A 72089-nucleotide genomic window follows, 5' to 3' on the forward strand; every position below is an offset into this window, starting at 1 on the left:
CTAACTAAAGATAGAATCTCAGGTAAATTTTCTGCCTGGCTGGTTCTGAACTTTAAGTCTCCTGTCTCAGGCTCCTGAGTGGGTACAATTTCAGGCTTGAAGTCACCAGTGCCTGCCTGTGATTGATTCTCTGCAAGTTCCATTTCTTTCCCTACAATATGATAACTTTAATTTAGGAAATGCTCACACACTTCCTCATTTGATCTTGTGATATGTCTTCAGACAGCACCTCAGTGTTCTTTAGTGCTTCATTGCCCTAGCTTGCCTCAGCCAAGGCTCTGAGTTTGACAGAGGACTAGAGTGTTGATCCTGAGCTTTTCTGATCACTGAGATTCTAAATTTTGACTTACAATTTCATTTTCATAAAATAAATTTTGGTTTATTTGGGGATAATCATAAATGTCATTGAGGTAAAGGTCATTAGTCCCTTAAATTTTATTAAATAGCTAGCTCAGTTATTAGGCTGCAATGCTGTTTGTGTGACGCTAAGATGCAATAATTCAGAGATGGAATACAGAAAATTCTTCTTACTTTCCTTGGTATGAACTTAAATGCCATTTCTAGAGACTTTTGAAACTGGAATGAATATCCAAACTTGTGAAGGATTGTTAAAGATGTTATTACATATTCTTTCTTTAAATACACCTAGTCTTTCTCCCATTCATCTGATTTAACAAGATTATGTTTTATTAAAATACAAATTCAAAATCTAAGTTATATACATGGGAAAATTTTATTTTCTGATAAAAAATAATATTAGGTTCACTATATCTGTTCTTGATTATTATTATTATTATTTTTTGGCCAGTCCTGGGCCTTGGACTCTGGGCCTGAGCACTGTCCCTGGCTTCCTTTTGCTCAAGGCTAGCACTCTGCCACTTGAGCCACAGCGCCACTTCTGGCCGTTTTCTGTATATGTGGTGCTGGGGAATCGAACCCAGGGCCTCATGTATACGAGGCAAGCTCTCTTGCCACTAGGCCATATCCCCAGCCCTGTTCTTGATTATTTTGTGTCGAGTGAATCTTAACTTTTGAGGTCATTCGGGAGCCATGACACTTTAATGGGAATGAAAAAATGTCTCTATGAACTCTTTTACATTTTTTTTCCCTCTGAAATGGCAGCTATCACTTCTGCTAAAGTTGTACAGTCATAGTTTTCTCACAGGTAGCAAAGTGGTGAGAGAGTTCATCACATTGTTGAGCAGCAAGGCAAGAAATGTCAAATATACAATGTGATGTTTTATTCCCAAGACTTGCTTCTTTGACTTGATTGAAATACAGAAGGTTAGTAAATCACAATTCCCTGTGCTTTACCACAATTATAGAATTTGCTTACAGGTCTGAATTGATTTATGGATTGTTAGGTTTCTAAAGGATGTATGCATTTAATGGACTTGCAATCTATTTAATTCTAGGGAAAACATGATCGCATAATGATCGAAAGTGGTTAGATCGCCACCTTGAGTCCCTTTTTAATATTGCAATGCTCATTGTCATTAGAGAATTGCCTGTAAAAGATTACAAATATAAAAGAAAAAAAAATCCATGAGTATTTGACACCTGGTAATGATAACTTTTTCTGTACCACTCTTAAACCACAGTCTGGATTAATGTATCAGAACAAGCATTATGTTTTCATATTCATATATTTATATTATTTCTTTTCTTCAATACAGAGTGAACCCTACAAGTCATGGTCAATTAGCTTCCTATTCTGACATATTTAAAGTATGCATGATCTTCTGCCTTCTCTGAGCCAGTCAGGTATTCCTAAATTCCTGTATTCTTTCATAAATGTCAGCAATTTGTTTGCCATAGAGGACTACAAATTGTAAACTATAATATATCTCAAAACATAAAAGAAAGCATGTAGAGATATAATTGAGCATAAACTGAGGAAGGGGTGTTGCTAATCCAGATGCACTGTACATATAAAGATGTGTTCAATGGAAACCTCTTTATCCAACTATTCCAAAAAAGTAGTTTAAAAAAGATAGAAAGAAAGAAAAAAGGAAGGAAAGACAGAAAGATAAAAAGCCTATTTAGAAAGCAGGCAAATTGTACTGGTAAGAAGGGTGTTCCAGAAATTCAGGCAGCACCACCCACAGCCAATGTCAGGTGACCATGTAGGAGGGGTGTAAATAAAAGAAATGAGATTATAATTTTTTTAAACCTGGCAGCCCTCAATGGGAGCCTTCATCCTTCCCCATTTCATACCAGTCAGATGCAAATCCAATGTACTGTGCACTCTGATGAAAGTTCTACCTCAGGGCCTTCATTTCTCAATATTTCTCTGGCCTTTGTAGACATCTTCTCCAACTACCTTTGGTGAGGTCCCTTAACAAGAGGACTGGAAAATAAAAGGGAAAGAAAATAAATGGGAAGACTTGTTTCTCACATCTGATTCAGTCGTCTGTGCTCTTTCATTCCGTCCCGTCCCCAAAAGGCCTTGGCATATCCATCAAGGTTCTCTAGGTCAAAACACTGTGGAAGATTTTTGTTCTGAACACCTGCAACATGGAGAAGAAGCCCATGTCTCACTGATCTTCACCATCTTCTGCCCCAATTTCACATTGTGAGGGAAATGGGATGAAGGAAGACAGAGCTATTTAAAGTTTCATCCTCTTTCTCATGCCTACATGATTAAAGACTTTGCTTGCCTTTGGCTCAAAGGACTTCACTTGGCTTTTTTGACACATGGCAGCTCAGACTTCTCCCAGTTCTGAACTGACAGTGATAAAGTCAGGGCCGTTACATTATAACACTCAGAGAGCTCATTACCAAGCAATAGAAAAATGAAGGTCATTATAAGACTTAGAAAGAAGGTTATTCCTAGGTATTTTATGTTTTTTGAGGCTATGGCAAAAGGAATTGCTTTCCTTATTTCAGCCCCGGTGTTTGGGTCATTAGCATATAGAAATGCCATTGATTTTTGAGGGTTTATTTTATATCCTGCACCTTTGCCAAGGTTTTGGATCAGCTCTAGTAGCTTGGGAGTAGAGTCAATGGGGTTCTTTGTTGGAGGGGATGTGGCCAAAAGGGAACCCTACTTCATTGTTGGTGAGCATGTAAACTGGTTCAGCCACTCTGGAAAGCAGTATGGATATTCCTCAGAAGGTTAAACATAGAACTCCCCTATGACGCAGCAGCCTCACTTTTGGGCATCTACCCAAAAGACCACAAACAGGAACACACTAAAGCCACCAGCACAATGTTCATCTCAGCACAATTTGTCATAGCTAGAGTTTGGAACCAACCCAGATGCTCCTCAGTGGATGAATGGATCAGGAAAATGTGGTACATATACACAATGGAATTTTATGCCTCTATCAGAAAGAATGACATTACCTCATTTGTAGGGAAATGGAAGGACTTGGAAAAAATTATACTAAATGAAGTGAGCCAGATCCAAAGAAACATAGATTCTATGGTCTCCCTCAAGGGAATAATTAGCAAAGGTTTGGGCTAGTCACAGCAGAGGATCACAAGAGCCCAATAGCTATACCCTTTTGAATACATAAGATGATGCTAAGTGAAATGAACTCCATGTTATGGAAACAACTGTTATATCACTGTTGTAATTGCTTTCAACATGCGATGTGAAACCGTAGTTTCTATTATTGATGATCCTCTTGTATTTCCTTCCTGTGGTTGTATCTGCACTATCTCTGTATCTTATCTGAGTACATTGAAACCGTGTATACAGGTATTAGAACTAGGAAACTGAAAGGGAATACCAAAATTGTGAGTCACAGGGCAATAAAGGAAAAAGATTACAAAAGCGATACTTGCAAAACTGTTTAGTGTAAATTTACTGAACAACTCATGGGGGGAAAGGGAAAAGGGGAGGGGGAGGGGGAATGAGGGAGGAGGTAAGAAACAGTACAAGAAATGTATCTAATGCCTAACGTATGAAACTGTAAATCCTCTGTGTATCAGTTTGACAATAAATTTTTTTAAAAGACTTAGAGACAAGGGCATTTAGATGAAATTGATAGGAAACAACCTTTGATGGCCTAAAACCACTGACTGTGATGAAAGAAATTAGCAAGAGATATAAGCAATGAGGTAAGTGAACGTGGAGTCTCCCTGTCTAAATTCACAGGGATAAAAGAAATATGCAATGTTCTGTCCAGGAACCTCTAATTTGAAGCTTGGCTGGTGAGAATCGATCCAAGCTGATGCTCTGGTTCACGTGACCAAATCATTTCTATTTCTTTATTCATTTATTCAGTCATTTATTTATTTTACTACCAAGTGTGTTTATTGTTGATTCTAGTTAACAACAAATTAGGAAAACATGCAACCTATGTTTCTTTGGGTCTGACTTACTTCACATAATATATATTTTTCCAAGAAGAAAAGAGCAGGTATTCTACCACTTGAACTATATCATAGGCCTTGATTTTTTTCATTTATTCATTCATCGATTAATTTTTACAATGCTTAGTCAAAACTACATGTTGTATATCCACAAAAAAAAGTGGAATTTCTGTGTAACCAAATCTATCTGAGTATGGTCTCTCTCAACATACATTGCATGGCATTTGCTCTTCTCCTGAAGAAGTTAGCTGACCAATGCTCCCAGGAGGAGATGAGCTGAATGAGAGAAGCATTGTGACACAGGGATCTGAACACAGCACTATAGTACTGTGAAAGTTGGTCTAATAATCAGGGAGAAGCTTAAGTGACTAATGAAAAATCACATATGGGGTAAAAATGTACTGGACACAGAATGCCTCAACCATATGGATTATTTATTTCTAGAAATCTCCACATCATATTTGTGGACAACAATGTAAAGAGACTAGTTAAATGAAAAAGTAAAACTATAGATAAGAGAACTACTGTACTCGTATGTGTGTGTGGGGGGGAATGTATCAAGTTAACAAGTTGCAACTTCTCTGGGGGAAATTAGCTTATTAAAATCATATACAAAGAATATTTTTATCTATCTATTGCACCTATAAAATATATTTCTTTTTTCTGTGCTTTTTTAATTTATTTTTTCTTATTTATTGTCAAAGTGCTGTACAGAGAGGTTATAAGTTCATATGTTAGGCCTTGTACTGTTTGGTACCTCTTCCCTCACTCCCCCCTCTCCCTTTCCCTTTCCCTCTCTCCCCATGAGCTGTTCAGTTGGTTTACACCAAATGGTTTTGCAAGTATTGCTTTTGTAGTCATTTGTCTTTTTATCCTTTGTCTCTCGATTTTGATATTCCCTTTCACTTCTTTAGTTCTAATACAAGTATATAGAGTATGCAGTGTGCTCAGATGAGATACAGTGATAGTGCGGGTACAACCACAGGAAGGGGATACAAGAGGATCATCAACAATAGAAACTACGGTTTCACATGGCACATTAGAAGAGTGTTTCAAACATCAATTTATTGGTCACTAATTAAAATCTCTGTGACTAAGAAAAACTAGTCACCGGTCACGGGAAGTTCAGGCTACTTGTGACACTAGCTAAGTACAATGTGTTTTGGAAGAAGTAGGGTGTGCATTTATGTCTATCTTTAGGTCTAGTTCTATATGTCTCATGAGAGAGAAATTGGAGAAAAAGAAGGGGATTTTTTCCGTAAATTTTCCTTTCCATAATAATTCAATCATATTCACCATTTGATGTTTCAAGAGGAAAACAATAGTTTATGATCTTTACAGGTTTAGGGTAGTTTTCATGCTTTTGTCCTGTTTTGATGTTTTCAGAATTATTATTTCTTATTCTTGACATAAGTGATACTTCTACATTTTTTACATCCAATTTTCCATGTTACATTATATGGTTTCCACAGTTTCTCTCAATATCATCATTCTTTCTAAAAAGTTAAAAATTTACATTGTATTTGAATTTCATTTAAAAATAAATTTCCATCAGACTCCGAATTTTTAATTATAATTTTATTATAATATTGCAATAGTATTTATATAAAATTATATTATTTTTATATCTTGACACATGTCTTTATAAGGAATGTGCTCTAAATATCCTTCATATAATTGTCTTAGTGCTCTTAGATAATGACCTGTAAATATTTTGCAAGTGGTTTTTTTTTTTGCCTTATATAATATGTGCCTTATATAATTAGTATAACTGTAAAGAATTCATGAAACTTAACAAGTGAGAAAATCACAAAATATGACTTGGCAATGCATCCCTAGCTATTCAGGATTACAGCAATGGGTGTGCTGAGGATTTCCATCTCCACTGAAACTTTGATCAATTTTCCAAACTTAATTCACATAATAACTTGGTTCTGCCAAGTAAAGTTTATGGGGCCACAATAGCTAATGCTGCATAAGAGGACTTTAATGTTTATAGTATATTGTAAGATGCTTTCATAGTTACTAGGGAAACTTGTATGCAAGACGAATGTTGTATTATTCAGCATATGTTAATTTGACAAATATGTTTCATTAAGATTATTTGAATACATGCGTAGAAGTTCACTTAAACAAATCCATCCCCTCTGTTATTTCTTCCCCCTCCCTTAATCTTTTTTACGTGCTCCTTTATTTTGTCAACACAAACCTAGCATCTTAATTGTGGCTTAAATTTATGTTTTATGAATACTGTTTATAGCAATCTCAAGAATACAAATATTCACCTATATTGGCATCATGAGTTTGTGCTTTGAATTTACATTATTTTATTAGTTTACATTCCATAGGAATAGTAATTCTGAGTTTTCTATGTGCTATAGATATAACAAAATAATCATTTATAAGAAGGAAATAGAAAGGTCAAAGTCAAGCTGGGTACTGGTGGCTCATACCTTAATACAAGCTTCTAAGCAAGCCAAGATCTGAGTATGTTGGGTCTAAGCCAGTTCTGGCAGGAATATCCAGATGACTCATCTCCAATTAGCCATTTGAAAACCTAGAATTATATCTATTGTAGATTAGAACTACAGCCATATGACACAACTAGGTATCCTATAAGACAAGTGCAATGGGTGTTTTGTTTGTTTATTTGTTTTATTCTGTTTTGGTTTGGTCCACAATGCAGATCGGTACAAGAGGAAGCACTGCATTTTCATGCCAGAAAAAAATGATCTATAGCTGAGTCAATAATAGAATTCCTAACATGTAACTTGAGTGCCCCAGGCATCTCCTGACCCAAACAGAAAGTGTAAGTTTAGTCTATGACTCTTACAATATAGCTAGACAAATAGTTTGTGGTAATCACAGAATTACATTGCTTTCAAAGTGACCTTAGACTCTGCCATTCTGTTATGTGTAGAAAATGCAGAATTTGATGTATTTATCTAATATATTTAAGAATAAAAGCTTAGATTTTACAGCTTAGATCAAAGAAATAGGAATTTGTGTTGTAATGCAGTGGTTGCTTAAATATATCTGATCTGTTTCTGAATAAAAGACAGAATATTAGAATAAATGAAGATGTTTGCCCTGCAATCTTTCAAATTTATTATTTTTATGAAAAAAGAATGATCCATATGATGATTCAGTTTCATATTCTTGAATGTCTTTTACCTAATCTACTTTTCATATATTTATGATATCAAATTAAATTAAATATTTTCGTATCACAGTTACACTATGACTTTTTCTTTCCCAAATACAATTTTTCATTATTATTCATTATTGTTCCTTATTATTCATCATTAATTTTAGGACTATTGGAAGATTAACTTTTATCTGAGCTAAGGAAACATGCATTCAATCTTTAACTTAGTTTTTAGGACACACACGATAAATATATAGATGATAGATAGATAGATAGATAGATAGATAGATAGATAGAAGACAGACAGAGAGGTAGGTACAGAGAGAGAGAAAGAGAGAGAGAAGCTACAGAGGGATGACAATATTAAAGATGTTAGTTTGTATGACATCCTCAAATATTCCAAAATATGATTTGAAGATAATCAATATGGAGCGATGTTTTAGTATGTAAATTTGAGGACAAATCACACTTTAATACAAGTTAATTCCTCCATAAAGTTTGAACAGGAGTTAATATTTCTAGAACATGACACTAACTAGAATGCCAATCGAAAATGAAAAAAAAGTTTTCCTGATTCATTGTATTAAAATGTAATTGTAGTTCCTCTTAGTCAGATAATTGACATTGATATAATCATATCCAACTCTTATTGGCTAAAACTTCATTGTCTTTGAGGAAACACAGTAGAATAATCATTTAGTCACAGGGCTGCTCTAGGTCGAAGATGGTAAACATACATCTCATTAATATGTGATATTCTGGGAAGAACTGAAAACTCCACCTCCTTTCCAGACTCCATAACTTGGAGAGAACATCATTTTTAGTAAGTAAAAAGGAACAACAAAAAAACAAATAAAGTTACTGAGGTTTCTGAATCTCGAGGTCATTCTAAAATAGAAGACATGACTTCATATAAAATTAATTTGCAATGAAAGGAAAAGTATTTATGCTACAAGAAACATGATAAATGAAAGAAATTAAGTTGGTTAAAAAAAGAATTTGTTTCTAAGAAATCAGGATAAATCAAAACTCATATATATCTTAAATTAGATTGAGGCCTGCATGTGTGTGATTCTTGCTTATGTTTGCTAAAAGGATCAGATAGAAGCTGAAAGTGGATTAGTGAACAAGAATACTGAATGCCCTCTGCAATCTGAAATAGGAGGATTGCAAGCCTGAAGCAAGCCTGTGCCATACAAAGAAAGACAGTCAAAATAGTATTACACACGAAAATAAAACAGTGTTCTCTGGCACTACAATGCAATTTATTTCATGAAACATGAAGCTCATGCCTCACAAACATGAAGCCGTGGGTTCAATTTCTCAGCACCACCTATATGTAAAAAGCCAGAAGTGGTGCTGTGGTTCAAGTGGTAGAGTGTTAACCTTGAGCAAAAAGAAGCCAGGGACAGTGCTCAAGCCCTGATTTCAAGCCCCAGGACTGGCAAAAAATAACCCCCCAAAACAAAGCGGCTTAATATGATAGAATTAATATGATAGAAATGCAATTCTAAACCAGTTGTGTTTATTTATTGGGATGTTCACTACAGTGTTTTATTTTATTTTATTAATGTAGTTTTTAATAAGATTTTATCTAGTCATAAATTGGCTATGCGTCTAATGGTGACAACTGAAAACCAATAACGAATATACAACCACTTGGGGTGATCCATTATCTGGAAAGATTTGTGGGCCAGACCTTATAAACAGAAAAAAAGCTGGAAGTGGCACTGTGGCTCAAGTGGTAGAGTACTAGCCTTGAACAAAAGAATATCTGGGACAGTGCCCACTTCCTGAGTTCAAGCCCAAGGACTGGCATAGAGAAAATGAAACAAATAAAAAAACTTTCCGTGACCGTAATATACTAATAGTTTCCAAAGAGTACCTAACCTGCTATGATCTGGTGAGATTGGTGGAATGCAAGCTGCAGTCTAACCCAATGTGCTTAGTGAAAGCTGATAGACTCAGCCTCATCTGCCTATCCCTGGTGGAGCTCAACCACAAGAGAACTAGAGGGACCAACTTCTCCACACAACAAGTTAGGAGCCATTTTTTAATTTTTTACTTTTGGTTTGGTCTGCCTTTTATTATTAATATTTTTAATTTTACTACCTTAACTTGTTGTACAATGTTATTGCCATTAAATAAAATAATGTGTCTTCATCAAGGTCACCCCTTCAGCATGCTCAACCATCCTTCCCTAAACCACCATTGCCATCACGGTTTTTAATTTTGTTAAATGGGCTTTGGTTTCTTGTCTGCATTCTCTTCTTTTCTCTTCATCCTTTGTCCCGCTCTTTCCTCTTCACCTGACTTCACCAATTTGAAGTACCCACTTCTTGGTGGTGTGTTTTTGCTAAACTTTGATTTTGTCTTTCTAAAGAATCATACTGTTTGAGTACTCCCTAGAATCTACCATATTTTAGCCAATATATTTGTATACATTTGCCCACCACCAAACATATTTACTTAAAAATTTATAAGTTAACTAGCTTGCAAATATTTTAAAACATCATACATCCTTTTATTCTATAGGCTTGACTTACTTCTCTTAACAAATTTTTCCAGGTCTTTCCATTTCTTTATATTTTTTTGAAGATTTTCATTACCTTTAGCTGTACAAAGGAGATGACATTCACTAAAGAAGTTTATAGATACAGTGCATCTTAATCAATTGCCCCCTTTCAACATTCTTACCATCCTCTCTCAACCTGCTCCTTCACTTGCTTATTGTAATTTTAGGTTACATTTTGAATGCTTTGCGTTAAACAAAGCTGTTTATGTGTTTGATGCATCTTGACGTGTGTCAGCATTTCAACATCTTCAGACCTGTTTGAGCCTACCTTCAGTTATATTTCTCAATTCTGTGATATATACAGTAAATTCTTGCTTGCCTTTCACCCATGCCTCCTCCTTCTTCTACTCCTATCCACCTGGCCCCATCCTCACTTCTCGCAAGTACCCATTTCCTGGTGCTTATTTTTCTGGTAGAAATGTAATCTTGTTCAACCACTATGGAAAGCAGTATGGAGGTTCCTGGAAAACAAAACAAAACACCACCTAAACATAAAGCTAAGAACAGCCCCACAATTCCACACTTGGGCATTTATTCAAAGAGCAGAAAAAGGGCCAAACTAAAGCTACCAGCCCAACTATGTTCATTGCAGTATGATTTGCATAGCCAAGATATGGAATCAGCCCCAAACCCCTGATCAGATGAATGGATCAAGAAAATGTGGTATATATACACAATGGAAACATACTCACCAATTATACCAATTATAAGGAAAAGGAAAGTCTTGGAGAAAATTATGTTAAATAAAGCAAGCCACACTCAGATAAAGGCAGGATGCATGGTTTCCCTTTTGTTTGTTTGTTTGTTTGTTTTTCAATTTTTTATTATCATACTGATGTACAGAGAGGTTACAGTTTCATACGTTAGGCATTGGATACATTTCTTGTACTGTTTGTTAACTTGACCCTCATACCCCCCTCCTCCCCCTTTCCCTTTCCCCCCATGAGGTGTTCAGTTCACTTACACCAAACAGTTTTGCAAGTATTGCTTTTGTAGTTGTTTGTCCTTTTTTACCCTGTGTCTCTCAATTTTGGTATTCCCTTTCAATTTCCTAGTTCTAATACCAGTATACATGGTTTCCAATATACTCAGATATGATGGTAGCTAGAATATGCCTACAAATTTACAAGTAAGCACTTTGAGTGATATGCATGGAGTAACAGATGGATTAACTGAAGCATATTAGATTCAATGGAGAGGGAAAATACTTCCACTCCTTAAAAAGACTGAGTCTAAGTCCATTTCTTTACAAACAGCCTAATATCATTCATCCTAGCGGATGAGTGAACTTCTTCTCTGTATAAAGAGCCCACGTCATCCATTCTTCTACTGAGGATCATCAGAGTTGATTCCACACCATGGCTTGATGCATAGTGAGACAATAAACTTGTTATTGATTATTTAACACTTTTGTGCTCTAGATTTACTTACAAACATAGCCTGGAGCTCAGTTTTAGTTTTAACATTGTGAAAATATTAAAAGGATCTTGTAACTTTATACCTTTCCGCCCCCCCCCCCCCGCTGAAAAAAAACTTAGGCCGATTGTTTAAAAAAAACTTGTTATTGCTAATTTTTATTTCTCATGTTCTTCTGTTTAATTAATTAATTTAGTGCTGATCATGGGGCTTGAAATCAGGCCCTGGGCACTGTCTTTGAGCTTTTTTGTTCAATAGTAGCTCTTTACTAAGTGTACCAAAGCACATTTCTTGATATTTTAGCAATTAATGAGAGATTAGGGTCTAAAAGACTTTTCATCTTGGGACTGATTCAAATTTCTACATATTCTGAGATTTCAGACTTCTGAGTAGCTAGGATTGCAGGCAGGAGTCACAATGCCCCCTTTATTTTAGTTTTCTAAAGTGTAGTATTCTCTGCATTCTTTTCCTTAACCTTATTTGACATAGCAAACCGTGTATAAAAAGTGGAAAATTGCCTATAAGATTCACTTATATGTAGGAAGTCAATATAATATTTATTGTTGTTTAATGGGGTTGCCTTACATAGACAGAAGACCATTCTATGCAATGGAAGGCTGTTTTTACTGCCACCAACTGAAGCATAACATCAGAATAGTGAGTCTAGAAATACACTTACTTGCATATGCTCTCCTGAGTTTCAGCAATTTCAAAGGCAACTCAGAGAACAAGTATGTTTTAACAAATGAGACTGGAACAACCGCTTATGATATGCAAAACAATGAATTTTTTTCTGTTCTTTGCATAATAAACAATAACTCACAATGGATTGTGACCTTAACTGTAAAAGTGAAAATTAAAGAACTCATTGAAGTAAACAAACAAAAATCTTTTCTGTGACCTCAAAATAGCTGAAGATTTTGTAATTATAACACCAAAATCATAAATCCAAGAGTCTGTTCAATATGCACATTGAAATGCACAAAATTTCAGAAGATCTTCTCGTTGAAAACCATTTCAATCAGAGGTCAAGCAAATTAAAACTTTGAGAGGTGTTCAGAAATCATAATGAAATGGAACCCAGAATATACAAAACATATCTAAACATATTTAATAAGGAAAGCTCAAATATTAAAGTAGACATAATATTTAAAAAGACTTTATCAATGCCATGGCTGTTTTGATACAAGCTTTTGGAAAAGTAGTCAATATTATTTGTAATTAGAGGAATGACAATTAAAACCAAAAACAATATATTTACAGATTTATTACTATTTTTTAGAAACAATACCTCAGTGTTGGCTTGTCTTTTCCTAGTAAAGAAACCTAAGGAAATCTCACTTTGGACATTATGTTTTCTTATTCTAAGTGAGCATCTTCACGCTGACACGAGAAAAATTATATTATGAATCACATTGAGGAGTCACACCATCTCAACATCACTTATTGGTTAAAACAGTCACAAGGACAAACAGACTCAGGGAGTGAATCATATCCCTGTTGATAGATGAGATAAAAGCGCAAACTCTAACAGACCAAGTGAGACCAGATATGTTATTTTTCCTATCTTTGGAAATTATACTGTGTACTACAATAGTGCCTACATATTCGTAGAGTTTTAAGAATTTCCTTGAAAATTACTTACAAGTATGTAGAGACACTGAACAATGTATTAATTGGTTACATACACAAAATTGAAGGATGGCTATCAATGAAGACTAATCAAAATACTAGTCACCCGAAATTTTCCAGAGCACAGTTCCCTAGAAAGACTGGAATCTTTCTAATATGGGCAGACATTGTTCTCTGATTATAAGGATTCAGTACTCTCATATACCCTGGTATGAAATGTTTTCCTAATGAATTTTTCAGTGAATTTATAGAGGTATTTAAATTTCTAATCTTGACTTTGTACTGTTTCCTAACCTCTGATGTTGCAATATTTTGTCTTTATGATGTTTCATGCTTTCTGTATCTATCTGTATCTGACGTGTGTATGCATGCGTGTATGCACATGAGTAATATATTATATATACGATACATTACTACCCACTTCCCTTGTCTTTATAAGCTTATGTAGGAATATATCAATTAATAGGTATATAAAATATTAAGGAAATATTCTAGTAAAAGTGCAAATAATGTTTAAAATATATGTTAATTCCGGAATATATTACAGATAACCTAGAGGAATGGGAATATATACTGTTCATATGTAAGATAACACTATGTTTAAAACAACAGGTCTCGACATATTTCCTCCACAGTGAACACAAGAGCACTATTCCATCTAAAAGTACATGATTCAATTTTTTATATAAATTAATATGCAATAGGAAAATAATGGCTGTGATTGAGCTAAACACTTCAAAACAAAGAACAAGGTTGACGGCCAAAGCTTCAGAAAGGGGCACAGTAATCAAGAATATGTGACATTGAAACAATTAAGTATAAAGTTTTGTAGAACAACATATTGAATCTTTTCATAGGACCAGTAGATTTTGACTGTCATATGCCAAATAATTTCCCTTGTAATAATGACATCTGAAATATTTTCTTAAATATGAATATTTATATTAAAAATATACTTTACATCATATAATATAATTTTAATAGCTCATAGGATTATAAGTAAATGCTAAATATATAAAGTTTTTTGGAGAGTTACTGGGAGAAAATCCAATTTGCATTTGGCAAAGATTTCTTACATAAGATGTAAAATCACAAACTGATTTGTAAAAATAGAGATAAGTTGGACTTCATTAAAACTAAAACTTTTTTTCTCATCCAAAGATGTTGACAGTAAGAAGAAAAGGCAAACTACAGACTGCGATACAATATTTGTAAAACAAATATATAATTGAAGAACACTATTACAGCTCAGTCATAACAAGAGAAATTACTTCATTTTTTAAATGTAAGCAGATAATCTAAAAAAATGCATGTTGGTGTTTTGTATAGGGAAAATCTTTTCATGGAGAAGTTAACAACAATATTAAGAAAGTGTAAGATAATTGCATCATTAAGTATATGCAAATTTAAACACTTCAAGTGGGAGCGATTTATAATAACTCACTGTATTATTTGCAGAAAGAGGTTGAACAAATGCAACTCATACTGCTTGTGCATTCACAGTATCCACTTCATATGTAGGGCCATTGCTTTTTGTTTATTATGCATTTCAGGATGTTCAGAGGATAAAGTTATTTCAAGTAGAATTTGAAACAAACTGTGCACAAATACATCTATACAGATTAATTTATAAATAGACAAAGTTGAGTAGCATTTACACCAAAAATTAACTTGTTCAGTTGAGTGTCCATTACATATACAAAAGGGCAAAATCATAAGAAGAAGTACAAGTGAGTGGTATTTGGGGTCCTGAGAGTTTGAAAAAGGGAATGACTATAAAGCTACAAGTGAAAATTTTGGAAGTAAGGACAACATAGTTTTACATTACATATAAATGGATTGTATAGTGTTTAAACTGATAAAATATTGGCAATTTGTCTGGTGCTGATGAATCATTCTTACAGATCTAGCTACTCAGGAGTCTGGTACCTAAAGGATTACAGTTCCAGGCCATTTAAACTGAAATCACAAAATATCTAGGAAGCTATATACCAGTGGCCTGTGCCTGTAAACCCAGCTATTCAGGAGGCTAAAATCTGAGGATTGCAGTTCAAAGCCAGCTGGGCAGAAAAGGCCATGATACTCTTATGTCCAATTAACCACCAACAAACCATACTTGGCACTGTGGCTAAAGTGGTAGAATGCTAGCCTTGATCTGAAGAGCTCAGGGACAGTGCCCAGGACAGAGTTCAAGCCACACAACTGAATGACAGACAGACAGACAGACAGACACACACACACACACACACACACACACACACACACACACACACTATCATCTAGGAAACAGTAAAACTGGAGGTAACCAATTATATATGGCCATTGTTGCAAAAACAAGACCTTGAGTTCATGGTTTGTCCTTGCTTTGCTTGCCTTCTATTATGTGAACCACAACTCTAGCCTAGGTTAATTGTACATAGAGTCTTGGGGTATTTTTCTGTCTGCATTTGCCTCAAACTAGTCTTCCACATCTCAAGGTACTAATTACATTAGTTCCTACATCACAAGCACCTGGCTGATTTGTCATCTTTCATATATAATTTATATTTGTTTGGTACTTACAGTTTTAAACATTCATCTTATGACTTACCTAGGTTTATTTTTTTACCTCAAGACTTTTTTCTAATTGAGACAGCTTTCTGTCTGCATGTGGTTGTTTCAGATGATATTTATTTTGATATTGGGAATTTCCCTCCATTTGAAGTTGTATTAGTTTATTATAAAGAATTTATTAGCATCATTATGTAAAAATTCTTGGTTAGGTTTTTTTTTGTTGTTGTTAGGCTTACAAATTTCAGTGTGTCATGTTTCTTATGATTTCTATGAATGGCCAGTAAATGTCTTGACATTGTTGTCCTGTTTTTTCTGCTACTTCTAGTAAAATTCGGTCATTTCTAGTTTTGTTTGCTCTTTTTATATAACTTTTTGTCATTATATATGCTAAGAAATTCAACCCAGAAATAGAACATTTTTTAAATATTCTGTGAAATTCATTGGTCTTAATAAGGTTATATATATATATATATATATAGACATACATATATACACATGTACATTGTATGTATGTGTACAAACACATAAAGACACAATCATACACACACATAAATACACACACACACACCTTCCTGATACTAGAACAGATGGAGAAAGCCTTTCTGGTATGACAGTTAGATAATAATATTGTCATGATTCTAATAACTCAAAGTGTCCTTCAACTCTAAATTCTTCTGTTTATCCTCCTGAGTTTTATAATTGCAGGTTAGTGTCATCTTATATGCTCGAGTTCATATTAATCCCATTGATTTAATATAGTGTTTTGCAATAAAACAGGTTCCCATCTGCATTTCATTGTATATCAGTTAAGTTAGTTTATAGTAGTATGTTTTATTTTAACTCACTTCATGAATATTTGATCAACAGAGTCACAATTTTCCTTGTATTTCCTTACAGGATTTTAAAATATATATTTTATGTTCCATCCTTCACTTCCTTCCGTCTTTCATTTCTTAATTCTATTGGGATTTGGCCTCAGGGTTTTATACCTTCTAGGAAAGTCCTGTAATCCTTAAATCATGCTCAGAGTCCTTGCTTTAGTTGATTTTAGAAATGAGTCATTTTGGCTCGATGATTTTAGAAATGAGTCATTTTGGCTCGAACCTTGAATTAAAATCTTCCTGCCTTTACCTGCCACATAGCTGGGAGTGCTGAGAGAACCATTCAGATTTTGTATTTTAGTTATTTCTTCGCTAAGAGATTTTTGACCAACATGTCTCTCTTCCCTTAGGTTAATTCACTCATTAAAAAGAGCAGGAATTTATTTGTTGATATGTATGTACATAGACAAGCTGTTTCATTACACCTTTTCACGGATTTCTATGATGAATTCAGATATAAAAGGAAAGTAATCATCATGTGATTTTTTTTTCTTTCTTTTCTGCTGGTCTTGGGCCTTGAACTCTGGGCCTGTGCACTGTCTTACCCTCTTTGCGATCAAAGCTAGCACTATACTATTTAAGCTACAGCACCACTTCTAGCTTTTTCTATGATTAATTGGAAATAAGGACGCATGGACTTTCCTGACTGGGCTGGATCGTCAGGTTGCATCTTTCTGAATTGCTAGGATTACAGGTGTAAAGCAACAGCACCCGACATCATCATGTGAATTGTTGAAAAAACATAAATTATATTATAAAAGCATTAAATTCAGATTATGAATTTTAGATTTAATATTTGTTTTTCCATTTATTATAATTTTGTTAAAATAGGTATATAGTGTGATGTTTTATATGATAAATGATATGTGATGAACAAATGATAGGCAGGTGATATATACATTGATAAGTGATAAATACTTAGATTAACATTTGGATAAAAATATGATATTTTGCTGAAAAATATTTAATAATAAGTTAAATATGCCTCTCCTTCATTTAGCAGAATTTTATTCTTCTCCTAAAATTTGAATGCCATGTGTAAGCTAGAAATAGTAAGAACAAAAGAATACCTATGAATAATGAAAAATAAACCTGCACATATGAATTATGGTTTAAACCTTATTGTGTTAATAAAAGGTGACAGAAGCGTATTATGGTGCTAGATAAAATTTCAGCCTTTATTCCGTGATTTGATTTCTGTGTGGTCCATGAAGATAAACTGAAATACTTAGTGACAGTCAATTTTTTAAACCATCTTCTCCAAAACAGATCAAAGAATGTAGACATATAGTTTATTATACTTGGCATCCTAATAAAAGTTGTGAATATTTGTACAACTGAGCCACTTTTTCAGTTGCTGCAGCTTTTTATCTACCAAAATAATCATTTCATAAACCTAAGTAAACAATTCCTCCAAGAGAACACATAAATAGCCTTTTAGTTATAGAAGTGAGTGGAGTAAAGATTTGAATCTATACTGTTTTCAGTAAAATTAGAGTTCATAATCTGTTGTTGAGGCCATTTTACTGTAATCACAATTGAACTGTAATTATTTTTTCAGGGAGAAGCATACCACTAATTTTGTTATTTTATTATTAAATATTTAGGTAATGATGTATGTATTTAACCTATGTTTACCTACGTAGCTAGGAATATTAGTTTAATGACCGTCCATGACATAGCTGATAACATATGAAACTCATCAGTTTTCACAGATCTCTATCATGTTCGGTGCTTAAATTTTTTATTTAGGGTCTAGTGTATTGGGGGAAAAGGCTCCCGCTCCTCCCTCCCATCCCTCCCCTCCCCCCTCCCCCCTCTCTCTCTCAATCTCTCTCTCTCTCTCTCTCTCTTTCTCTCTCTTCTCTCTTTCCTTCCTTCCTTTCTTTCGCCAGTCCTGAGCCGAAGCCCGAGCACTGTCCCTGGCTTCTTTTTGCTCAAGGCTAGCACTCTGCCAACTTGAGCCACAGCGCCACTTCTGGCCTTTTGTATATATGTGGTGTTGAGGAATCGAACATAGGGCTTCATGTATAAGAGGCAAGCAACTCTTGCCACGACCATATTCCCAGCCTACTTTCTTTCTTTCTTTCTCTTTCTTTCTTTCTTTCTTTCTTTCTTTCTTTCTTTCTTTCTTTCTTTCTTTCTTTCTTTCTTTTTCTTTCTTTCTTTCTCTCTTTCTTTCTTTCTTTCTTTCTTCTCTCTCTTTCTTTCTTTCTTTCTTTCTTTCTTTCTTTCTTTCTTTCTCTCTTTCTTTCTCTTTCTTTCTTTCTCTTTCTTTCTTTCTTTCTTTCTTTCTTTCTTTCTTTCTTTCTTTCTTTCTTTCTTTCTTTCTTTCTTTCTCTCTCTCTCTCTCTCTCTCTCCCTTCCTTCCTTCCTTCCTTCCTTCCTTCCTTCCTTCCTTCCTTCCTTCCTTCCTTCCTTCCTTCCTTCCTTCCTTCCTTCCTTCCTTCCATTTTTCCCCTTGTTGTGGGGCTCTGTACCCAAGCTCTTTGCTCAAGGCTAGCACTCTACCACTTTGAACCACAAGGTCACTCCTGGATTTCTGGTGGGTAGTTGAAAATATGAGTCTTATGTGTTTTCTGGTTCAGGCTAGTTTTGAACTACTGTCCTCAGATTTCAGCTCTTCAGCAACTAGGATTACAGAGGTGAGGCACCACAGCCCAGCAGGGCCAAAGGTTCACAATTTTTGATGCATATTATTCTGCTTAGAATTGATTTTGGCATTTAAGGTCTTATACTGTTCCATATGAATTTTCAGATTGCTTCCTCTATCTCATTAAAGAATGGTGTTGGGATACTGATGGGTATTGCATTGCATTTGTAGATAGCCTTTGGTAGTACTGCCATTACCAAGATGTTATTTCTCCTAATCCAGGAGCATGGGAGGTTTCTCCATTTCCCTATTTCTGATTTAATTTCCTTTTCCAGGTTTTTAAAGTTTTCATGGTAGAAGTCTTTCACTCCTTTGGTTAAGGTTATTTCTAAGTTGTTTCTTTTTTTGAGGCTATTGCAAAAGGAGTTGCTTTTCTGATTTGAGCCTCACTCTTCACATTGTTTTCGTATCGAAAGCCATTGCTTTTTGAGGATTTATTTTAAATCCTCCTAATTTGCCAAGATTTTGGATCAGCTGGAGGAACATGGGAATAGAGTTTAGGGTGTTCTTTAAATACAAGATCATGTCATCTGCGAATAGAGACTTTTACTTCATCTTTCCCAATTTGGATCCCTTTCATATTTGGTTGTTGCCTTAGTGCTCTGGGTAGGAATTCTAGTACCATGTTTAAAAGGAGTAGAGCGAACAGGCATGCTTGTCTTGCCTCTCATAATGAAGGAAATGGCTTTAACTTTTTGCCATTAAGTATAATGCTTGTTGTAGGTTTGTCATACACAGCCTTTATTATTTAAAATATACTGTATGGTTAAAATAAGTGGCTTAAATAAATATATTATCTTTCTAAGTCTTAACATGATGAAATTTGAAGAATATTTTATCACTTAAAAATTACTAAATTATACAATTTCTTGTAATCAACATTAAAATCGATAATGCTTTAGAAAGTATAATGTACTAATAATTTTTAAAATGCCCAACCTGTTAAGTAGACATCATCTCATACTGCTTTCAAGAGTGGATGAACAAGTTTACAAAAGACTAAACATAGAGCTTTCCCATGGCCCAGCAATCTCACTTCTGGACATTTACTCAAAGATTCACAAACAAGGCCATACTAATGCTACCAGCACAACCATGTTCATTGCAGTATTATTTACCATATTTAACATGAAGACCCAAGCCACATGTCTCTCAGTATATGAATGGATAAAGAAAAGGTGATAGACACACACACACACCCAACCCCCCCCCCACAATGGGATTCTATGTTTCCACCAGAAAGTATGATATTGTCCCATTCATAAGGAAATGGGAAGTTCTGGGAAAAAATCATATTATGTGAAGTGAGCCAGACCCAAAGTAACATAGACTCAATGGTTTCCTTCATTGGTAATGATTAATATATGTTTAGAATATTCCTACCAGATGATCACAATAGCTCAATATCTATGTAAATATCAACATATAAGATGATGTTAAACAAAATGAACTCCAAGGTATGGAAATAAGAGATTTTTCATTGTTGTTATTATTTTTAACATACTATTTAAAAGTATTTCTTTTTTTCTCCTTTTGTTTATCTTCCCTATGGTTTAGCCCCTGTTGTCATTGTATTTGATTTTGGTACCCTGCATATAGTATATATGATTGTCAGAATTAGGGAAGGAAGGGAAGACAAAATGGTGAGACCAAGGAAAGGACAAACCAATGCAACAATGATGCTCACAAGACTACATGTTATAAACTAGCTGTACAACCTGGGGGGTAAAATGGGGTGAGGGAAGAGTGGGAGAAAAATGAAGGAGGAGGTAACAAGTTTGAGAACAAATGTACTCAGTACCTTGTGTATGTAACTGTAACACCTCTGCACATCATCTTGACAACAAAATTAAATAAAAAAAGAAGTAATCTTAAACAAATAGCAACATTCTTGAGAAAAAAATGTTACGTGTTTTCATAGGATGAAAACATTTCATGCACTAAAAGGCTATACTTAATGGCTCTAGCCCTCTATTCAGGAGTGTGCGATCTGAGGATTATAATTTAAAGCTCAGGCAAAAAACTTATAAGATTTTTATATCCCACTCACTACTAAAAACCCAGCAGTGGAGCTGTAACTCAAGGGGTTGAGTCCCATCTTTGATTTTAAAAGCTAACAGGGGGCATGCAGGACCAGAATTCAAGCCATGACAGACTGGTATATACCACTTAAAATTGATTAGTTTTTACTATTTATAGAAAAAGATAGTTGTGGTTTTATATATACACAGAGAAAAACCATTAGTATGTCATCAAATAGTAAAATGAACAAAAGAAAGTTATTGACCTTGAAAATTTCAATTGTTACTCCAAATGAAAAATACTTTGAGGGCTGGGGATATAGCCTAGTGGCAAGAGTGCCTGCCTCGGATACACGAGGCCCTAGGTTCGATTCCCCAGCACCACATATACAGAAAACGGCCAGAAGCGGCGCTGTGGCTCAAGTGGCAGAGTGCTAGCCTTGAGCGGGAAGAAGCCAGGGACAGTGCTCAGGCCCTGAGTCCAAGGCCCAGGACTGGCCAAAAAAAAAAAAAAAAAAAAAAAACTTTGAAAACAAGACACTGATTACTTCATTTCAATACATATTGAAATATATGGGGGCTGGGGATATAGCCTAGTGGCAAGAGTGCCTGCCTCGGATACACGAGGCCCTAGGTTCGATTCCCCAGCACCACATATACAGAAAACAGCCAGAAGCGGTGCTGTGGCTCAAGTGGCAGAGTGCTAGCCTTGAGCGAGAAGAAGCCAGGGACAGTGCTTAGGCCCTGAGTCCAAGGCCCAGGACTGGCCAAAAAAAAAAAAAAAAAAAAAAAAAAAAGAAATATAATGTGTAAAACATGTAGGAGTCTGGTGAGACATAACACTCAGAAATAAATTGAGGGAAACATATATTGTATTGTCAAACACATGATAAGTGATCTACAACTCTGGTTGCATGTCCGCAAAGCTCCACAGCAGCTCCTATGGGGGGAGAAATATCCCCACTTGGACCATATTATTACTGAATATTCTTAAATGGGAAGGACTGGAGTACAAACCGGACTCTTCTGGCCAGTCCTTCCTTCTTGCAAACTACCTATGAGAAACATGGAAACTCTGGCTCACCAGCTGTCTGCATATTTGTGATGCAAGCTTATTTCTTATTTTATTTATTTTATTTTATATTTTTTAGCTAAATAGCAACTTTAGAATAAGAATAATTTTACTTTATTATTATTTTATTATTTTATTTTTTTAAGTTTTTATTATAAAACTGATGTACATAGAGGTTACAGTTTCATACATTAGGCATTGGATACATTTCTTGAACTGTTTGTTACCTTGTCCCTCATACCCCCCCTCCCCCCTTTCCATCCCCCCCCCCCGGAGGTGTTCAGTTCACTTACACCAAACATTTTTGCAAGTATTGCTTTTGTAGTTGTTTCTCTTTTTTTACCCTGTGTCTCTCAAATTTGGTATTTCCTTTGAATTTCCTACTTCCAATACCCATAAACACTGTTTCCAATATACTCAGATAAGATTACAGCAATAGTGTAGGTACAACCACAGGAAGGTGATACAAGAACATCATCAATAATAGAAGCTACAGATAAACATAGGACGTTGAAAGTAGTTACAACTGTGATATAACAATTGTTTCCACAACATGGATTTCATTTCTCTTAGCATCATCTTATGTGTTCATAAGGGTATAGTTATTGGGCCTTGTGATGCTCTGTTATGAATTGCCTAAACCTGTACTAATTATTCCCAATAAGGGAGACCATAGAGTCCATGTTTCTTTGGGTCGGCCTCACTTCACTTAGTATAATTTTTTCCAAGTCCTTCCATTTCCTTACAAATGGGGCAATGTCATTCTTTCTGATAGAGGCATAAAATTCCATTGTGTATATGTACCACATTTTCCTGATCCATTCCCTTTAAAATCAGGAACAAGGCAGAGATGTCCACTCTCTCCCCTGCTCTTCAACATAGCACTAGAATTCCTAGCCCGAGCAATTAGGCAAGAAGAAAATATAAAGGAGATCCAAATAGGAAAAGATGAAGTTAAACTTTCTCTCTTCGCAGATGACATGATCCTATACCTAAAGAATCCCATAGACTCTACCCCCAAGCTACTAGAGCTGATCCAAAACTTTTGCCTTTCTCTATGCTAACAACCCGAAGACCGAGGCTGAAATCAGGAAAGTAACTCCTTTTGTAATAGTCCCCAAAAACATAAAATACCTAGGAATAACCTTAACCAAAGAAGTGAAAGACCTCTTTGATGAGAACTTTAAAAGCTTGAAAAGTGAAATTAAGTCAGAACTAAGAAAATGGAAAAACCTCCCATGCTCCTGGATTGGGAGGATTAATACAATCAAAATGGCAATATTGCCAAAGGCTATCTACAAATTCAATGCAATACCCATTAATATCCCAATACCATTCTTTAATGAAATAGAGGAAGCAATCCAGAAATTCATATGGAACAATAAAAGACCTAGAATAGCAAAAACACTCCTAAGCAGAAAGAACAGTGCTGGAGGAATTACAATACCCAACTTCAAGCTGTATTATAAAGCTATAGTAATAAAAACAGCTTGATATTGGCACCAGAACAGGCCTGAAGACCAATGGAACAGAATTGAAGACCCAGGAATGAACCCACAGAACTATGCCTACTTAATCTTTGATAAAGGAGCTAAAACAATAGTATGGAAGAAAGATAGCCTCTTTAACAAGTGGTGCTGGCAAAACTGCCTCAACACATGCAACAAACTAAAACTAGATCCTTATATATCACCCTGCACCAAAATCAATTCCAAATGGATTAAAGACCTTGAAATCAAAACAGGCACCCTGAAAACAGTAAAGGAAGGAGTAGGAGAAACACTTGGGCTCCTTGGCACAGGACGGAACTTCCTTAACAAAGACAGAGAAAGGGTACAAATCAAAGAAAGGTTGCATAAATGGGACTGCATCAAACTGCAGAGCTTCTGCAGGGCAAAGGACATAGCTTGCAAGATAAACAGAAAGCCCACAGACTGGGAGAAGATCTTTACCGGCCATTCAACAGACAAAGGCCTCATCTCTAAAATATATGCGGAACTAAAAACACTACCTTCTTCCAAAACAAAACCGCAAAGAACCAATAGCCCCCTGATCAAGTGGGCTAAAGACCTACAAAGAGACTTCTCTGATGATGAAATGAGAATGGCCAAGAGACATATGAAAAAATGCTCTACATCACTGGCCATAAAGGAAATGCAAATCAAAACAACATTGAGATTCCATCTCACCCCAGTAAGAATGTCATATATCAAGAAAACTAACAACAGTTGTTGGAGGGGATGTGGCCAAAAGGGAACCCTACTTCATTGTTGGTGGGAATGTAAACTGGTTCAGCCACTCTGGCAAGCAGTATGGAGATTCCTCAGAAGGCTAAATATAGAACTCCCCTATGACCCAGCAGCCCCACTTTTGGGTATCTATCCAAAAGACCACAAACAAAATCACAGTAATGCCACTAGCACAACAATGTTTATTTCTTATTTTAAAAATACAGTTCATATATACAATTAAAGAATATCCATAAATATATTTGCTTAATTTATTTATTTTGAATGTTTGATTATTATAGGACCCAAGTACCAAGTAATCTAAAAGATGTATCCTTAAAGATTTTCCAGTTTACAAGATAGTAAAATAAAAAACACAAAAATAAGACTATCAGATAAAGCATAAGATGTCAAATAAAATATGATATACACATAAAGATTAAGTGTAGTATGGCAGACTTTTAGATATGCCAGTAATTATTATTAAGAAAGCATGCTTTGGGAAAGGACTGAAAATAAGAGTTATTTGGTTGTATTTTTAGAAGGGAAAATTTCTTAAGCTGGATATAATAAGTGCAAATCAAGCCATGAAGGAGTCCAGATGACACTATTAAAGTATTCCTGTGAGATCCATGAGACCACAGTAAATTACAAAATGATTCTGTAGTTGGGATCTGTGGTATTCTTATTGGTGCTTCCTTGTTTCTCAACAAATTGCAGGTGACTGAAAATTTAGACAATGGTAATGAATGTAAAATAATATGTTATTTGAGGTACATGCCCTGGAAAGATGTGTCAGAAATCTGCTACCCTCATGTGCACTCTCCCTCAGGCCTATTGCCATGATATGAGCAGACATTTATGCACATGCTTTTCCCATGATTCCTGTGCTGTGGCTGGCCCAGAGAAATATAAGCAGGTGATCTAAGACTGAAAATGCTGAAATGGGGAGCTTGGGGAAAAAAGGTCCTTCCTACAAATTTTTATCTGAGATAATTCGATACTGTGATGGAAAACTGAATAACACAGATGAGGATGTCATGGACTGTGATTCACAACAGGGAAGTGGTGATGGTATCACATCACATAAAACACTGAAACACTTTCAAAGAAATTTTAATTTTACTATGGAATGAGAAATATTGGAAAGTTATGAGTAATAACTGGAGGAATCATGTTGATTCCTCTAGTAAGCTGGAGAATAAAAGGATTGTTATCCATAGAATTACACATATTCAAAATAAGGCATTGCTATCATTATGAAGGAAATTCGCCAGCTTCTTCTGTGACAAAGTACACAAACTCTCAAAACAAGAGAAATAGTGCCTAGATTACTAATATTTATTGACCAAACACACTTATAAAATTTAAAAATCATTTTTTCCTGAAAGTACTTCTAGGACGTAAGAATGGGCACATGTTCTGTTAATGTGGTGTTCATTTCTAAGTTAGTTTGATAGTGTAGAAGCTAGTCTATGGTTCTATACCCAGTGCCCTGGAGTTAACACTAAATGAAACTCTGAAAACTATGAAGTATGAGTATGCTGAGGAACTGCTGAACCAAAACTTGTAACCCTGTGCTATTACTATGAGATGGACCATGTATAAAAAGAGAGAGAGAGAGAAAGAAAAGAATTTAACCTTGGTGTTGATGGCAATGAGTTTCTCTCCATTCTTATCCATGCTATTTCATAATTCTGGATCATATTTACTGTAGAAATATGAATAATTGTAGCATCAAATTAGAAAGCACATTGAAGATTATCCCATTGACTACAATCAGAGAAATAATGAAGAAACTATCAAGAATTTAAAAAAAATCCTGAGATCTGTTATGAAGATAGATAACAGACAATAGATGAGAGATAAGCAATACTGACACAGCAATGGACAAACAGAAGATTGATAGCTAGCTAGCTGGATATATAGATAGTTAGATAGATAAACTGATGACAGATAAAAATAGGATATCACTAACTGTATGTGCAGAGGGTTCTTGTACTTATGGTTCTTTTATAATTTCAGTACAATTTCTTTTTGAATTTAAAAGTGTTAATTCAATCAATTATTACACATTAACTGCCACATTTAACATAGTACTTTTTTCACAAAAGTTTGAGGTCACTTGAATTTATCATTTAAGTAGTTTCTAAAATGAACAATTAATTAGCCTGCTCATTATTTCTTGAACAATTCCTTGAGCTGTTTCAATAGGATTTTAGAATTTATATAAAAAAAGCTTTTATCAACACTTCTGTCAATTACCCTGGCTCATATATTTAGGCAATGTATTGTTCTCAAGAACATGAGCCAACCCATTATCTTCCTATAAATCAAATTCATTGAAATTGAACATACAATATATTGTTAGGTTTTTCTAATTTTCCTAAATATGCTTTTAACCTAAAAAGGAATACTGGTAGAATATAGCCATAATATTCAATGTACAAGTGTTCAAATAGATCTAGGGAACTTCAGAAGATTCGTGGGGAAGAGCTAGATGGAAGGGAACAGAAAGAGAGACACCACTGGTCATGATGTATTGTAACATAAATGGCCATGGTAAATTGAAACTCCATGTTCAGTTGGCTGATGATGATTTACAATAAATAAATCAACACCCATAAGGTTTAAAAAAAGCACAGATCTTCATCTTTAGGCCTCCATTGTAGCATGTCAGTTCCTCCCTTACCATATGGAATTGCATATTCTCTAATGTGGGTTACATATCTGATTCTAATAGCACACTGAACTCACATTGCAAAACACATGATTTTAAGAGTTATATTCTTGTTTATCTAAATAGTGAGGTATGTAGTATTTCAAAGGGAGTTTAATTCAAAAATCAATGCAGTTTATACCTTTATAAATTAGATAATTTTAATTTGACATTATAATAAGAGAAGCCTTCACCCAAACATTCTATATTTATTGAACAAGGGTCTCCTATCAATCACTTAACACAGAGATGAGACCAGGAAATGGGTCTCTTTTCATCTTAGATATACTAGGTTTCTCTAGGCTGGTGGGGAACAAAACAGGCCAAATGCTTAATTCCTGCATCCATAATACTTACATTATATTATATTCTACTGTTTTTTACGGAACTTTGATTTTAATTTTAAGATTTTGTAAATACTTTGTTTAGTTACTATTTATTTTGGCATTGGGAGAACTGGAGTACAGTCTTCACTAAAATCAGGGTTAGTATTTGATATCTGAGTAAAGTGTCTCATAAATCATAAAAACCCTTCATTCTGGAATTCTGGAAGATATTACCTAGTACTGATCAATCCCTTCCTTTTCTTGGCACTTATGAAAGTGTTAACTAGTAATATCATCAAGACTTAGAAATATCTTCATGCGATAGTACTTATTTATATAATTATAATTTTGCTGTCTTTTCAAGTGTCCAGATTTTGTTTTGCACATATATTTCATCTCATTCAAATTATTCAAATTTTAACTTATAAATATATCATGCACCCTGTTGAAGTTTTATATCTTCATGAGTTTTCTTTGCCATTTTTCACTGCCACTATTGTGAATGTATTAATTATTTCTTGTTAATTTTTAAACTCAATCTCACTAAGGACTTGTTAGTGTTTGGATTTTTTGAAAATCATACTTAAATTCTAATTTTCCTTTTTATTTGCTTTCATGGCTATATTTGAGTTACTTCCAGATTTAATGTGTATGCATGCATGTATATGCACTATACAATCATATATTATATTGTTGTACAATAATATACACATGACAAGCAAGTTTTTTAACTGTGTCCAGTTGTTAAAAATATTTTTTAAATAATAATTACTTATTTATTTTCAAAGTGATGTGCAGAGGGGTTAGAGTTTCATATGTTAGGCCATGCCTATATTTGTTGTACTATTTGGGGCTGGGTATATGGCCTAGTGGCAACAGTGCTTGCCACATAGATTTCTTATAATTACAGCTCTAAATACTACAAGAAATGTATCCATTGCCTAATGTATGAAACTGTAACCTCTCTGTAATTTAGTTTGATAATATATATAAATAAATACTAGATGGATAATTTGCTTAGAATTTTAAATATTTTTCAAATATTTATAAATTCTGCAATATGTCTTTGGAATGTGTAACTTTTTCTGCAAATTTTAAATTTTAATTTTATTGTCAAGGTGATTTACAGAGGGGTTACAGTTACATAGTTAAGGATCACTTCTTGTTACACTCATTACCCCCTCCCTACTTTTTTTTCCACCTTCCCTCCCCCTAGTTCTCCCTCCCCAGGTTTAACAGTTAATTCCCAATACCTTTTTTTGTAAGTGCTGTTGCACTGGTTTGCCCTTTATCCTTTGTCTCACCATTCTGATGTTCCCCTTCCCTTTCCTAATTCACATAAATGTATATTCAATGTCCAGGAGAGCAAAAATCAAATACAGTGACAATGGGGGTAAAAAATAGGAAAGAAAAATGAAAACAAAAAAGGAAATAGTTTTTCATAGTATATTTAAAATAACAACAACAGGGGCTGAGGATATGGCCTAGTGGCAAGAGTGCCTGCCTCATATACATGAGGCCCTGGGTTCGATTCCCCAGCACCACATATACAGAAAATGGCCAGAAGTGGCGCTGTGGCTCAAGTGGCAGAGTGCTAGCCTTGAGCAAAAAGAAGCCAGGGACAGTGCTCAGGCCCTGAGTTCAAGCCCAGGACTGGCCAAAAAAAATAAATAAATAACAACAACAATGAAAAACTATTTTTCCTTATCTTGGAGTTCATTTCACTTAGCTTTATCTTCTTTAATCATATGGAATGTTTATGTTAAAACCCATATAAAAGAAAAGTACTCATTACCTTCCTTATCTAATGGGAACCCCTCTGTACATAATCTTTACAATTAAAATAAAATATAAAAAATAAATGAAATCCATATATCAACAAGCAATTGTATGTTTATATAAACTGTAAGAGTTTAAAGTTTCTTTCAGTTTCAATAAGAAAAAAAAATGTCCTGTCTGCAAGTGAAAATCATGAACAGAATTCGGTGTTTTACATTGGAAAAAAAGTAAATGTATGCGTTCAAACTGAGTTGGTTTATACTGCAAGTAACAAAAGCTAGGCGGTATTCCACCATGGAAATAGTATTTCAGCAGTACATCTGATTTTTTTCTTCTTCATTATCAAAGTGAAGTACAGAGGAGTTACAGTTTCATATGTAAGGCAGTGTACATTTCTTTTCCAACTTGTTACCTCCTCCCTTCCCATTTCCCTGTCCCCCCATTTCCCTGTCCCCCCATGAGTCCCATGAGTTGTACAGTTGGTTTACACCAAATGGTTTTGTAAGTATTGCTTTTGGAATGGTTTGTCTTTTTATCTTTTGTCTGAATTTCTTTATCCATGTGTTAATACAAGTACTGTTCTACTCTTAGGTAGAAATTTCCTTTCAGAAATATCTTAATGATTTACCAACTCAGTAAAGATTCATCTTAAATTCTATGGAACATGTTATCATAAGTAACATAATCTAATTCTTCCACTGAATATTTAGCACTAGGAAAGTTTTCCTACCCATACCTCAGATTTTTTAGCTCTAGGTTGGAGATACTGAAGGTTTTCCCCTTACTGACTAATCACAATTAGTACATGTAGTTTGATGTACAATGCAATACAATTAACTGAGAAGACCTATTGTCCATCAGCCCAACATATTATATTCCTAAAAGAATTATGTGAGTGGGTTTTTTATTTTCTCACAAAAAATAATATGTGTGTAAGTTAACATGAATCAAATTGCTGAGCTCTGAAGACTGGGTCAATCAGAATCTGGCCAGGAAATTGGTGTTTTGTCATCCATGGCAAAGTGACAAGGGGAGGAGAAGAAAAGGGTGAGGATACACCCATTCTTTCAGGAGGAGTCTATTTTTGTTGTACAGAATTTACTCTTGCAATTAGGGAAGAACCCCTACAAACTGAGTATTTCTCATTAACTCACATATCTCAACACAGTTGAGTTGGGGATTAAATTTTCCACATATCCCTCCAGAAGGACATACACATAGCATGCATAAAGTCTATTTAGCAACGTATTTGCTTCAACATTGATTTACCTGTCTTTTTGGGAAAGAACTATGAGTGTAACTCAAATATAAATATCATTACATGCTAATAAGACAATTAATATGTAGTTGCTAATAGCAACATAATTAGCCAGAAGTATATAGCTTAATACATATTCAGACTGTGTATGGTTTGGGCTATGTCTCCTACACGTGTTTAGTTTTTTAACTTGCTATGTGTAACTCAAATGTTCTTTAAAGCTGAATTTCAAATTCTGCTTTCAAGTGTTGTATATCCTCCTAATAGAATGGGGATGCACATGAACATCTCAAGAGTTTTTTTCTCTTTTCACGAGCATTGCAGACATTGCCAAGGAGATGTCCTCTAGTTTTTTTATGTTTATCCAGTCTATCAACTGCTGCCTATAAAAGCCATGTTAGGTAGGCCAAAGTCTCTTTGGTGATCTCAGTTATCCTCAGCTGCTAACAAGAGAATAGATCCTCTAGTGCAAGTGCCTGTTTTTTCCCTGTTGCTCTGATCGCTGCATGATGCATTTGCTCCAACATTTTCCCTGCAAACCCTGCTGCCTTGCAGTTTATATTTCAACCAGTTCTCTAAGTACTGTGGTTCTCCCACACAGCTGTAAGTAAAACAGGATCTGCAAGCTAAACTGAAGGTTTATTTTCTTTCAATGTGGTTAGGTATCTAAGAGCACCAATGAGCGTGTTTAGTTTATGCAAAGAAGAAAGTAAAGTAAAATGGAACACAGAATTTGAATGATAACACTTTTCAGTTTTAAGGGTTCATTAGAGTTTTATGAGACACTTTTAAATGTAGAGATGTCCAAATGCCAATCTATGTTTTAAAATGAAATTGTGATAGTCTTTGTAGGCAAAGGATATAGAAAAAAAATATCGTCTAGAGAACATTTAATATCAAATTATGGCAGGGTTGGAAAGAAAGCCCTGAGGAGGCTGGAGACATGAGGTTGGCCTACAATAAAATTGGGGAGAAAGAAGCCATGCTATTCTTCAGAAAGGAAAATTCTGAAAACAATGACCAAGACAGTGGCAAGACCTATTTGTCATATTTCCTGTTATTAATTGCATACATTGAGTGGCTTCAAATAACCTCAATGTTCAAATTTGAACAATTAAAATAAGCCTACAAGATTTCATTCATTTTAACAGTTATAAATAGGAACACATTTCTGTGAGTTTTTTGGCTTTGTGGAGTCATCAAGGGTTCATGAGCATTTTCTCAATTTCTAATTTCAGCGCCTCAAAGATTCCATTATCACTTCTCCACTCTGATTCTGGCATTCAGAACATATCAGGTATGTTCCTCTAAGTACTTTTAAGATTATACTGGGCTCTCCTTACCTTCCCCCAAACAGATAAAATTAAATACAAGACAAAAGGGGCAGGAAACAAACACACAAAAAGGCACAAGGGAGAGAGAAAAAGAAAACAAAATAGCAAACATCATTTTGATAAACTTCATTTTGTATGAACATATACAAATAGCTATTGAATCTTTGTGATGCTGTCCTAAGAATATACACCTTGACTTCCACTTAATGGATGACTAGAGTCCTGTATAATTTATCATGGCAAGTGTACATTTTTTTTTTTGTATTTACTATTCAGTACTAGAAGTGATACTCAGTAGACACTCTTGAAAAGGAACTATACACCTTGAGGGGTGAGGGATTCAGGAAAGAACTGGGAGAAAATGAGGGAAGGATTGACACTGCTCACAAAGAAATATACTCACCTCACTTATTCAAACAGTGAGGGGGAATAAAATAGAATCTATTGGGCCCAGGAAAATTGCTTTCATTTAATGAGATTTTATTTAGTGGCAACTGTAAAGTCAATATATATATATATATATATATATATATATATATATATATATATGTAATATTTGCTGTTTTGGAGAATTCGGATATGAATATACACAAGTCAATTATTGTAATCCACCACATCAACTGGAGCAAGGTAAAGAACCACCTGGCTTCATGGCTTTATCTCTGGATGCGGAAAAAGCATTCGATAAAATCCAGCACCCATATATGCTAAAAGCCCTGGAAAAACTGGGATTCCAGGGAACATTCTTGAATATAACCAAGGCATCTTATAACAAATCAACATCAAGCATAACTCTAAATGGTGAAAAATTAAAGCCATTCCCGTTAAAATCAGGAACAAGGCAGGGATGTCCACTCTCTCCCCTGCTCTTGAACATAGTACTACAATCCCTAGCAAGAGCAATTAGGCAAGAAGAAAAGATAAAGGAGATCCAAATAGGAAAAGATGAAGTTAAACTTTCTCTCTTCACAGATGACATGATCCTATATCTAAAGAACCCCATGGACCCTACCTCCAAACTACGAGAGCTGATCCAAAACTTTGGCAAATTTGCAAGATATAAAATAAACCCTCAAAAATCAATGGCCTTTCTCTATGCTAACGACCTGAAGACCGAGGCCGAAATCAGGAAAGCAACTCCTTTTGCAATAGCCCCCCCAAACATAAAATATCTAGGAATAAGCTTAACCAAAGAAGTGAAAGACCTCTTTGATGAGAACTTTAAAAGCTTGAAAAATGAAATTAAGTCAGAACTAAGGAAATGGAAAAACCTCCCATGCTCCTGGATTGGGAGGATTAATATAATCAAAATGGCAATATTGCCAAAGACTATCTACAAATTCAATGCAATACCCATTAATATCCCAACACCATTTTTTACTGAAATAGAGGAAGCAATCCAGAAATTCATATGGAACAATAAAAGACCTAGAATAGCAAAAACAATCTTAAGCAGAAAGAACAGTGATGGAGAAATTACAATACCCAACTTCAAGCTGTATTATAAAGCTATAGTAATAAAAACAGCTTGGTATTGGCACTGGATCAGGCCTGAAGACCAATGGAGCAGAATTGAAGACCGAGAAATGAACCCACAGAACTACACCTACTTATTCTTTGATAAAGGAGCTAAAACAATAGTTTGGAAGAAAGATAGCCTCTTTAAGAAATGGTGCTGGCTAAACTGGTTCAACACATGCAACAAACTAAAACTAGATCCTTATATATCACCCTGCACCAAAATCAATTACAAATGGATTAAAGACATTGAAATCAAAACAGACACCCTGAAAACACTAAAGAAAGGAGTAGGAGAAACACTTGGGCTCCTTGGTGCAGGACGGAACTTCCTTAACAAAAACCTAGAAAGGCTACAATTCAAAGAAAGGTTGGACAAATGGGACTGCAGAGCTTCTGCAGGGCAAAGGACATAGCTTGCAAGATAAACAGAAAGCCCACAGACTGGGAGAAGATCTTTACCAGCCATTCAACCGACAAAGGCCTCATATCTAAAATATATGCAAAACTAAAAAAATTACCTTCCTCCAAAACAAAACCGCAAAGAACCAATAGCCCCCTCATCAAGTGGGCTAAAGACTTACAAAGAGATTTCTCTGATGAGGAAATGAGAATAGCCAAGGACATATGAAAAAGTGCTCTACATAACTGGCCATAAAAGAAATGCAAATCAAAACAACATTGAGATTCCATCTCACCCCAGTAAGAATGTCATATATCAAGGTAACTAACAATAACAATTGTTGGAGGAGATGTGGCCAAAAGGGAATCCTACTTCATTGTTGGTGGGAATGTAAACTGGTTCAGCCACTCTGGCAAGCAGTATGGAGATTCCTCAGAAGGCTAAATATGGAACTCCCATATGACCCAGCAACCCCACTTTTGGGTATCTTTCCAAAAAAACACAAACAAAATCACAGTAAAGTCACCAGCACAACAATGTTAATCACAGTACAATTTGTCGTAGCTAGAATCTGGGACCAACCCAGATGCCCCTCAGTAGATGAATGGATCAGGAGAATGAGGTACTTATACACAATGGAATTTTATGCCTCTATGGGAAAGAATGACATTGCCCCATTTGTAAGGAAATGGAAGGACTTGGGAACAATTATACTAAGTGAAGTGAGCCAGACCCAAAGAAACATGGACTCTATGGTCTCACTTATTGGGAATAATTAGCACAGGTTTAGGCAAGTCATAGCAGAGCATCACAAGATCCCAACAGCTATACCCTTATGATCACATAAGATGATGCTAAGTGAAATTAACTCCATGTTATGGAAACGATTGTTGTATCACAGTTGTAACTACTTTCAACGTCCCATGTGTAGCTTCTACTATTGATGATGTTCTTGTATCACCTTCCTGTGGTTGTATCTACACTATTTCTATAATCTTGAATATATTGGAAACCATCTATACTGGTATTAGAACTAGGAAATTGAAAGGGAATACCAAAATCGAGAGACAGGGTAAAAAAAAAGACAAACAACTACAAAAGCAATACTTGCAAAACTGTTTGGTGTAAGTGTAACTGTTTGGTCCCTCATGGGGGGAAAGGGAAAAGGGGAGGAAGGAGTGGGGAATGAGGGAAAAGGTAACAAACAGTACAAGAAATGTATCCAATGCCTAATGTATAAAACTGTAACCTCTCTGTACTTCAGTTTGATAATAAAAATTTGAAAAAAAAATCTTACAGCCTATAATCTTTATAATTTTCAGTTGTTACAATGATGAGTAAGATTTTAGTTCACAAGATCTTTATTCACCATTTGAGATCAGAAATGAAAGTATAAAATATTTCTTGTGAAAATTTATTTCTTGAAACATAAAATCATCACCAGAGGATAAAGCAATTTTGTTAACTTAGTATTTTTTTATGGAATGTGTGTGAATTTTAATTATTATCAATAATGTGACTGGAGGGTCAGCCAACTAAAATAAAAATCCGTGATATTTGTCCTTTTATTATGACTATCCACAGGGGACAATAGAAGTGGAAATAGACAACTATACTATTCTTAAACATATAGTTGAGATGTAAAAACTATATATGTATAAATGTTTATTTGTTTCATAGTGTTGATAATACATACCATTTATTGTTAGGAAATATTAAATTTCAATATTATTAACATTTTAATATTCCTAGTTTTGTAAAATTATGTGTGGAACATTGGTAAGTAACTTTGGCTGTTTTGTGTTTTGTATTTAGTATTTTCTCTCAAATTTTTAATATTTATGCCAAACACAAATGTATTCATCATAATAACTGTGGTTTGACTACTGAATATAAAAAAATGAATACAATATTTGAAATTTAATATGCATAGTTAAAATACTTGTAGCTTATGATTATCAAATAGTTAATGCTAATTATTTAACATATGCATATATAACATTATGCATAACATAATATACAGTAACTTTCAATGACTCTATATTTAATATTTTAGGAAGTAACACATGTTATTTCTAACTTAAAATAAATATAATTCTTCTGCATCTTTATTATATTGATGCTTTTACAATTTCAGCTGTTCAACAAATTAAACATATAAATTCCAGAGTGTATAATTATCATCATATAAGAAATTTGAATGAAATATTCTTATGAGATGTATAAAATACTTTAAAACAAAATCAATGAATAAAGCATTGCTGTTAGAGGGATATACTGATATCCTATACGCATTACAGCTCCTTATATGCTCTTATAAATTTATTATTATTATTTTTATTAGGAAGAATAGTGGAAAATACTATGCTGTGTTTATAGATATCAATCAGGTATGTTTACGGTAACATGATAATAATGAAGGCATTTGGGGGTTCTCATTGCTTCTAATTTGTTAATGATTTAGTTCAAGAGCTATAAAAGTCTCAACCAAAAGACAAATAGCAAAAATGTGTCCTTAGAATCAGTTACTAAATTCTTCCTGTATGTGAAATTTAATGAACTCTAATTGGAAATGAGGCTTCTTGAGAAAGTATTCAAATTAATATGCTGATAAGCAGTTAAAATGCAGATGTATGGCATGCTTACGACAGGTGTAAGGACTATCTTTCCTGTTCATTTATTTTGCATATATTAATTTAAGGGTATATTAATTTAAGAATTAACAAAACTGTACCATTACTTCATATGTAGATCTTCATGTAGGAATCAATTTTATCTTACCATTAGTTTCCTCAAATAGAAGATTATATTCTTTTTTTTTCAAATTTTTATTATCAATCTGATGTACAGAGAGGTTACAGTTTCATACGTTAGGCATTGGATACATTTCTTGTACTGTTTGTTACTTTGTCCCTCATACCCCCCTTCCCCCTCCCACTTTCCCTTCCCTCCCTGAGGTGTTCAGTTCACTTAAACCAAACAGTTTTGCAAGTATTGCTTTTGTAGTTGTTTGTCTTTTTTTACCCTGTGTCTCTCAATTTTGGTATCCCCTTTCAATTTCCTACTTCTCTTAAATATCTTATTTATAATTATTGAATCAGGCATCATTATACTCAGAATTTATTTTTCTATTGCTATTGTGATCTAACATTTTGAATAAGATTAAATCTATGAGGTCATTTACTAAAAAAATTGATAATATATTAAATACAAGTTGATGAAGCCACCTTAATGATATTGTGAAATGAATTTGTATAGATCCAAAAATAAGTTTACTGCAGAGAAATCATGCTCCTTCCAGTAGAGAAAATGATTGACAGTTTTTTATACTACAAATAGATAACTACGGCATTAACTAATTGCACATTTAATTTTCATTATATTACTTCAGGTATTTCTCAAGCACCATGTAGAAAATACTACACTTTTAATATTCAAATAAAATAAAATGATGCCAGAATATAAAATTATCTAAGATGTTTTGTAAAAGTCGCTTTTTGATGCTGTTTTATTTTAAATTTATTTTTAGAAAATGAAATAAATACATCAAAAAAGCCTACATTAAAAATGATCATGCTATTTTCAACAAGAACTCTGAAATTTTATTCCAGGAAGTCTGACCTTCAAAATAATAATAAAAATATTTTGGATATTCTTATTTCCACCAAACATATTCAACATACATTTTGCTTCCATCAGATCAGTTAAACCCCAGTGAAAACTGTATCATTAGTGAAATAAGTCATTAAAAGTAAGACTTACAGTTTTTTACTCAAATTGAATCCTGTTTCTAGATTCTGAAATTAACTCTTCCCAACTTAAGAAAAATTGTTTCATGTCCAGCTAAGTTCCCAAGATTCTAATGTCAGAATCTTAATGAAATAAAACTACAATGAAGCTAACAGACATTTTAAAATAAACTTCAGGGTATGTTGTGAGTTTGCTTGACATATTTAAAAGAATTTTTTCAATATAAAGAACATCAAATTAATGGGAACACTTTGTCCTTCAAATATGCTTTCATTATCGAGCAAGAAAATATAGCTAATGTAAGAATCCTCTTCCAGTTTTCTTTGAAAGGCTTAACTGATTGATAGTAAATGATGGCAAATATCAAAGTTGAAAGTAATTGGCATATAAAATAGAATATGCACCCAAACTGATGTCAGTAGTCAAATAAACTAGTTGAACTACTAACAAGGTTTGCATACAATAAACATGAAGTGTGTATTTGTCTTCTAGGGTTCAGTGAGCAGATTCTGACAGAAATAAAACAGAATGTCTTCCTGATAGTTGGCAATTTCAGTCATGACACATATGGGTATCCTGGACTATTTATTTTTGTATATGATTAAAATTACTTATGCTATGTTATGTACTGGTAGTTTTATGCAATCTTAGTCCAAGAGTGGAACAAACCTTGGTAAATATTAGTCTGTAATATCAAAATAGCAATGGAATGTAGTCATAAATTTAATCACTTTTTATTCCTAATTCCTTAATTGGGAAACTTCCATTTTGCAAAATAGAGTAAGAACTCTCCCTAGAAAACCGTGGAACAGTAGGCTTTATTAGTTGGGAAAGATAATATAACATAAAAAAATTAACGTTTGTTATGTAGGATTTTTTTTATAAGGGGTAAACAGAGAAGACTTGCATATTATGCTAATTGAGGATGCTAGAAATATTTTATTTTCAAAGCCCTTCTTTGATTCATATTTATCAGCTTCCTTATAATGAAGGTTAAATTTCATTTTTTGGCTTATTTCCTAAGTGGCTATATTTTAGCATACTTTCATCTGTTAGTGTCTTGAAGGTGCTTAGTCATTCTAAAATACTATCCTTTCATAGTTTTATATATATTTACCAATGTGTGTTTCTTGACTGGCTTGTAACATTTCCTTTTTAAATTATTGAATGCAAATACATTTTATATAAACCTATATTCAACCATATAAATTCTTCTGATTAGTTTTCTAATAAGGAAAATATTCTTTTGAGTGACTTTTACTCATTGACAAATCTGCATACATTTCAGTGAAAGAATGAATATTTCATATTTATGTAATACTATTTTAGCTCACACAGCTTTCACCAGTGTTGTGACTGTAATCTCTCTTTGCTGTACTGTTTTTCATTTCATAGATCACATTAACAAATTTTATTAATTTTTCAGATAATTAGGTAGATAAATATTTCTATAAACCTACACATTAATATTTTAAGAACATATTTTCTATCATTTTATTTAAAATAAATGCAATAGAAGTCTATTCATTCATCAAATAAGTCATTTGCAGGATATGGATCAATCAACCTGAAACAATAAATAAGTTGAGTAAGTAAATCTGGCTCAGAGAGAAAAGTAGCCTGTGTTCTCTTTCATGTGGAACTTAGATCTAAAATATAAATATATATGAAAACATACAGGTACATAATCATATATATTTCCATTTATCTATAGCCATATCAAAACAGCCTAGAGTATAATTTAACAAGGTTAAATTTACATGGTGTAATCTCTTTAAACAACTAATGAAATGAAAATCAGGAAATAGAAACATATCTTACCAAATTAGCTGAGAGTTATGGGGGCATAGAACACAAAGGGAGAGAGGAATGATGGCCAAATGCAATCACAAAACCAAGGGATATATGTGGAAATGAGAATCTAACACTTCAGGTAGTGAATGGGGTTAGGATAGATGTGAAGACAAAGAATGGAAAGTGTGATACTGACCAAGATGCATTGCACATATAAGTAGAAATTTTGAAACTTAATTATACAATTATTTAAAGGAAATTTGAATTGGATTTGTTTCAAAAATGATTAAATTATAAAGTAAACTAGATGCATGATATACACCAGGAGTACGAGCTTTTTCCTAGAGAGCGAACAAAATTCAAGTAAAGAGCCCCGGTGTTGGATCAGCGTTGTATATTAAATAAATAGCGAGTCATTTATGTTTTACTATATTATAATGATCATTCAAGAAAAGAAAAGAAAAAGGCATGATGAGAGAATAAATGAGGTCAGCTCTCTATCATTCATTCTTGTAGTCCACTAATCAAAGATAGAATTGTTTGCTCAATAAATTAGAAATTGAATATGGGATATGCTAATTTCCTTGGTGTATCTGTCAAGAAAATAACTTCAAAAGAATTACCACATCTGGGTCCATTCTGGCAGATATATATTGTTGTATACAAATTGGTTTGAATAATTTTGTTGTAAGAAATAAGCCTGCATCGAAATTCAAGGTGCCAAATAAGAACTAGGAAGTAGAAAAAGAGCTGGAAGAATTTCCAGAATATGTCTGCTACCATCCTGATCAGATTTTTCTGAGACAATATTTGTTCATCTCTTAAAGAATTTCCATAACTTGACATTACTAAATTTTTCCAAATTTACAGCTGAAATTCCTAACTTACATTGCATTTCAGTTTTACAATTACATGACTATGGAGCATGCATGTATATCTTCCAAAGTTCATTAAATAAAAACAAAACTATGAACTTCCTGAAACTTTCAAAAGACTTCCCTTAAGTTACAGAAATGTTATTGTATTTAATTATATCATAGAAAGAGATTCTTTTCACCAATGACTATGCAAAACAACTGCATAATTCCTATTTTAGAGTTCTAAACTGATGACTATATTTACTGTGCAGTATCAAGCTGCTATTATGTTTGTGACAGGGTTTTACTTCTTAGGGGAAATAGTCCTCAAATTTGCTTATGTACCTCAGGTTGAACCTAAGTAAATGGCATACTGTTTGCCACTCAGTGGCGAGGCTTATTGCTTTAATTGAAAATAATTTTCATGGGATACATCAAAATGGACCACATAAAGAAGTAATCATTGTATATGACTGTTAAGGTGGGGGGAGGGTGCAGTAGAGACCAGGTCTGTGAAACAAAAAACTAATTGTCAAATGGTATTTCCACAGGTTTGGGTCAGCGACCTTACATTATGTATCTAAAACCAAACAACTACTAAACATAAAAAGGTCTAGAATAGACCTATCAGTGGATCACAATAGATCAACAGCTATGTACATATGCTCATATAAGACAAGGATAAGCAAAAACAACTCTAAGAGAAGAACACAGGAGGACTCTATTATTTACATTATATTTAAAGTTCTAGGTGAATTTCCTTTGGCATACGCCATGTGGTTACTGTACATGATTTTGGTACACTGGGTACTGTATATATGCCTAACTGATCTGGGGAAGGGAAAGAAAAATGAAGGTGTAAGATATCACAAGATATGTACTCACTGCCCTATTATGTAACTGTACCCCTTTTGCACAACACCTTGTCAACAAAATTTAATTAATAAAAAAGAATATAAAAAGAAGTAATCATTGTCTCTTTGAAAAAGTACACAATAAATTCAAATTAAATTAGAAATCTAAACATTCCTAAAAAGGAAACTCAGTAAATTAATTTGCATTCCAATATTAAATAAAACTGCAAGATTTTTATATCTCCATTTAAATAATAACAGGTGTGGTCATAATAAAGTGTATATTAATAAAATTACATATATGTTTAGAAAAAGAAGAGACTTGTTTTTGACAAACCTAAAACTTAAATGTCTATCTAACTGTTCTGATTTAAGATCCAAATTAACCATTTTTATCTGTAAATTTATTATTGAAAACAAAAACAAATATTTCAGTATACCAAAACAGTTTTATTTCTTCATCAATACTTTTAAATCTTAGTCTTATAAGTCATAAAGTAGTACATTAAAATAATTTCTTTTACATTTTGTATGTTCAAATCAAATGCTTTTAAAGAAGTGAAGCTTCCTATTAAACAATGTTCAAATGTCATTATGTATATGGCTATATATCCATATGTACAGACACAATGATAAAGCCACATCAAAATTATTTTCAACTGGAAGCTTAAACCTATGATGAACATGAACTTATGACAATGATGATTTTATCTTAAACCAGTTAATTTTCTGGTGCTTTCAAAATTAGTAAGCTAAGAAATCTCATTATCATTCAAGATCTATTTTAGCTTTACATTTTAATATTCTACTTCTATTACAGAGCTGTTTAGATACAGTCATTCGTGGATAATAAGTCATTTATTCCTCATTAACTGTTAGGATGGATGTAGATATTCATTACAATCAGACAACAGACTCATTTAACTGCACAGAGGGCATGATTATATACTGTGCCAAAGACTAGCATACAAATTCTATCTCACATTAATTTTACTTTACTTCAGCAGTGACTTGGCTATTTCTCTCACAGCTTTTCCTCACAAATTCACCAAGTTTTTATTCGGAAAACACAAGCAAAGAAAGAAGACAAAAAGTGTTGTGGAGAGTGAAATGTGTATAATTTAGAAGGATCATTTTCTCTGCTGTGACTCACATAGATTCTTAAAATGTTAGGTTATACCATGATTTTTCCCTTGGAAATTCATACTCTAGTCCACTGAACCTTAAACTAGATGACTTTCAGCTTTTAAATTCAGAAACACCTAACAAATCATCCTAGAACGAGTCATATTTCCGTATCTACAGTTTGAGCCTACAAAAAAAATGAAAGAATTGCTTCTTCTCCTTAATAAAATATTTTATGTAATTGAATTGATATGACAGCATGTTAAACATTTATGTTTTATAAAACTATCATTTACAAGATATCAATTTTATATGCAAAAAAATTCAGATTTCCTCTGATGAAGTTTACTATTGCTATAGAGCTCTAAAGAGCCATAGATTACATTTATTGGTGCAAATTAGTATAATGTGCTAAGGTTATTGTCAATGTTGAGGTTACACAAATAAAATTAGAATGATATATCCTTGTGTGACTAACACATTTTCTACAATTAATATAATATGTAAGAGTCTACATATTTATATTTATATGTATATGCAAGTTTATTTATATGAAGCATACATCATAGGTTTTTATTTGTGTTAATATTGTATGATAGTGTCAGTGGGTATTTTTCAGACATTTTCACATATGCATACAGCAAATACTGGGAAAATTAAACCTGTTCACTATGTTCTTATTCCTTCAGTCCTTCCTCCTTGCCTTCTAAAACTATCTTTTGTGTTCATATAAATGTTATCGTCATATAATACATAAGTTATATCCTTCAAACCACTTCATATATGAAATAATGTGGGGTCTCAATGATTTTACTAATTTTCAGTTAGATGTGCTTATATATAGAGAGAGAAAGTGAGAGAGAGAGAGAAAGAGAGACACACATATAATTTATTTACTGTAAAAGTGATACACAGAAGGATTACAGTTGCATAAGTAAAGAAGTGAATACATTTCTTATCCAACTTGTTACCTGCTGCCTCATTTTTCTCCTTTCTTCCCCCTCCCCATTGGCCTCTCCCCCATGAGTTATGCAGTTGGTTTACAGTATATAGTTTTATAAGTACTGCTGTTTCATTGGTTCATCTTTTACCCCTTGTCTCTTCATTTTGATGTTCCCCTTCCCTTCCCTAGGTCCAATAATTGCATATACAATACCCAGGGTACCAAAGATAATTAATAGTGACATCAAGGGTAAAGCCCTGAGGAAGAAAGACAAATGAAAGTGGCATCATTTCACATATTATTTTGGAAATAACAAAGACAATGATAAAGCACTTACTTCCATAACTTAGAGTCCATTTAATTTAGCATCATCTTATGTGTTCATATGTACTAGCTATTGAGAGAGGAATGTTTAAGAAATCCTTAATTTATAAATCATAATATAGCATAAATTATGTAAACCACTAAGTTAAAGAGGAAACAGAAAAAAATCTAGATAAAGAATAAGTACGATGTTGACCAAAGAAACAAAATGACATGGCTGAATAAAAGTGTAATTATTAGAATTATGATTTCACATTTATTTCAAAGTACCTGAGTAACATGATACTTTTTAAAATATAATGGACAAATCAAATGACAATTATAGTGATTTTAACAAAATACCAATGAAAAGCTATTAATTTTTTTGGATAACTGCTTAATTTTAAATATGGCCTAATAGAAAGTAATATAATGCATATATATAAGGTATTGTATTAATATAATATTAATATTATCTAAATTCGTTCCTGTAAAGTACATGTTTTAATGAATATTTGTATAAATAGAATGTATAGACTTAGCTAGCATCAGCCACAATACTTGACTATTTGGTGAAGATAAGGATTTGTGACAAAACTTAATGCTTGTTACGTGAGTACCACCTAAACATGTAGAATTACATATTGTAGTCTTTGTAATCTGACATATGTCTGAGTTTCCAGAAATTCTAATCAGGGTGCTTATTTTCTCTGACTATGAAAGTATCTTAATTATTTCAATAATATATCACTACTTGGTCAAATGAGCTGAAGGTCTGCTTTTGATATCTTGTCATTGTTTGAATACTATAGGTGTGTACTAAGTATCAGTACAGTATCCATGTACTGGTGCATACCGCATGTTCTGTAGCTATTTTTGTGCAGTGAAACAGACGGATGCTCGGAAAAAGCAATTATACCCACAGGCTTCCTGTGGGGGTTGTGTTGGTCCCAGATACTTGGGAAGGGTTACTGGCCTGTGGTAAGACACTGACGCTTGGCTTGGTTCTGGGGATAGAAACAATAGAGGGACCAGACAAATACTTCTGTGAAACACACTAATATGACTAAATAATGTTATATCCAGAGTCCACCATTTTCTAAGACCACAATGAAACGAGAGTATGTTCAATGCCCAGTATTATTATTTTCATTTTTAATGCAAATTTTGGAACCAGTAACACGTGAGGGTAGTTAAAACAGAATTCAATAAATAGGAACTTCATGATTTCTCTCTGCACCAAAGCTCTTCAGAGACTCCTTCCAATTCGCAAGTCTAGACCCAATTATAAAATGTGCCAAGTATTATGCTGCACTACATCAGTACTGATATTAGAGCAAAATCCTGTGTTTGCCACCATGACCTACTGCTGACAAATAGAGCTGTTCACTCTTCTACATAGCCCAAAATTAGGATAGAGTTGGCAATGATTTTTGGCTCCCTAGTCTGTTACTCTGTGTTGTCACACCTAAGTCATACACTTGCAAGGACATGCAGACCTCAGTGGTTCAGTGAGGTCTTCCTGGCCTATGACAGTGATGCAGACCAAAGTCTGAGTCAATTCTAGGAAGTCCTAACTCTGGTGCTTTGGCAGTACTAGAGCCCAATTTACAAGTATTGTCTTGAGAATCCACATATTACTACAGGTTTGAGGATGGAATATGGAGACAGTTCATTAACTAACAAGGCTGGGGTGCACCTGACTATGAAAATCACAGAAACTTCCTGTCTCAGAAAGAGGAAGGGGATGCATAAAGATCAGTCCAGGGTTCTAGACATGATGAACTTGATATTCAAATTAATCATTCTGGTCAAGTAATCACTGAGTGTTGTCATGATCTGCTTATGGAACCTTCAGATTCTGCCAACTGCTGAGTCTCACGGTGGTGGCTCTGATGCTGATCTGCAAAGTGAAATATTGTGCTAAGTTTTTAATTTCCCTCTTTTCCACTGTCTGGAAATCAGGGTGTTTCTTCCTCGAATGATCAAAAAGGAAAATATATTATTATTTTTTCAGATAGTTACTCATCAAACCTAGCACTGCCTACATTTATAGGTATCACCTCATAATATATGTCATGGATCTTTTTTCCAGCACTGGGTTTCACAGTGTTCGGCCTGGTAATTGGTCTTATGTATTTGGAATGAGAATCTCTCTTTCAGTTGGTCAAATATAGAACACTATCTCCGTGCTGGAGAGATTTGATTGTGAGGAAGAACACATAGGTATTTCCTCCCTTCTTTAGTACATTTATTTATTTAGTAAGAACAAGCACTGAGGTCTCTTGACTAATTTCCTGACCAGTTGTTGCAATGTAGTTTGGGGTATGTATTGGCTCAAATAAAAATACATTGTATCTTACTCAACTGCTCTCATTCATACCGTATTTTATGTGTGAATAGGCGTTCTTATTCTTGAGGAAGAATAATATAAAAAATTTATTATATACTTTTTGAAAAATATTTCTAAAAGTAAATACATTTTAGTATTAACAAATAATTTCATGATTCTCATTTAAATCACACAATCATATATATATAATTTAATACAAGAATAAAAGTAATTTTTTGCATTGGTATGATTGATCCTACAAAATAAAAACTTTTGCATAATAGATTCTAAGGAATTAGGTCAAACTGTTAATCCTAACTACTCAGGAGGCTGAGATCTAAGAACCATGGAGTAATTTCTCAGTTCATATTTTCCTAGAAGTAACAAAAATTCCAAGCAAAATTGTGAGGCTGAGAGTTCATACCCCAGTACCAACTCACACACACACACACACACACACACACACACACACTCACACACTCACACATACACAGCTTATATGGTGTAAGAATTATGATGCCTTTTGCTATTTTTATTCAAATATGATATCCACATTGTTCCCATATTGTAGTATTCTTCATCATCTTCTTCCCAAATTACTTCTTTAAAAATCTCCAATTGTAGGGCTGGGGATATGGCCTAGTGGCAAGAGTGCTTGCCTCATATACATGAGGCTCTGGGTTCAATTCCCCAGCACCACATATACAAAAAATGGCCAGAAGTGGCACTGTGGCTCAAGTGGCAGAGTGCTAGCCTTGAACAAAAAGAAGCCAGGAACAGTGCTCAGGCCCTGAGTCCAAGCCCCAGGCCTAGCCAAAAAAAAAAAAAAAAAAAAAAAAAAAAAAAAAAAAAAAAAAAAAAAAAAAAAAATTCCAATTGTAACTGGTTCAGCCACTCTGGCAAGCAGTATGGAGATTCCTCAGAAGGCTAAATATAGAACTCCCCTATGACCCAGCAACCCCATTTTTGGGTATTTATCCAAAAAACCATAAACAAAATCACAGTAAAGCCACCAGCACAACAATGTTCATTGCAGCGCAATTTGTCATAGCGAGATTCTGGAACCAACCCAGATGCCCCTCCATAGACGAATGGATCAGGAAAATGTGGTACATATACACAATGGAATTTTATGCCTCTATCAGAAAGAATGGCATTGCCCCATTTGTAAGGAAATGGAAGGACTTGGAAAAAATTATACCAAGTGAAGTGAGCCAGACCCAAAGAAACATGGACTCTATGGTCTCCCTTATTGGGAATAATTAGCACAGGTTTAGGCAAGTCACAGCAGAGGATCACAAGAGCCCAATAGCTATACCCTTATGATCACATAAGATGATGCTAAGTGAAATGAACTCCATTTTATGGAAATGATTGTTATATCACAGTTGTAACTACTTTCAACATCCCATGTGTATCTGTAGTTTCTACTATTGATGATATTCTTGTATCACCTACTTGTGATTGTATCTACACTATCTCTGTAATCTTATCTGAGTATATTGGAAACCGTGTATACTGGTATTAGAATTAGGAAATTGAAAGGGAATACCAAAATTGAGAGACAAAGGGTAAAATAAGAGAAACAACAACAAAAGCAATACTTGCAAAACTGTTTGGTGTAAGTGAACTGAACACCTCAGGGGGGGAAAGGGGGAGGGGGAAGGTGGGTATGAGGGACAAGGTAACAAACAGTACAAGAAATGTATCCAATGCCTAACGTATGAAACTGTAACCTCTCTGTACATCACTTTTATAATAAAAACTTAAAAAAAAATCTCCAATTGTGAGAGTCTAACTGGATACCACATCACTGTGTAAAGATAGGAGAAAATCAGGAGGATAATGATCAAAACATTGTCTTTTGATAATAGAAACTTCGATACAATAACATCATTCATATTTTTTTTTCTTTCTTCTTTTTCTTTTTCCTTTTTGGTAGGATGTGGGTCTTGAACTCTAAGTCTGGGTGCTGTTCCTGAGCTCTTCAGTTCAAAAACTCTACATTATCATTCATATTTCATTTTTCCCAATGACTATATTTCCTATCTACTGACAAGAAGAAATATGTGATTTGTTCAAAGATTAAAGAACATGTTTTATTTATGTGTGTGCAGGTTTGAAATTCTGCATGTTAAATCCCTGCTGAACTTTAGGAAAACCTTTAAAACTCAATTAACTTCAGATTCCAGAATTCTAATACTCAGGGAGAATCAGCCAGTCTTAGATTCCACAAGATTGTAGGTATGAAAGTCTTAAATAAAAGTTCTTTCTAAATATTTATGACAAAGAATATAATAAAAAATCCCTTCCTTGGAAAATTAATAGTGCTACTCAAAGTAAATATGCTGGCTTTTCAGGAATTGTAATTCCAATAATTCCAGATAATTTGAATAAGTATCTACTAGAATAAATTGCTAGTGTATTTCAAAAATTGTCTACTATTGATATGACATAGTGTTTCTCAGGTTACTTAGACAATTTTCAAAATCATTAGTGGAAGTAACATTAGTATGGACTAAAATTCTGTGCTGTAAATATCTCTAGTAAAGTGGTTTATTGTTGTTGTTATTTTCAACATACCATGTGTAATTATGCCTTTTTCCTTTTGTCTTTCTTCCCCATGGTTTTACCCCTGATATCACTGTAACTGATTGTGGTACCCTGGATATTGCATATATGTGTATTGGAACTGGGGAAGGAAAGGGAAACATCAAAATTGAGAGACAAAGGATCAAAAGACAAACGAATGCAACAGCGATACTTACAAAACTATGTGCTATAAACGAACTGTACAATTCATGGGGGATGGGGAGGGTGGAAGCCGGGATCAGGGGGATGAGGGAGGAGGCAACAAATTGGATAAGAAATGTACCCAATGCCTTATGTATGAAACTGTAACCCTTCCGTACATCACTCTGACCATAAATAAATTAATTAACTAAAAAACATTCGGGCTGGGAATGTGGCTTAGTAGTAGAGTATTTGCCAAGAATGCACAAAGTCTTGGGTTTCATTCCTCAGCATCACATAAACAGAAAATGCTGGAAATGGCGCTGTGTCTCAAGAAGTAGAGTGCAAGCCATGAGCAAAAAGAAGCCAGGGACAGTGCCCAGGCCCTGAGTCCAAACCCCAGAACTAGCAAAAGAAAAAGAAAAATTTCAAATGACATCTCAGAACCATAACTTCTGACAAGTATTATATCATAGTTTTCCAATTGCACATCGGATATGGAGGCATAGTATTCACTATTAATTCCAAAAGTGTGAGATAATTAAACTAAGCACATGGTGGGTATTTTTATAAAAAAAAAACCTCATAAGTCTAGTTATTAAATTTTTAAACTTTTTTTATTATTTTTAAGTGGTTTTACAAAGTAGTTGCCATTCACGAAGTAGTTAATGATTCAGTGCATCTTGAGCAATGTCAACCATTTCAACCTTACACATCCCTGTGGAGACTCCCTTTCCCTTGCTTATCTTAATTTTAGGTAATATACTGAATGTATTCTTTTTGCATTGTATTTACTTTTTATGCTTATTTACTGTCAAAGTGATGTACAGAGAGGTTACAGTTTCATACGTCAGGCCTTGGATACATGAACAAAGCAGTTTGTGTGTAGAATGCACCTTTATCTGTGTCACCACTTCAACACCTCCACCCTTCATCGGTCCACCAGTTCCCTTATATTTCTCAATTCTGTGGTACACACAATGGATTCTTTCCTGCCCTCTCCCTCCTTCCCCCTGCACTCTTTTACCTTTCTCCCCATGGCCCCTCCTTGCCCTCTTATAAATATCCTGCCCTAGTATTCATTCCACCACACCAGAGTTAGAATGGCCATGATCAAGAGAACTAGCAATAATAGATGCTGGCATGGATGTGGCCAAAGGTGGTGTGTATAACACTGTTGGTGGGAAAGTAAGCTTGTTCAACAACTCTGGAAAGCAGTATGCAGGTTCCTTAAAAACTAAGCATAGAGTACCCTGTTACCCAACAATTCCACTCCTGGCCATTTGCCTAATAGACTACAAACAAGGCCACATGAAAGCTAGGGGCACAATTGTGTGCATTGCAACATTATTTACTATAGTTAAGACATGAAATCAACTCAGATACCCCTCAATAGATGAATAAATAAATAGGTATGCATAAATATGTACATACATATGTGTGTGTGTACAAACACACAGGGAATTCTATGCATCAGAAAGAATGGTATTGTACTATTCATAAGGAAATCGATAGGCTTGGAAAAATATATTAAGGGAAATAAACCAAACCCAGGGAAAGATAGGTTGCATCATTTCCCTGATTTGTGGTAGCTAGAATGTGCCTATAAATCTACAAGGGAACACACTGGGTGGTAAGCAAGAGTTTACAAATGAATTAACTGAAGTGTGTTAGACTCTATGGAGAGTGCGAATAGTATAATTTTTCAAAAAATAAGTCAAAGTCTAATAAAATAAGGCTAGGTCTTGTTGGTATGAGTTTGGACTCAAATCATTTCTGAAAGCAAACATCACCCTTAAACTCTCTATTCTTCTTAATCATAAAATATTTCTACATTTAATTTTAAATAAACACATGTTTTATTTTTTCTGCAAGGGTAAAATGAATCATGAATCACAAGGATAAGTATTCTGTACAACAAATGTTCATTTTAAATTTGGACAGCCCCTGATTCCACTTATAAGAAGTATATGGCACAATGTGACCTCTCTAAAGTACTAGCACAATTCCAACAGAAAGTTAGACAAAAATTTTTGTCTTTAACCTGCCTGTAGCTTATTGCTGCTTTCAATATCTCTTCTAATCTATTTTCCTGAAGGAAATTTTCTCTTAGTCATAACTAACATTATCATTACTTGGGTTTACTCACAATATCCAAGCAAAATACAGAAATCATGTCCCTATAACTTAATACAGAGATCTTACTTCACAGTAAGTTCTCAGTTGAGAACTTTAGCCTGGGAGAATGCAACCCATAAGTTTTGGTTACAATTATTGTCACATACACATACAGACAGTAAGATTTCTTTATATGGAAATATAATTGATGGGTTAGCACAAGAATTGTCAAGAAGAATAATCAGAGGAAGAGAAGGAGGAGAGGAGGAGGCGGCAGGAACAGTGGAAGAGGAGGAGGAGGAGGAGGAGGAGGAGGAGGAGGAGAGGTGGAGGATGAGGGAAGAAATTGTAAAAAATCAAAATATTGTAATGTGCATTTATTGCATGTGTAGGTCTAATTGGTCCAGCTTTATTGTCTTTTGTGTTTAAATCACTGTGTACTTTGCACAATGAATCTCTGTAATTTATTCCTTGAAAATATGACTGTCAAAAAAAAAAAAAAAAAACAACACAGTTGATAGCCCCAAAGCTAACTAGCAGTTCTAATTATCCTACCAAGCCAATGGAACATAATGTGTTTAAGAGAGAAACTGAAATGTTTCTTTTTAAAAAATAAAAAAGCGTAGTCATATGTGATCTGTCCTTCTTAACATGATATACTAATGGTTGCCAAGCATGTAGTGTGTGTGTGTGTGTGTGTGTGTGTGTGTGTGTGTGCATGCCTGTGTGTGGGAGAGAGAGGGATAGAGTGTGGTGTGTCTTAACATGTTCTGTAAATGCGAATGAGAAAATGGATTTGAAAATGTCTTAGGGAGTTTAGAAATTTTATGGAATTAAGGGATAAGCTTAATGACTGTCCTCAAAAGTATGAATTATATTGAAAAAAAGCATCTCTACCTCGCTCCTTAATTCAGATAAACATATATATGATACCCAGAGTAGGAAAGAGGAACATCAAAATGGTCAGACAAAGGATAAAGAGTGAACCAATGCAATAGCGAATACTCACCAGACAGTATGTTGGAATCTAACTGTACAACGAGGGAGAGGTAGTTTGGCAGGAGGGAAGGTGGGAGAAAAATGAGGGGGGGACAACAAGTATGACAAGAAATGCACTCACTACCTTATGTATGCAACTCTAACCCCTTGTACATCACCTTGACAATGAAATTAAATTTAAAAAACTCTGCTACTTTTATTGTCCATCCCTGACATTTATCAATTATTTAAGATGGACATTGCTATAGATCAATACTAATACCTTTTCTGTAATTTAGGCTTGATATTTATACTGATACTTTTATATTTAATAATCCTCTATCAAACTTGTTCATTTCCAAATTAATACAACTTTGGAAGTTTTCTGATTTGATATTCTTTTGGTACAAATCCTTTCTAATACCTAACAATTGTTCTAGGGACTCTATTTCTGGATATCACTTGAGAATGCAAGATTTAATGCTGAGAATATTCCAAATAAAACCAGGGATGTTCAATCTGATAGGTAGTCAGACACCTAAGACACTGCTTATAAATCTTTCTTTTTCTAAACTGGCAATTGTGTTATGACCCAATTTGTTTGACTTGAGTATAAAATTAAATACTCCTGTGGCTGGGAATATGGCCTAGTGGCAAGAGTGCTTGCCTCTTACACATGAAGCCCTGGGTTCGATTCCTCAGCACCACATATATAGAAAAGAGTCAGAATTGGTGCTGTGGCTCAAGTGGTAGAGTGCTAGCCTTGAGCAAAAAGAAGCCAGGACAGTACTGAGGCCCTGGGTTCAGTGCCAGGACTGGCCAAAAACAAAACAAAAAAAAATAATGATAATAATTAATTAAAATAAAATAAAGTTAAGTACTCCTTCAGGAAAAAGTTACTTTATCTCAAATTTTAGTGTAATGTATAAAGTATGAAGTCTCATGAAACTTATTCCTCCTTCCAATGTATGCATTCAAAAGTGAACAAATAATTCCAAACCCTAGTCAACACTAACATTATCATCTGTAATATAAAATTTTACTATTGTAACTGATTTAAACTCACATTATTTGTTTGACATACACAATTTATAATTGTGATTAGTAGTATTAAAAACTTTTATTTTATTTTTATTGTTTTGTAGTTATTGGTATTTTAACATTATAAATGTCTTAATTTGGAGATCAGAATCATTTTGAATTAAGGCTTTTATCTATATAGTTAATGTAAGTGGGAATTATTTTATGAAATGTATTATTTAAACATACACCAATAAATCTGGTTTCAACCATATGCTGGAATTTGAAAGACATTCATTCCTTACAGGTAAGGATGCACGAGGGAGACTTGCTCATGAGGAGTATTTTTAGTCTGATTAATGGTAATAATTTACGGACACTTTTGATCTGAAGAGGGCATAGATGAATTCCTCAGACTTTTAAAAAGTAGCAGTCATGAATTTTACTATTAATGTATAAATATTCCAAACAGATTTACAATTCTTATCTTTATAGGTGCTAATTTGTATACACATGTGGAATTGACTCTAGGGTAGATTCAAACCTGTACAAATGTTATATGTATCCATTCCTACTCTAAATTGTACCTTTGAATTACCCTTCTACACCAGAATGCTACACATCTGTTCTGTATCATCCCATCACCTTGCAGAATTGCTTCACTAAGTTATGATCAGTGTTGTGTGCCAATAGTTAATGAGGGCTGCATATAGAAACATTAGCATAGAGTGTGCTCATGCATAGAGGCTAGCATACACTGCAATTGTATAATTCTTTGATATTTTAATGCATCTCAAACAGACATTCCATTTCTGAATCTTCTCTGAGAAAAAATACAAAATTCCATAAAAGGTTCATTATAAATTCTATGATTGAAATATATTAATTCCAATGCTATTCACTTTTAAAGCAAAATAATTACCTAACTTCAGTTAGAAAGAACTGAACTCCATGAAACCAGTTTTTTCTTTCATGTACTTCGAAGTTGCACTTTCCTTATCATAAATTCATTGTTCCTGTGGTACATTTTTTTTCATTTCTTTCTTGTCAGAGAGAGGTACAGAGGAATTTCATTTTCATATATGAGGCAGTGTGTACATTTCTCATCCATTTATTTATTTATTAAGTCTTTAGAAGCCATAGTGCTTTTTAAATTCAGAATTTCAAGAAATTCATCTTTAATATAATGGTATTCAACACTTCTTTGTAATTTTTAAATTTTATTGTCAAGTTGATGTACAGAGAGAATATATATGCATACCTGAAGACTCTGTATTAATAAATTGAAGATAAATGAACAAAACATTCAAAAGAGAGAGAAAGAAAGAGAGAAAAAGGGAGAGAGTGGTGTGGGAAATCACTGCAGGTAATATTGAATATTTTATCTTTGAAATGATTGTTTCTTCCACATTCTCAAAGCTCATCAATCTCTTTTTAAAAGTAATATGAAACAAAAAATCACCCTGCACCAAAATCAATTCCAAATGGATTAAAGACCTCAATATCAAAACAGACACCCTGAAAACACTAAAGGAAGGAGTAGGAGAAACACTTGGGCTCCTTGGCACAGGATGGAACTTCCTTAACAAAGACCCAGAAAGGCTACAAATCAAATAATGTTTGGACAAATGGGACTGCATCAAACTGCAGAGCTTCTGCACGGCAAAGGACATTGCTCGCAAGATAAACAGAAAGCCCACAGACTGGGAGAAGATCTTTACCGGCCATTCAATGGACAAAGGCCTCATCTCTAAAATATATGCAGAACTAAAAAAATTACCCTCTTCCAAAACAAAACCGCAAAGAACCAATAGCCCCCTCATCAAGTGGGCTAAAGACTTACAGAGACTTCTCTGATGAGGAAATGAGAATGGCCAGGAGACATATGAAAAAGTGCTCTACATCACTGGCCATAAAAGAAATGCAAATCAAAACAACATTGAGATTCCATCTCACCCCAGTAAGAATGTCATATATCAAGAAAACTAACAATAACAATTGTTGGAGGGGATGTGGCCAAAAGGGAAACCTATTTCATTGTTGGTGGGAATGTAAACTGGTTCAGCCACTCTGGCAAGCAGTATGGAGATTCCTCAGAAGGCTAAATATAGAACTCCCCTATGACCCAGCCAGCCCCACTTTTGGGTATTTATCCAAAAGACCACAAACAAAATCACAGTAATGCCACCAGCACAACAATGTTCATCGCAGCACAATTTGTCATTGCTAGAATCTGGAACCAACCCAGATGCCCCTCAGTAGACCAATGGATCAGGAAAATGTGGTACATATACACAATGGAATTTTATGCCTCTATCAGAAAGAATGACATTTCCGCATTTGTAAGGAAATGGAAGGACTTGGAAAAAATTATACTAATTGAAGTGAGCCAGACCCAAAGAAACATGGACACTATGGTCTCCCTTATTGGGAATAATTAGTACAGGTTTAGGCAAGTCATAGCTGAGCAACACAAGGCCCAATAGCTATACCCTTATGATCACATAAGATGATGCTAAGTGAAATGAACTCCATGTTATGGAGAAAATTTTTATATCATAGTTGTAACTACTTTCAACGTCCCATGTGTATCTGTAGCTTCTATTATTGATGATGTTCTTGTATCACTTTCCTGTGGTTGTACCTACACTATCTCTGTAATCTATCTGAGTATATTGGAAACCGTGTATACTGATATTGGAACTAGGAAATTGAAAGGGAATACCAAAATTGAGAGACACAGGGTAAAAAAAGACAAACAACTACAAAAGCAATATTTGCAAAACTGTTTGGTGTAAGTGAACTGAACACCTCAGGGGGGGAAAGTGAAAGGGGGAGGGGGAGGGGGTTATGAGGAACAAGGTAACAGTACAAGAAATGTATCCAATGCCTAACGTATGAAACTGTAACCTCTCTGTACATCAGTTTGATAATAAAAATTTGAAAAAAAATATATAAATCATTTTTGTTTAATTATAGCCAGGTTATTGCAAAAGATTTTTTTTCCTTCTATCCACACAAAGAAAACTAAAAAAAAAGACATACTGACTCTTCCTGTATTGTTTATAGAAGAAAATATGAAGTTCTGAAACTCATCGCAAATCCAGAAATTGCAAGTGTGATTTAAATCATTCCATATTTGCTTTAAACAATTTTATAGTGATTCTTTCCCCAAATCCCTTCTCACATATTCTTTAGTTTAACTTTATCTTCTAAACTAGTATCTTTAATCCTCAGTTTATTTTAATACAAATATTTTTTTTGATAACAGTTTTTACAGAAATACACAAGTTGAATTAGGTTATGAGAAATGTTCCTTTCAATAAACATAATCTAAACTAACCTCATCCCAAACTAAAATGCAATTCAGCTTGTTTCCATCCTACAAAGAAAACTGATGAAAAAATACAGAAACGCATGCATTGGAAATTGAATGTGGAAAAAAACAACATACATAAAGTGACTAGCAAATGGAAATGGCACTACCACATCCAAGCAATATAGGGGCACCAATGGCTGCATTCTCTCTACTAAACCTACATTGGCACATAATACATTTCTATTCCTTTAAGCTGCCCAGATTTGGCTCCTTAATATTAGAAACTAAATGAAAGCACAAAGCCCAAATGTGATACTTCATGAAATCCTACACCTAACATAATGGATGCCTAACACTGTCACATTGTTTCATAATATATAAATCCTAAGAGTCAGAATTCTCCCTTATATTGTTAATTTTGACACCGGATTTTACACAGCAGGGTAGTTAATCTATGTGATTTTTTAAAAAAGTTGTGTTCATGTATTTTTAAAGTATTAAAATTCTTTATTTTTTTTCTATTCTTTATTGTCTAAGTGAAGTACAGAGGGTTTGCAGTTTCACGTGTAAGGCAAGTACATTTCTTAACCAACTTGCTAACTCATCCCTCATCTTTCCCCATCTCCCCTTCCCCTTTCCTTCTCCATCCCCCCACACCCATGAGTTGCATTCTTGGTTTACACCAATTGGTTTTGTGTTTTGTAAGTATTGCTATTACAATGCTTTGTCGTTTTATCCTTTGTCTTTCAATTTTGGTGTTCCCTTTCCCATCCCTAGTTCCAATACATGCATATACAGTACCGAGGGTACTTAGATCAGTTACAGTGATAGCAGGGGTAAAATCACAGGAAGGGACTGTGAGACAAAAAAGGTGGGGTTTCACATGGCATGTTGAAATTAATTACAACAATGATATACCATTTATTTGCATAACATGCAATTCATTTCGCTTAGCATCATCTTATGTCACCCCAGTAAGAATGTCCAATATCAGGAAAACTAATAATAACAAATGGTGTAGGGGATGTGGCCAAAAGGGAATCCTACTACATTGCTGGTGGGAAGGAAAATTTATTCAACTACTCTGGAAAGCAGTAGGGAGTTTCCTCAGAACGCTAAACATAGAGCTCCCCTATGACCCACCAACTACACTTTTTAGCATCTACCCAAAAGATTACAAGCAAGACCACACTAAAGCCACCAGCACAACAATGTTCATCGCAGTACAGTTTGTCATTGCTAAAATAAGGAACCAACCCAGATGTCCCTCAATAGATGAATGGATCACAAAAATGTGGTACATAGATCCAATGAAATTATATGCCTCTATCTGAAAGAATGACACTGCCCCATTCAGAAGGAAATGAAAGGAGTTGGAAAAAATCATACTAAGTGAACCAGACCCAAAGAAACATGGACTCTATGGTTTCTCTCATAGGGAATAATTAGTACATGTCTAGGATAGACATAACAGATTATCACAGAAGCTCAATAGCAATACGGGCATGAACACATAAAATAATGCTAAGAGAAAGGTTGTTTTTTTTTCTTTAAATTTTTATTTTTTCTAATTATGATAGATACACAATCATGATCTAGGAACTTTGGTTATCATGAATATCCTATGAATTTGAGTCATACAAGTATGGTCCAAAAAGTTTAGTAATAACATGAGGATAAATATAATAATGGCAGTTACTACTGGTTCCTACGTCTATCTTTAGTTGTTACATTTATTGACACTTATGTATTACATATTTCTAATTTCACAGATTCATATATTGTATAATGTTGAGTATTAGTATTGCAGAATTGGAATGCCTTCCTAATGTATAGACTATAATTCCACCTGAAAATGATTTTACAATTCATGAAACAAATGTGTTGATCTACGTTATCTTTCAGAATCTTTAATTAAAATGCAGTTACAAGTTAGGTGTAGACATCAGACACTCACTACTTCTAAATTATACTCAGATTTACTTAATGTATGAAAGCAATTTTAATGACATGATAATATTTGTGGTATAATGATTAGATCACTGTGAGCCAATGAATTGCACTAACTTGGTGAAATTCGAAGCACATGCAATTAAAAACACATGTAGGCAAAAATATTAGTTTTAACATGCATGTGGGCATTCATTCACTATATATTTAAAAACAAATTGTCTTTTAAATTGAAATATATCTTTCTTATTTCATTACATACAAGAAATTTTATTTTACTTGAAAATATTTCTTTTTCATTCTTGGAAGTAATTCCTCAGTTTGTAGTAATACTGATTATAATAACACAGTATTTAGATCTTACTGTATGTCAAGCATTACTGCAACTGATGTGTGTATGTGTGTTTGTAATTATGTGTATTTACCTTCGATTTTCATTCATGTTGAGATGGCAACTTTTTTTTTGTTTTAGTAAAAGTGTTCAAACTATGTAACTGTAAGTAATGAGGCTCAAATTGTAAATTTAGAAGTCTGGAATTATTTTCTAAAATGTATTTATTGATAGTGAAACATTGATGTGGGGGGGGAGAGCGGGGTGTGCTATAGTTACATATGCCAGGTAAGGAGTACATTTCTTTTTTTAACAGTGTCAGCCTTCCCTAGCTCTCTCTCCCAGTCCCTCCAGTCCCTACCCACAATTCATTTAGTTCATTTTCAACATGGTATCTAGTGAGCATCACTGCTGCATTTGTTCACCCTTCGTCACACTGTGTGGGTACCCACCCCTTACCCTCACAGAGACAGATTAACTGACATAAAAAATGAAATGAAAAAAGTCTGTTGTTTCTATTTCCTGGATTCATTTCCATAGACACTGTGTTATATAATTAGATGCACATATCTATTTTGCTTATGCAATCCTCTCCTAAGAACATCCTCCTTTGGTTTCATGCTGTGTGAATTCCTAGAGACCTATATCTGCTACCAGATGTCCCTCAGTGAACAAATGGATCAAGGAAATGAGGTATATCAATGCCATGGAATTCTACTCATCTCTTGGAAAGAGTGATATTTTGTCATTCAGAAGAAAATGGAAAGTCTTGGAAAAATTATATTAAACATAGTAAGTCAGACCCAAAGAAATATAGATTTTTCTCTTTTTTTGATAGATACACACACACACACACACACATACACACAGGCACACACACAAACACACTGGATTTCAAAAGAGTAATTCTTGTTTTCAAAAACATAAATGATAATATACTCTTGACATAACAACTGCTTTAGAAAATCAGAAAATAATACAGCGGGTTGCTAAAATTAACAGAAAAGGACTCCTGTGGAAATGCTGACATGTACTTATCTGCAATTTCTGTGAGTTATGCCCTTTCAGAATTCAAAATATCAAGATTAATTTGTTATTTTCCTTTAATTTTTTTATTTTATTTGTTTGTATTTATTTGAGTGAAATAATGTACCGCATTACTGTTGCCTAGTTCTTTCTCCTCTAATTGTCCCAAGAATAGCACAAATCAAAACTTCCCACTGTGGAAGTTTTTTTGGAATAGTTCCTTTCTAAATAAAGAAAAGAGGGAGTAATATACCCTTCTAGTGTTCTTTTTCTATAAGCATTGGTAGTAGTTACTGTTGTTAAAATCTGAATGTTTTATGGGCATATAATTTTATAGTTGTTACATAGTAAAACAATAAGACATATAGATTTAAAATGAGTATTTTAGTGCTCACTATGTACCATAAAGAATTTTTTTCCTGGCTCCATATAGATCAATCCATTTAAATAGCTGAGATATAAAATGTTTAAATGAATAAAAAACAAAGTATTTTTCAAATGTTTGGCCAGAATTTAGATAATAGAAAAGAGATGATTTGAAATAAAGACTATTTTAATAGGAGTAGTTTTGGAATTTACTTATTTTAATCTGCAAATGCTCACATAATGACAAGAATCATCCACATGAGTTAATAGGAGCCAGATAGACTCTCATATATGACAGGTGACTCAATAGATTCTGAAAGGCAATGACCTGGGAAGATTAAGTGAGAAGGACCGATGATGACTATTTTTGAATTTCATGTGTGATATTAAATATTATCAAGTTATATTGGTTTCAATAAATAAGTATAAATATTTTCCACAAGACTATATTCAAAGTGGCAGTCTTTGTCAGTAAAAAAACAGCTAGTTTGAAACTATATCTTCAATAATAAATTTGAAGATTTTAATTTCATGCATTTAACATAATGAAATTGACTACATTTAAGAAGTTATTATAATAGTGTCAGGTTTATTATTTTAATTACAATTTATATTTAATCACAGAATACTATTTTTGCTTTCCCCACACACACAAAAATCATTTCATTCTAATTTGGAAGATCAGTAATATTTGATATTTTTCACTTCGTAGGCTAATCTAAATAAATATCAAAATTGATATTTACACTTTTCCACCCAGAGAAATATAATTTTTGCCCATGTAAGGAAGGTCATGTATAGGGGTTAACTGAAACAATTTGTAATCTGATGAAATTTGTTTGAAGAAAAACATTGTGTTTCAGCAGATTTTTTCCACTTCCATCTGGATACCCTACAAAATGAGCTTCATTCTGCTTCTAATATCAAAAGTGTGTAGCCCATCCGTAATTCTCTTCTCTAGCCTAATCATTCTATATTCAATACTTCCATTCAACATTACATGGAGAGGGAAATTTATGCAGTTATTTCAATGAGATTTAAAAAAATTCATATAGTGAAATTAAATATACCTGCCAACTTGGAGTTCAATTAAAACATAGGAATGATGAATACTATTGTGATAGAATTTGTGGAGTCACACTTATCTTTTATTTTTTAAACAAATATTTGATAACTATTTTCTTAATAGTAACTCAGTTGTTGTTGTTGTTGTTGTTGTTGTTGTTGTTTTTCTTTATTTTCTTTCTTTCTTTCTTTTGATTGTGGGACTTGAACTCCTGGCCTGGGCGCTGTACCTGAACTCTTTTGCTCAAGGTTAGTGCTTGACCACTTTGAGCCACTTTCTTTTATTTTCTTTTGTTCTTTTCTTATCCTAGTGTTGGTACTGTCCTTTGAACTCAGTGGTTATGGAGTCTCATAGACTTTGCTGCCCAGGCTGACTTAGAACCAGGATCCTGAGATATCAGCCTCTTGAATAGCTAGGATTAGGGCTTTACAGGCAGGACGGGCATGAGCCACTAGCCCCCAAATTAACTCTGTTTTTAATAGGTTACCAAGGAAAAGTTATCAAAAAATGAAAAAGTTTGAGTCTGATGTTCTCTTTGAATATGAGAAGTAAGACTCTCCCATAGATAAGAAAAACATAAAATAAAATTAAGAATAGGATCTGAGTAGAGCCACATATGTCCACTAAGGCAATAGGTGGTCTGTGTGGCTCTGGGTATCTCCTATGGACTTCTGTGTTGGTCCTGGTGTTGTGAGGTGAGGACTAATGTGAAATCCCTGGGTCCCCAGTGATGTTTACCCTGAAAGAAAGTCATTCTTGTAGGATGCTTTGGTATTTCTCTCAGGAAGGTTGTTTTAAAAGAAACTGCCCCGCTCTGCTTTCTCTCTGCTCTTCCTTCTGTCTGCCTCTGGGTTCAGGATATAATAGTTTCTCGTGCTGTCAATTCATTCTCCTTGGGGCCCTGACTGCATCCTAGTCTGTCCTTGGGTTTAAGCCTACAAAACTGTAAGCTACAGGAACCTGTCTCTTTAGAAAGTTAGCAGTCTCTATTGTTTCATTGGGCTTATTAAAATTAGCTAATAGTGGGCAAAATAGATCAGTCTGTATAGATTGTATATATCAGAAAAAGAAAAGAGATAAGTGCATTCCATTTTAAAGACTTTGTAAGCAGAATAGAATGGGCAAAATAATAATATTTTCATAAGAACATTAGTATGAGTCTGATGTTTTTATGTTGTATAGTTTCTAACAAGTAATTGCACTTTGAACTTCACCATCTTCATCAGTTGTAGTTACTATACATAATTGCATGATGTTTTATAATCCATGATCCTTAAAAAGGAGAACTTATAGTTGGATTTTATAATGATGAACTTACCATAACATATAAGTTTCTAAATTATAAATATATTGGCACTAAAAATTGTTTGTGGATAAAACAATAGAAACTTTGAGGGATATTTCAATGATACTGTAAGAAATAAAGCCTCCAAGGGTGGTGCCTTTAACCTGCAATCCTAGCTTCTGAAGAAGAACAAAAAATAAAAGTTTAAGGTGGTCTGTTCAAACCAATGGAAGGTCTATGTGATGCCAAACCATTTTCCCATCAACATAGGAAATACAGTGACTTGGCACAGTAGCACAATGCTGTATCATACAATGACAGAGAGTAGCATAAATAGTAGGATTATAGTCCAGACCAGATTAGGTATTAAGTAAGGCTTTACTTATGAAATAATAAGCAAAAAGAAACTATAGGTATGTTGTAAGGGGTAAAGTGCCTGCTTTCCTGCACTATCAGTGTAAGGCCTTGAGTTCAATTCTCACTTGTTTCAGAAAGTATGTGCATCACTTGTAAAGTCAGACACTATAAACTGTCTTTGTTGTACCAATTGCTGTTCCCTGGATTAAATATTTGTAGAGATTTTAAATATTCAATAATTACCTGTTAATCTGGACTCAGCAGAACTGTAGAACAAAAGAGCCAACAAAAATAAATAACAGCCATGTGCATAATCAGAGCTTGACTACTAAGAAATATAATGAGTTATTTTGCTAGTGCGCACAGAGGCAATGGCTACTTCTTATGCCTAGTAGCAATTTTCTACACATTTAATTCCAAGCTAAAGGCAAATATCTTGTATCTATATTGGTTGAAAAGCAACCCAATTACCTTTGTCTTCCTTTATTTGCATAGAAAATTCATATCTATCACTGTTTCAAATTAAGGCTATGATTGAAAGACAAATGAGGCTGTATTATTCATTAAATACTTTATACAGCAATATTTGTTTAATGTGATGCATTGTTGTAGAAGAAATTGTTCAATAGAATACATATTAAAATGCAGGTCCAGAACAAGGAGAAGGGCAAAGGGATGGATGTGGCCACAGAGCTGCCTTTAGCAGTTGGACAGTCAAAGGGACTCTTCAGTGCCCCTGGCAGGATACTATCAGGCAAAGGACTCCTTTTTGAAGAAGGTTGGGATCATGAAAGCAAGGCTGGGAGAAAAAATGGAAGAAGTCTCCAAGTTCCAGGCTGAGGTTCAGAGTACTAACTAGGCATTGAGGAAATTAAAGTCCCCTGAAGTTCAGGGAAACAATCAGGCTAACCAAGCAATTTAGGAGGCCACTCTGAATGCAGTGGGGCCTCTAGAGCCACTAGTCATTAGGATTAAAGAAAGTGGCATGACAAACAGTGGTAGCAAGTGTGCGACTGTGGAGAAGGCACTTGTGAAAAATGGTCACAGGCTCAAGCCTTCTTTGTCTATATCTAAATTGCTCCGCGCCACCACCTAAAACTGTCTTGAAAACCAATGAGTTAAATGGTGGAAAGAGGAGCATGTGGAGAGGCCATGTATATGAGGATCCTCACATAGTGAATTTTCGGGAGTGAACTTCAGGGAGGTAAAGCCTGGAAATTATGAATATCAGCATCTGTTAGGACTAGTGGACAATTTTTCAAGCTGGGCTGAGGAATTCCCAATGAATACTGAAACCACTCAGGTAACAGTTAAATAATTACTTCATGAAATAATGCCTCAATTTGGCTTACCCATAGCAGTGGGGTGCGACAATGGCCAGGCCTTCACCACCCAAGATACTCAATTATTAGCTAAGGCCCTAGGAATAAACTGGAATTTATATCAGAGTTGGGAACAGCTGGAAAGAATGAATAGGATCTTAAAGGAAGATTTCATTACAGAGACTGACTAGGACTGGGTAAGGCCCCTCCCCTTTGCTCTGCTTCAAGCCAGATACACCCTTATGTTAAAGGATTCACTTCCCTTGTGAAATAATTTCTGGGATACTACCCTCTTTGCTTCCTTAACTTGGGGAACCTATATTAACAGAAATGTCTAACTATAGCTTAGTACAGTCACTGCACGTTTGGCAAGGTGTTCTTTCATATGGCTGTCCTTCGGTGGCCGAGGCCCACTGCCCCCCCCCCCCCCCCCCGAGAAAAACTCCATCCACTCTTTGTTCCCTGGACAGCTAGTTTGGGTAAAAAGGCATCATGCTCCTGAATTGGAGCCCAAGTACAAGGACCTTATCCGCAGGGCCAACTACACCGTCAGTTATTGAAGATACAAGAAAATAGCAGGGGATCCATTACTCTCATGAGAAAAAGGCAGTGGAACAATAACCAATAAATGGCTCATGATGGACTCTTCAGAGATATCCAGAAATTCCCCTAAACATAAGACTTACCAGGTGGTAATAAATGTGGTCAACAGGGACATAAATTCTTTGTAATGGTTACCCCTCCTTGTGCTTACTGTGTTATTGTAGCTTTTCTGCCCAGACCTTTGTAGAGGCAGCCTGTTACTATCTGCTGGATTTGATGTACCTTTCCTGTATGATTGGGAAGGGGGGGCGCTCTGGCCCCAAAAGAGAACCAAATCAATTATTTTATCAGACATGAAAACCAGTGGGAGGCTGGGGATACAGCCTAGTGGCAAGAGTGCTCACCTCCTATACATGAAGCCCTGGGTTCGATTCCCCAGCACCACATATATACAGAAAATGGCCAGAAGTGGCGCTGTGGCTCAAGTGGCAGAGTGCTAGCCTGGCGCAAAGAGAAGCCAGGGACAGTGCTCAGGCCCTGAGTCTAAGACTTCCAGATTCTGGAGACAGAGGCTGTGGTTTTCCTGCACCTGAGTGTGAAGCTGTTGCTTCAGGTCCTTGATCTCCTTCTGCATCTGCAAGGCCTGGGCCTGCAGCTGCTGCTCAGCCTGAGCTGGTCCTGCAGGGGGCTGCACCTCGGCCAGTTGTTTTCTAACCTCCTCCAGGTTGACCTCCAGCTCCAACACCTGCCTCTGCCCTTGCTCTCTCTCCTCTCTTAGTTGCTTCATCTCTTCGAATTGCTGCTGGATCATCTCCTCCCTTGATCAAGAGTTCTAAGCTGAGCATAATTTTAGACTAGGCATCAGTCATGTTAAAATTAAAACTTTTTATTCCCATGGTCCAGTCCATGTCCCTTTTAGCTTTTGAGTCTGTCTGTCTTTCTCTCTTTTTCTTTCTTCTTTTTCCCAAAAAAGTTTCCTTTTTTTCTGTATTTGGCGTTTTGTTTTCTTTTTCCCAAATGGTTGGAGAAAAGATACCAGCTTTGAGCTTTGTCTGCTGTAAATCCCTAAAGCACAGAAGTTAGGAATCTTAATGGAACACATTTGTGTATCTCATGATTTGTTATGACTTAAATATTTTAGTCTGTAAATATTTTAACTTTACCAAAAAGTTCGCAGAAACAGTAAGAGAATTTGCAGGTGTCTCTGAGATTAGAAAACATGCATTTGTGTCTTCTATATGTGCTTTTCTGAAAATTATGACTCTTGGTTTTCCTGAGAAATATCTAGTCAGAAAGCAATACGAACATGTATTTAATAGTTCCAAAGTAGGATGAGGCACACAGTTGACTGTCTCTGAAGTGCTTAATCATGAAACTGTGACCGATTATTCTAGGAAACAGATGAAATCATTAGCTAATTATTATTATTTAGAAATAGACAAAACAAGATTTACATTTATTTTGTAAGTGTTATTTATAAAACATAAATACCTGCCCTACTGCCCTGTATCTAACTTAGTCTACAGTTAATTCAAATATACTATAACAGCAGTAAAATTGTAGATAATGTGTTTATTACTGACATTTTAACTTCTCATGAATTCAAGTGAAACAATACACCAAGAGGGATACTTAGCTTAAAAGAGCATACATACTATTTATGTGCAGTATTTGCCATCTTTAGCTGAATAGAAGGAATGGGAGAATGTTTGTTACTCCTGTTAGGAGGAGGAGTCCTTTCATTTCTGTGAGTGGTTGACTTCAGGGTAAGTTACAATTTAAAATTCCCTACTGTGTTAATAGCAGGTACCTAAAGTTCATAAGAGTAGCAGTAATTATTTCTCTCCAAAGCACAGACTTATCCGGAATTGCCTAGGGCTTAGCATTACATGTGTTCTGTTCTTTTCATTGTAGTTTTAAATACATGTAATTTAATGTTTCTGTTCCTAAAATATCCAATAATTGTGGCACAGAAAAGTTTATTTGATTATTTCAAGCTATCAATTTTTTCTTTTTTCCCTTTATTTAAAAATTATTGTCAAAATGATGTACAGAGGGGTCACACTTCATATGTATGGCAGTGAGTACATTTCTTATCAAACTTGTCACCTACTCCCTCATTTTTCTCCCTCCTTTCCCCCTTCCTAATCCCGTCCCCTCCAAGAGTTGTACAATTGGTTTACACCATATAGTTTTGTAAGTATTGCTGCTGCATTGGTTCGCCTTTTACCCTTTGTCTCTCCATTTTGATTTAAGTGGCAGAGTGCTAGCCTTGAGCATAAAGAAGCCAGGGACAGTGCTCAGGCCCTGAGTCCAAGCCCCAGAACTGGCCAAAAAAAAAAAAAAAAAGTGATGAGTTAGTCTCCATCCCAAATATCTCAGGGGTCTTTATTTATACTATTTTAAGCCAGGAAATGATTACATAAAGCATATTCAAAGCAAGCATCTTTCACATATGACTCCAAGATTCGTTTTTCTTTTCCAGTAAACTCTGACCAATCGTTGGCATATTGCTCAGCTGTCTATTGTTATTTTAACATAATATATCCAGCTAGATATTGGGTTTTGAACCACAATAAAGCTTTGGTCAGAGGTGTAAGCCCTCTCTTTATCTTGAAGCTTGCAGTTTCTGCATTATTTTTTATTTATTCTACCAAATGCCAAATAAGTTAACCAAATATTTAACATGGTTAGTAATTGTATGGTCTCAAAGGGCCTTTCTCTTTTCTGTAATTGTGCTTTAGAATCCAATATCCTTTTACTTTACTGTCAGGTTCAAAACAAGCATAAGTACACCTTCCTTGTGGATATTTTCCTGCACACATTTCTTTTATGGAGCACTATTGTAACTGCTCATCCATTTTTCCTTTTCACGCTGTTTTTGTGAGCCATGTCTTTCCAAACTGCCTTATTCTCTCCCAAATAGAAAGATTTGTCCATCTCACTATTTTGCCATTAATCCTAGCTTCCCTTTCTCCCTCATGATGATAATAACCTGTTCAAAATCTTTCTGGGCTGAGTGTGGTCAACAACATTTTCCCATTAAACGTTGCTTCTGTGGGGGCATTCTGAATCCTCCTTCCTACCACATATGCCTCATAGAAAGGTCACCTCATGGTAGGAATTATCAGTTTCTCTTTTGTGGGTGGGGTTGTAGGGCCCCAAAACCTAGTCTAAATTTTGAGATTTAAGATGTGTTTTTCTAGCTCTTAAAACTAGGGGCAAATAAATAAACAAACAAACAAACAACAAAAAACAAGGCAAAAAAAGAGCTAGGGGCATGGGAGGCTTTCTCAAATTCTGAATCTTTCTCTTCATCACTAATAGATTTCTTTCTAAGTTGTTCATACAGCTCTCTTGCAGGTTTTTCCTCTTGCAGCAATCCTGGGCTTTAACAGGTACCATTTCCCCCACTGGTGAGGAAGTAGTCATTTTTGTGTCAGTCACATAGTCATGCACTTTCTTCTCTGCAATGCCCTTATTTCTCAGAAAATATGTTATAAATACAAATATGCTAATTATAAAGCATGTCTTTAGCAATGAGAGGAGAAGTAGGAGAAGCAGATGTTGTCTCGGGCCCTGGGCCTTGCCTATGAGGCTTTTCCTCCCCTGGATCCATGTCGAATGGATGGAAGGTGACTCAAGGCTCCTTCAAATGAGGGAAACCATAGAGTCTATATTTCTTTGGGTCTGGCTCTCTTCACTTAGTATAATTGTTTTCAAGTCCTTCCATTTCCTTACCAATGGAGCACTGTCATTCTTTCTGATGGAGGCATAGAATTCCATTCCTAGCTTAGCAGTAAGTCAATAAAAAATATAAAGGGACAACAAATAGGGAGAGATGAAGTAAAATTATGTCTCTTCAGAGATGACATGATCCTGTATTTAACTAAGCGCATAGACTATACACCCAAGTTACTTGAGCTGGTCAAAAACTTTGGAATAGTAGCAGGATATAAAATAAATCCTACTAAGTGAAGTGAGCCAGACCCAAAGAAACATGGACTCTATGGTCTCCCTTATTGGGAATAATTAGTACAGGTTTAGGCAAGTCATAGCAGAGCATCACAAGGCCCAAGAGCTTTACCCTTATGAACACATAAGATGATGCTAAGTGAAATGAACTCCATGTTATGGAAACAATTGTTATATCACAGTTGTAACTACTTTCAACGTCCTATGTGTATCTGTAGCTTCTATTATTGATGATGTTCTTGTATCACCTTCCTGTGGTTGTACCTACACTATCTCTGTAATCTTATCTGAGTATATTGGAAACCGTGTATACTGGTATTGGAAGTAGGAAATTGAAAGGGAATACCAAATTTGAGAGACACAGGGTAAAAAAAGACAAACAACTACAAAAGCAATACTTGCAAAACTGTTTGGTGTAAGTGAACTGAACACCTCCGGGGGGGGGGGGGGCGAGGGGAAAGGAGGAGGAGGGAGGGGGGTATGAGGTACAAGGTAACAAACAGTACAAGAAATGTATCCAATGCCTAACGTATGAAACTGTAACCTCTCTGTACATCAGTTTGACAATAAAAATTTGAAAAATAAAATAAAATAAATCCTAAAATATTCAGTGGCTTTCTCGTATACCAACAACGTGAAGAGTGAGGCTGAAACCAGGAAAGCAACTCCTTTTGCAATAGTCTGAAGTAACATAAACCAGAGAAGTGAAAGATGTCTATGATGAAAACTTTAAAAACCTGAAAAAGGAAATTAAAACAGAAATAAGGAAATGGAGAAACCTCCCATGCTCCATGGATAGGGAGGATTAACATCATGAAAATTGCAATACTGCAAAAGGCTAACTACAATTCAATGCAATACACATCAAATTTTTCTTATATTTGGACATTTACTGAAAATCTATAAACACAATAATGTTATACTGTGCACTGGTCAACTCTTACTATTCTCTGATGGAGAAATCATGTTAAGGACATCTCTGGACTGCCCTGGGTATGGACAGTTGAATTATTCAGGCATTATCGTAGAAATTACATACATCATCAAGAAAACACTATGTGAATTAGTTCATACATGATCATTTTGAATCACGAAGTGCTCTGTAGCATTAATCTAATGATTTCCTAGTCAATTTTTAGGTTTAGTTTTGTTTTATTTTGGCCTCTGCCTCCTTGCCCGTGTGAATGCAATGGTTTATTAGAAAGAATAAGAATATTCCATTTGTAAAGAAATGGAAAGACCTGGAAAGGATCATGTCATGTGGAAACAAGTAAGGACAGTGACTGCTGAAGATTCATTCTATTCATAAACTGCTTTGTTAAATGGTGTATGTATTTGAATGTGTGTATGAGAGAGACAGAGAGAAAGAGAGAGAGAGAGTAGATTGCCAGAGAAATAAGATTCGTAGTGTCCTTAATGCACTAAAAAATCTTCCACAAATCACAGGGGTATATGTCCTTGGCCCTGAGAATTGAACTCCTTCTTCACTTAGGGCCCTAGATTTCCAGCATCAGTAGAGCTTGATTCTTTGGTGGTGTTTACATACATAGAGCAGGATAGCATCAGAGTCCTTCTAAACTCGATTTATTCTTAAATGGGCTTGTTCCAGTTAGGCTCCTCGACCCCCTTTCTTTTACCACTATCTTAAAGCAACAACAAAAACAAGAAACTTCAAAAACTACACAGACTTAATTGTGAATGTTTTCTCTTCTCTTTTTATGTAAGTATCTTCCTAGTCTTTTTATAGTTTCATAACCTAGAAATGTCATTCATAAGCACTTTGTAAGTCATGCTTTCAAGAACAATTATCAACAAATACTGCTTTTACTCTCCAATCTCTTCTGTAGGGTAGGATTCTAATTTTGTTAATCATCAAAAATAAGTACAAAAAATCCAATTAATTCAGACTCATTCCACTTTCTGTCCTTTCCTTCCTTCCTTCCTTCCTTCCTTCCTTCCTTCCTTCCTTCCTTCCTTCCTTCCCTCCCTCCCTCCCTTCCCTCTCTCCCTTCCCTCCCTCCCTTCCCTCCCTCCCTCCCTCCCTCCCTCCTTCCCTCCCTCCCTCCCTCCCTCCCTCCCTCTCTTCCTTCCTTCCTTCCTTTCTCTCTAAATATCAATATTGCCAAAGGCTATCTAAAAATTCAATGCAATACCCATTAATATCCCAACACCATTTTTTAATGAAATAGAGGAAGCAATCAAGAAATTCATATGGAACAATAAAAGACCCAGAATGTTGGGAGCCAAGCTGGCAGCAAAGCTCATCCTGACCTCTGGCTGTGTTGTTATCATCCAGGATATGCTAAGTGCAGTGCGAGAACATTTGCTTACTTGTAAGTCAGCACTAACCCGGAATTGCTTTACTATGTCCACTGGAGTCCATTCCTATGTTAAACAACCTCATCCTGTCTTTACTGCCATCAGATGTTGCGAATTCAAAGCCTTTTTTTGTTCTTGAACTTTAGCGACCTATGCTATTCCCTGGTTCCTAAACTGCATATAAGCTGGAAGTTAAGAATAAATGTGGCTGCAGTCTTGAGCAACAGTCTTGAGCTGCAGACGTCCCGGGCCCCATCTTTGTCTCTTGTCTTTTTTCTCTTGTCTTGTACCTTTTTTTTTCTCTTTAATCCTTGCCCCCTCAATCAGGATTTCCTTTTGCTGCTGGCTGGATCCGGCACCAGAATAGCAAAAGCAATCCTAAGCAGAAAGAACAGTTCTGGAGGAATTATAATACCCAACTTCAAGCTGTATTATAGAGCTATAGTAAGAACAGCAGCTTGGTACTAGCACTGGAACAAGCCTGAAGACCAATGGAACAGAATTGAAGACCCAGGAATGAACCCACATAACTATGCCTACTTAATCTTTGATAAAGGAGCTAAAAAAATAGTCTGGAAGAAAGATAGCCTCTTTAACAAATGGTGCTGGCAAAACTGGTTCAACACATGCAACAAACTAAAACTACATCCTTATATATCACCCTGCACCAAAATCAATTCCAAATGGATCAGATACCTTGAAATAAAAACAGATACCCTGAAAACACTAAAAGAAGGAGTAGGAGAAACACTTGGGCTCCTTGGCACAGGATGGAACTTCCTTAATAAAGACCCAGAAATGCTACAAATCAAAGAAAGGTTGGACAAATGAGACTGCATCAAACTAAAGAGCTTCTGCAGGGCAAAGGACATAGCTCGCAAGATAAACAGAAAGCCCACAGATTGGGAGAAGATCTTTACTGGCCATTCAACGGACAAAGGCCTCATCTCTAAAATATATGCAGAACTAAAAAAAATTACATTCCTCCAAAACAAAACTTCAAAGACCCAACAGCCCCCACAACAAGTGGGCTAAAGACTTCCTTCCTCTCTCTCTCTCTCTCTCTCTCTCTCTCTCTCCTTTCTCCCTTCCTCCCTTCCTTCCCTCCCTCCCTCCCTCCCTTCCTCCCTCCCTCCCTCCTTCCTTTCCTTCCTTCCTTCCTTCCTTCCTTCCTTCCCTTCCTTCCTTCCTTCCTTCCTTCCTTCCTTCCTTCCTTCCTTCCTTCCTTTATTTCTTTCACTTTGTTATAGCAATATTGTTGTTTGAACTCAAGGTCTCACACTTATTTACCCCTCACTCTACTCTTTCCCATGCCTTCAGTCCTACTTTTTCTCGGTTACTTGGACACAGACTCTAATGAACTTTACTGCCAGGACTGACATCAAATTGTAAGGCTCCAGATTTTCACCTCCTGAACAGATATGGTTACCTTCATGAAACATTATTGTCTTCTCTCCATCCATCGTTATGTTTCTGGTATATCAGTTCGTTTCTTATCCCATATGTTGGATCACAACATGAGATTGACTTTCTAAAAGATTAATTGCACATAAGTAGTTTCTTAATTTAAAAAACGTATTTTAA

Source organism: Perognathus longimembris, chromosome 19, assembly GCF_023159225.1.
Source record: "Perognathus longimembris pacificus isolate PPM17 chromosome 19, ASM2315922v1, whole genome shotgun sequence".
In the NCBI taxonomy this organism is placed as follows: Eukaryota; Metazoa; Chordata; class Mammalia; order Rodentia; family Heteromyidae; genus Perognathus; species Perognathus longimembris.